General features: G+C 47.7%; 2 protein-coding genes across 10 annotated transcripts; one reads left to right on the plus strand and one right to left on the minus strand.

Annotated features, from left to right (window-relative positions):
• The first annotated feature begins 22,899 nt into the window (after positions 1–22,899).
• On the plus strand, positions 22,900–36,624 carry LOC135236857 (septin-5-like). 9 transcript variants are annotated; one of them, XR_010324682.1, is made up of 13 exons: positions 22,900–23,142; positions 25,537–25,652; positions 26,530–26,790; positions 27,192–27,288; positions 27,389–27,475; positions 27,613–27,736; positions 28,396–28,530; positions 29,263–29,380; positions 30,008–30,118; positions 31,241–31,337; positions 32,172–32,334; positions 32,593–33,172; positions 33,383–34,272. XR_010324682.1 is itself a non-coding variant. In XM_064303435.1 (13 exons), the coding sequence occupies exons 1-13, from the start codon at positions 23,079–23,081 to the stop codon at positions 35,674–35,676; spliced, it is 1,542 nt and encodes a 513-aa protein (XP_064159505.1). In that variant the 5' UTR covers positions 22,904–23,078; the 3' UTR covers positions 35,677–36,624. The 9 variants fall into 9 exon arrangements, 7 of the variants coding, with proteins under 7 accessions (XP_064159503.1, XP_064159505.1, XP_064159504.1 ...); XR_010324681.1 differs by having other exon boundaries at positions 32,593–33,110; positions 33,173–34,272; XM_064303435.1 differs by lacking the exon at positions 33,383–34,272 and adding an exon at positions 35,608–36,624 and having other exon boundaries at positions 22,904–23,142; positions 32,593–32,692.
• A 1,683-nt stretch (positions 36,625–38,307) lies between these two features.
• LOC135236856 (max-binding protein MNT-like) lies at positions 38,308–58,051 on the minus strand. Its single transcript, XM_064303432.1, has 6 exons — positions 57,783–58,051; positions 51,092–51,611; positions 50,683–50,724; positions 49,668–49,779; positions 43,359–43,551; positions 38,308–40,803 (listed from the first exon to the last, which is right to left on the minus strand). The coding sequence occupies exons 1-6, from the start codon at positions 57,853–57,855 to the stop codon at positions 39,992–39,994; spliced, it is 1,752 nt and encodes a 583-aa protein (XP_064159502.1). The 5' UTR covers positions 57,856–58,051; the 3' UTR covers positions 38,308–39,991.
• Positions 58,052–58,260: the final 209 nt, after the last annotated feature.

Consider the following 58,260-nt stretch of genomic DNA (forward strand, 5'->3'; position numbering starts at 1 on the left):
CGCCATTCATCTGTCTGCTGGCAGTGGCTGACACAACGGGAGTAAGAACTGCGTAATCCATTCGCACGGCGGGGACTTTCGCACGTCAGCGTTTTCAACGGCACGCCTCGAATTCTCCTCGCCTGTCCGCCTTCTCACGTTCGCACGTCTCGCATTTTATCACCGAGCTTCGAGGGTCGAAACGCTGCGTGCTGTTTTCTCGATTTCATTTGTTTTTCCTTCGTGGTTTGTCCGCTTAACCGAAGAATGCGGTGTCAGTCGTGGCCAATCCCGGCTTTGATGTTGGCGCCAGGAATTCCTCGTTTCAGCTGTGAAGGAGAAGCTGCTGGCCTCCCCGCGAGTTGTGGGATAGCTTATGAGTCCTATCACTCAGGTGCTGTTTTGTAGGGGTGTCTATGTTTAAATGTGTGAATGCTGGGAATCCTCTTCTTTAACCGGATCAGTGTTGCTGGTGGTGCGTTTGAGTACAGTACAGACTGAGGCCATACCCATGAACATCCAGGCCAGAACCAAGAGCACAAGCACACATTACCAGGGCGTGTCTGGTCTGGGCATGTGGTTTCATTGGGTTATCCTAGTTGGGTATGTGTCCTTTGTTTGACTAAATGTCTGAAGGGCAGAGATTAAAGGTCATTGCTGAGAACATCCACAGGAACATCTCCACTCACAGTGCACTCACTGGCCCACAGGAACGTCTCCACTCACAGGGAAACTCACTGGCCCACAGGAACTTCTCCACTCTCAGGGCACTCACTGGCCCACAGGAACTTCTCACTCTCGGCACTCACGGCCACAGACTCTCCTCAGAGGGCACTCACTGGCCCACAGGAACTTCTCCCTCATAGGGCACTCACTGGCCCCGGACATCTCCATACAGGCACTCATGCCCACAGCTCTCCCCTCACAGGGCACTCACTGACCCACAGGAACTTCTCCACTCAGAGGGCACTCACTGGCCTACAGGAACTTCTCCACTCACAGGGAAACTCACTGGCCCACAGGAACTTCTCCACTCTCAGGGCACTCACTGGCCCACAGGAACATCTCCATTCACAGGGCACTCACTGGCCCACAGGAACTTCTCCACTCACAGGGCACTCACTGGCCCACAGGAACTTCTCCACTCATAGGGCACTCACTGACCCACAGGAACTTCTCCACTCATAGAGCAGTCCGAAACGATGTGATCGTATTCGCACTGGGCTCTCTCCCCTCAGTGTGCCGTGGAGCTGAAGGGGTTAAGAGCGGGTTTGCGTCCGCGCGTCAGACGGGCATCCAGCCGCAGGCGGATACTGCGGAGTCCTCCGCCGGTTTGTTTTTCTTTCGCCCTGAAATACTCCACGACAAACCCACTAATGACAGCCTGACTTCGATGTCTGTGCAGGCTGTACCAGCGTTTCCCGCCTCAGAGTCACACCAGGGGCCATGTGCGAGAGGGCACCCGCACCCCCCCCCCCCCCCGTCCCACACCACACCCCTCCTCCACCCGGTCCAGCCCAGCCCCACCCAAACCCCAAAGCCCATTTAGAACGCATAAGACGTCTGCAATCCATTACATTCTCTGCAATGCAGAGGGCATGTGCGCTGGACTGTGTCTGATTGGTTGCTTCCGTGCAGGCAAATGCGTGCTACAGCAGACAGGTCTGGCTAACATAGAGGACCTTTCAATTGATCGTCTGCCACACGGACAGCTTTAGGGTCTGTGGGGGGGGGGCAGCATTAAGCCCCTCCCCCCTTAATGATGGTCGAGCCAGGTGCCACACTGTGAATGGAGCAGGACATGGGAGGGGGGGGGGGCAGCAGGGCGCTTCTCCTGGTCTGGATGTTATCCAGAATGACGGATTACAGAGGGGCAGATTGTGTGTTCGGAGAGTGAGGGAGAGAAGGAAGGATGGAGAGTGAATGCAAAAGAGAGAGGGAGGACAAGGACATCATGAATTGATCTGCTCATGTTTTAAAAGCATCTTAAATCATTTATTGGAAGTTGAGTTGCAGCACTAATTAGACGAGTCCTTTGTATAAGCCACACCTCATGCATCATTTATTATTGTTGTTGTTGATGTTAATGTTGTTGTTCCTGTTGTTGTAAGAGTAAAATTGACATTTATAAGCTGTTTTTGTGGGTTGGGCTCAAAGGCTATGGGACTGTGTCCTTGCACCTTGCTAAGCCTAGACCTTGCATTTGGAATGTGCATTTGAGCTGTACATTTTGGATTGGATGGCATGTTTGGACTGTGCTTTTGAAAACTACTTTGGCTGTGTGTTTTGACTGTGCTTTTGAACCATATTCTTGGGCTGTGCAGTTTCACTGTGCTTTTGGAACTACTTGGGCTGTGTGTTTTGACTGTGCTTTTGGAACTGCTTGGGCTGTGCATTTTTACTGTGCTTTTGGACCATATTCTTGGGCTGTGCAGTTTTACTGTATATTTAACCTGTGCTTTTGGACCATATTATTATGCTGTGCATTTGTCTGTGCTTTTGAACCATATTCTTGGGCTGTGCAGTTTGACTGTATTTTCAGCCTGTGCTTTTGGAACATATTATTGTGCTGTGCATTTTGACTGTGCTTTTGGACCAAATTCTTGGGCTATGCAGTTTGTCTGTGCTTTTGGTCCATATTCTTGGGCTGTGCATTTTTACTGTGCTTTTGGACCATATTCTTGGGCTGTGCAGTTTTACTGTATATTTAACCTGTGCTTTTGGACCATATTATTATGCTGTGCATTTTGTCTGCTTTTGGACCATATTCTTGGGCTGTGCAGTTTGACTGTATTTTCAGCCTGTGCTTTTGGAACATATTATTGTGCTGTGCATTTAGACTGTGCTATTGGACCATATTCTCGAGCTGTGCAGTCTGACGGTATATTTAGCCTGTGCTTTTGACAGCGCTCATACAGTCCTGTGCCCCTGAGCGGGATTAGAGCGCTTCGCAAGGAGGCTGTGAATGGGAAGCTTGTAAGCATCTTATTTCCCTGCAAATCGGCTCTCTGCTCCGGCCCCCATGGTTACGTTCTTAAAGACGCTCAGCGTGCGCGACAGGCTCCAGGGGCTGCGAACACTGCTTATCTAACCTTGGGACACAACCAGCGCCAACATGCCCTGCACCCCAAACACATCAATCATTTACAACGCGAGGGCGAGGCCATTTTGGGTTTGAGTTGGTAGCGGCCTTCAAAGAGACCGCGTTCTCAGCTTTGTGACACACAAGTTAAGCAAATGATGTCACTAACATAACATGAGCAGTTTTCTTAAACAGCTCTAAAGTTGTTTGCGGGTGGCCAGTTCTGTAAAAACCCCCCAATTTCGGGGAGCTGAGCGTGCCAGCGCCGACTGTGGCCAGCAGCCCCACTGCGCGGCCCGTCAATGGCTGTGGGGTCAGCCCGGGAGGGAGCGACTCGGTCCGCAGGACCGTGTCCGTCTCACCAGAGCGACAGCGCCTCCTGTGGTCGAATGGTGGCTGCGGTCAGTCTGCTGCTGTGTGAGTGTACTCCGATGAGTGTGCATCTCAAACAGCAGAACGCTGCGGAAGGCAGCACACGTTTGTCTGCGCTCTTCCAAATACTCTTCTACGATATCCTAACTCTCTGAAGTAACATTACCTGCTGTCTCTGCCACGTTGTTCATGAGAATTTATTACAGTCTTAGTCTCTGGAGTAAGGGTTTCGGACACAAATCAGCGCGTTAGCAGTATCCATTATGTAATTAGGTAATAATATATAATCCACGACCAGGCGGTGGAGAAAATGGCTGCTTTTTAGCTTTCAGTTGCACTGTTGTCTCAGCTCACCCGATTCGGATTCTGGCAAGAGCTGCGGGCAGAACCCCCGACTTCAAAGAGGGCCGGGCGCGTTGCGTAAGCGCGAAACGGGCTTGGGGGGGGGGGGGGGGGGGGTGTACACCGCACCCCCCCCCCCCTTAAGCCGCTCCGCACAGCCCGCTCTTCATCCCCTGTCCCGGAGACGCGGCCGCGGCGTCGCTAAGCCCGGATTTAAAGGGCCGGCGCGCAGCGTTACCGCGGGCGCAGGAGCCGCCGCGGACGCCGCCGCTCCTCGCGGGTTTACGGGGGGAAGGCGGGGTCCCGAGCCCGGCGCGGTCTGGCGGCGCCGCTCCGGCCCGAAGGACTGCGATAGGACGGCGCCGCGGTGACTGGGGTCACGTGTTCGGGTTCATTTCTTAGAAGCGCTGTGTTTCGGGGGAGGAACTGGTGAAAAGTGTGAAAACGCCGCTGTCTCTCAGCGCTGCTGAAGCTCTGGCACGTTCCACAGCTCATGCAGTTTTCATACGATTTGTATCTTTCTTTTAATTAATTTAACAACTAATCCTTCCGTGCTGGGGTTATGTTGCTTTGAGAATAACGACAAACCGTCCCAGTCCTGCTAGTTAAAAGGCGTCTCATAAAATTTAACAGATTTATGTCACAGAGTGAACACTGTAGTGTGTCCATTTCTGTTTAGGAGAGTCCTTTGAATATTTGACCACACAAAGGTAATTGACCTTCGTTCCCTCTTCCTGTGTGTGTTTGTGTGTTCGTGTGTGTGTGTGAGTGTGTGTGTGACTGTGAGTGTGTGTTTGTGTGTGAGTGGTTTGTGTTTATGTGAGTGTGAGTGTGTGTGAGATTGTGAGAGTGAGCGTGTGAGTGTGAAAGTGAGCATGTGAGGGTGAGAGTGAGTGTGTGTGTATATGTGCGTGTGCGTGTATGCGTGTGCATGTATGTGTGCATGTGTGTGTGCGTGCGTGCGTGTGTGCATGAGCGTGCATTAGAGAAGGACGGTGTTGATGAGGGGCGAAGCACCCCCAGGCTCTTCGCGTTTAGATTTCTTCTTCACGTGTTTGTGTGAGGCTCGGTTTTGTATATTGCCTTTCACAGACGGGCCTATAATGGCCTTCGCCCAAGGCACAGGGAAGATAAACGTGTCAGCATTAATACCAATCAGACTTACACAGACTCAGGCCTGCGCTTCGGAACCCCAAGCAGGCAAGCTATCGCCGTCCTTTCCTGTGATTGGCTTAAAAAAACGGCAGACATTGGAGCTGCTTTTTATACTGAATTAAAAAACCAACCTTTCAGGCCACTGTGAGATAAGCTGTGCTGCTTTGGTGTGACTGTTTATTTGCGATTCTCCTCAAAGATTAATGTTAACATCCTGTCAGAGGATGACCTCTGCGGTACTCTTCATACAGCGCCACTAAATCCTGTTTATGGGTGTGCGGGATTTACATACCCAAGCAACTGCTCAACAAGCTCACTTTTATCAGTAAATACATCTAGACGTGGCAATTAGCTGGAACACATACTATGTGTCCCCCGCTGTTACACTGTAGGAGAGAGGAGTCTTGTAGCCGAGTCTGATACACTGGAGGAAACAGGCAGGTTTGGTTTGTGTGCCTCTGAATGCTGCTCTCTGATGGGCTCTGACTCGTGGCCCACTTTGAACAGAGAACGCTGTGTGCTTGCAGGATGTAGCGTACTGAACCCGCACTAATTACAAAAAATGTTGGCCTGTTCTTGCAGGAAGCCATTTTGTGTCAAGGCTACTTTGATGTGACGTAATCGTGTACAGTACAGCGACCAAAGAAGGTCTACTGTATGTGTGGCACTTAAAGGCTCTGAGCTGTGTTAGTTTTAAAAAGTTTTTTAAGTTTTTTATTAAACCTTGTCGTCCATTTGTTTATTAATGATCTGACACAAGGGTGTGCTTAAGGAACTGGCATTAATGTGAGCTTATTAACAAGCAGACACCTCTCTCTCTGATTGTCTGTGTGGCATTACCTCTGTTAAAAGGTCTCTCTTTTTGTGGAGGACTGTCCAACAAGTCTCTTTCTCTTTCTGTGTGACAGTTTGCCTGTGTATTGGTCTCTCTCTCCCTTTGTAACAGTTTGCCTGTGCGTTACATTACATTACAGGCATTTAGCACACGCTCTTATCCAGAGCGATGTACATCATTATTTCAAGGTGCAGAGGTGCAAAAGAAACACACTAGAGTGAAGTAAAGATCATAGTGCCAGAAGTGACCACATAGATCAGGACTCCAACCCTGTAGAGTAACCTGTTCAGCAAACAAACAATCCTGCCAAGTACAAACTAGCACTGAAATCACATTCGCCTAATCAGAATCAGACAAAAACGATCCTGCCAAATAAAAACTAACGTGATCGTATTAGCCTAACTAGGTACATTGAGCTAAACTATAGGCTAGGGAGGGGTGGGGAGAGGTGCAGCCTGAAGAGAGTGTTGGTCTCTCTCTCTCTCTCTCTGTCTCTCTTGCCCTCTCACTCTCTCTGTCCGCGCGTTTAAGGAACAGGGTCCTGTTGCTCAGAGGTCAATGCTGGGGTAAAGGCATGTCTGACAGACAGGCTTAGTCCTGCAGTCATTGCTTTCACAAGCACAGAATGTATGCTTGGCAGTCTCTGCAGTTCAGGTGTGTGTGGATTGCTATCTCCTCTGTGTGTGTGTGTGTGTGTGTGTGTGTGTGCGTGTGTGTGTGCGTGTCTGCGTGTGCGCGTGTGCGCGTGCGCGTGTGCGTGTGTGTGTGGCTGGTTCCCATGTCACAGCCAATGGCAGCACTGACCAGCGGGCGGTACGACCCATTTCTGAGGTCGGATTTTTACCCAGTTATGTGTCTGTAGTTGAGTTGCCATGGCAGCCAGTGCATTCATTGTAGGCTAGTGCTGTGGATGCAGTGCCAGCTCTGAGACGTAGTGCCCTGTGCCAGGGCTCTCAGTGTGTTTAGTGTGTATTGCAGGGTTTGGGTTAGGCAGTCAGAGTGTTGGTGGTTGCAGAGGCAGACGATGAGCATCCAAACGCTTACTGGTAGACACCAGTTTCCCAGTTTCCACACCTTATACCAACCGCTATTCTGATTCCAATCGCTGTTCTGATTCTAACCACTGTTCTGATTCCAACCGCTGTTCTGATTCCAACTGCTGTTCTGATTCTAACTGCTGTTCTGATTCCAACTGCTGTCCTGATTCAACTGCTGTTCTGATACTGCTGATTCTGGAGGAACCTGGACAGCTTAGCTCGAAGGTGCAGTGCACTGAGCCCCCCATCCCCCATATCCTCTCCGTCTTAATGGAATTTCCTGCAGTCTGTTGTGCTGTTGCTGGCCGGAGTTCTCCCCCTCTCTCCTGCACGAGTCTCTCCAGTAGTTCTGCGTGTGCACGCGTGTGGGTGTTTGTGCGTGAGGGGGACGTGTTGCGGTGTGGGAGGTTCGAGTCGCGGTGCTAACATGCCTGCAGTTCCTCATTGTGGTGAGCGCAGGCGAGACACAGGCTCGCAGCTCTGCGCAGCTGGCCGACGTACTTAACCTGTGTGTCTGACACATGCTGCACACATGACACTCTCTCTCTCTCTCTCTCTCTCTCGCACGCTCTCTCTCACACACTCTCTTTCTCTCTCTCGCTCTCTCTCTCTCTCAGTGCTGCTGAGGCCTGTCTCTCAGCCTGCTCTCTGATTGGCTTTCGTGTTTTCGAGACGGGTTAGATACTGCCAGCTCCGAGCTTCACATGCACGCGTGTGTATGCTCGTAGATTCCAGTCATAGTCTGGGAAGCCTGGCTTTTATGTGCCGTGTAGGTGACGTTTGCAAGCTGTGCTGTGCGACGCTTATGTAGCTAGCCGCTAGCTGGGTCAGCTTGGGACTGGAGGCGGTAATTATTAGCCAGTTTGGCAGCTTGCTAGTTAGCGAAGGATTTTAGCTACAAGCACGATGGGGAACATTTTTATCCGTTTACCCTGATACACGTCCTCTCTGGCGCTAACCTATGAACCGCAGCACTGCAGGAGGATGGTGATATCTGAAGTTCGGCAGGGGGAAGCTCTCCGTGGAAACGCAGAGGCTACAAGCCTGCGTCCAAAGGGAGGAGAGGGGACGGGGGCTTTGCGGCTCTGTGTTTGTGCAAGCAGGGGGGGGGGGGGGGCTTGGGTGTCCAGGTGGGGTGGGGGGGTGGGTGCGTGTTGGAAGTAGGGGGTGTTTAATTATTCAGTTACTGAGCGGAGTGCCTGTGTGGTGTTTATTATCTTAATTGAGGCCCTTAATTAATTCTCAGTAACACAGCTGGGAACTGCAGGGGGTGAGGGCTGTCACTCAGCACTCAGACAGGTCTGTGACACCAGCACTGCTCTGTACTGTTCTGGTGCTGTTCTGTACGGGCAGTTATGTACTGGCCTGGTTCTGCTCTGTACTTTCTGTACTGCCCTGGTACTGGTCTAGTACTGTTCTGTACTGTTCTGGTACTGCTGTTGTAGTGGTCTGGTACTGTTCTGGTACTGCTGTGGTAGTGGCCTGGTACTGTTCTCTACTATTCTGTACTGGCCTGCTATTGTACTGGTACTGTTTTGGTACTGTTCTGGTACTGCTCTGGTACTGTGCTGGTACTGCTCTGGTACTGCCCTGGTACTGCTCTGTACTGTTCTGTACTGCCCTGGTACTGGTCTAGTACTGTTCTGTACTGTTCTGGTACTGCTGTTGTAGTGGTCTGGCACTGTTCTGGTACTGCTGTGGTAGTGGCCTGGTACTGTTCTCTACTATTCTGTACTGGCCTGCTATTGTACTGGTACTGTTTTGGTACTGTTCTGGTACTGTGCTGGTACTGCTCTGGTACTGCCCTGGTACTGCTCTGTACTGTTCTGTACTGCCCTGGTACTGGTCTAGTACTGTTCTGTACTGTTCTGGTACTGCTGTTGTAGTGGTCTGGCACTGTTCTGGTACTGCTGTGGTAGTGGCCTGGTACTGTTCTCTACTATTCTGTACTGGCCTGCTATTGTACTGGTACTGTTTTGGTACTGCTCTGGTACTGTGCTGGTACTGCTCTGGTACTGTCCTGGTACTGCTCTGTACTGTTCTGTACTGCCCTAGTACTGGTCTAGTACTGTTCTGTACTGTTCTGGTACTGCTGTTGTAGTGGTCTGGTACTGTTCTGGTACTGCTGTGGTAGTGGCCTGGTACTGTTCTCTACTATTCTGTACTGGCCTGCTATTGTACTGGTACTGTTCTGGTACTGTTCTGGTACTGCTCTGGTACTGCCCTGGTACTGCTCTGTACTGCTCTATGCTGTTCTGGTACTGTTCTGGTAATGGCTTGTTACTGTTCTGGTACTGTTCTGGTAATGGCCTGGCACTGTTCTGGTAATGGCTTGGTACTTATGCACTGCTGCAACACATCGCTGTAGGTCTAACTGATTCAGACCGTAGTGTAATGTCTAATCTCTTTCATGCTGCAAGTGATTGGCAGCCTTAAGAACTTGAGGAGATCACTTTAAATTAATTTGGGTTTGGCTCGGAAATGAGATGAGCTCAGAGGTTTAGACACCCAGTAAGACGGTTAATTTTAGAGTGACTGAATGTGTGATCTGTGCTAAAATAACCTGGGCGGGGAGGAATAGTGCAGGCTGAATGAGAATGTATACTACTGTGCTTATGTGTGTGTGTGTGTGCGTGCGTGCGTGTGTGTTTGTGTGCGTGTGTGTGTGCGTGCGTGCGTGTATGTGTGTGTGTGTGTGTGTGCGTGCGTGGTGTGTGTGTGTGTTTGTGTGTGTGTGTGTGTGTGTTTGTGTGTGTTTGTGTGTGTGTGTGTGTGTGTTTGTGTGTGTGCTTCTGTCTGTGTGTGTGCGTGCGTGTGTGTGTGTGTGTGTGTGTGCGTGCGTGCGTGCGTGCGTGCGTGCATGTGTGTGTGTGTGTGTGTTTGTGTGTGCTTCTGTCTGTGTGTGTGCGTGCCTGTGTGTGTAGCAGTGTGGGTGTGTGTGTTTGTGTGTGTATATGTGTGTGCGTGCCTGTGTGTGTGTACAGTACATGCAGTAAATAAAGTGTGGCTGAAAGCAGGAAGGCCTGTTAAAAACACAAGGGCTCCTGCATTCCCTGCGCTGAGCTCCTCCTTATTATTGGTTTACATTTCAGACATACCCAGGCCATATTCCCGCAGTGTTATGTACGATTGTGGTTACACTTATGAATTCCTTCCATCCCTGCCTGTGCCTTTGACGCTACATCCACATAACTTCCATATTTGCAGTCATACGGCTGATGTGGCGTGCTGTGGATCGACTGCAAACTGTGCGTCACCCAGCAAGCCCGCTGTCGCCGGCACGCTGCCGATTGGACAAGGAGATGTGGGCGGGGCATTTGTAACTCGGGGAAGAAAACCCTCACTACTTATGCAGCAAACTGCTTTTGAAAGTGAAGTTAATGTGGAACGCTCAGTTAGTTAAAGTCTCCCTGAGTGAGTATTGACAGGGACAAGCACTTGTGCAACGCACTCGGCTGAAACAGAGTTTGTTTTCGTAGCGGCCTGGGGCTCGTTGAGAAGCAGGAGACGCAGTAATGCCCGGTTTCCTTTCAGACCGTCTGCAGGGCGTGCCAAAAACCCCCCCCCCCCCCCCCGCGCTTCACGGGTACGGTGACTGGCACAGATACGAGAGATTCAGTAACAGACTGTTGTGCTTCGCTGTACAATTTAGGGCAAATCTCTATTAGGTCATTTTTTAGATGAATTGCGTGTGATAAGAAGCTTTTAAATGGGTCGTGTTTGGACTAATGGGTTCGACCTCATTACTACAGCAACCGTCACCAAGTACATACACTGCTTTCATTATTATTATTATTTTAATAATAATGGTATAAAATACTAATAATAGGCTTGAAATGTCTGAAGTCAATGGCCTAGTTGTGGTGCTGTTAGTCCCCAGTTTCAGTACGATATTTAAGGAATGTAGATAAACTGTTTGCTGTGTCTTTCTCAGACTGTCTATCTCAAAGGTCATTCAGAATGGGATAAAATTAGGACTACTCTGAAAATGTATTTTACAGTGAAAATCCCAGATCTCGTTCAAAGTCTCTTGAGTCTAATTCCCCCCAGTGCAGCTCAGAGACAGGGCTGCAAGCAATTTTGTGATTTCCTACATATGTATTCATATCCCATCAATAAATTAGATCCTTATTTAGACCCCATTTGTCAGTTGGATCTTTGTCTGGTCTGCTCTGGTCTAGTCTGGTTAGTGTAAAGTTAAATGCATCAGACTTCCTCACACAGGGAAAAGTATGTTTTTTTCACTGGTTTCAGTAGGAAATATTTAAGAGGTCAGATAAGGGGCTCTAATTGAATTTAACAGGAAGCCAAGGAAGTTTATGTTAGCAGCAGTGTGCCATGCCAGACAAGCTGCTGGAAATGGCCATAAGAAACTAATCTTACATACCACAGAAACCATAGAATACCACACACAGGTATGTGCAGAAACTATAAAATACCACACACAGGCATGTGCAGAAACCATAGAATACCACACACAGGCATGTGCAGAAACCATAGAATACCACACACAGGTGTGTGCAGAAACCATAGAATACCATACGTGTAGAAACCATAGAATACCGCACACAGGCATGTGTAGAAACCATAGAATACCACACACAGGTGTGTGGAGAAACCATAAAATACCACAAACAGGCATGTGTAGAAACCACAGAATACCATACGTGTAGAAACCATAGAATACTACACACAGGCATGTGGAAACCATAGAATACCCCACACAGGCATGTGTAAGAATCATAGAATACCACACATAGGCATGTGTAGAAACTACTCAAATGACCCCAACTGAAAACTGGTTTGTATGCTTATGGCTCGCTAGAGTGCTAAAATAGCAGTATGAGTTCATTTAGGGCCACCATGTACTGACCTCTGATCACTTTTCATTGGCAGTGTGTAATCCCTCCAGGAAGATTAGTCCTTCTGGCTGCACGGTGGCCTGATCTATGAACCATGTTTCCCTGCAGATTAGTGCATATTTGCGCGTTCCAGAGCAACTTTGTGTTCTGCCATTGTAACTTGACGGGGAAAAGTTCACGTATTTTCACAGACTGCAGACCACACGCGTGTGCGGGGTGTGCACACAATGGCCATTCTGTGCTACCGGTTCAGTACAGCACTGCCAGTTAATCCCAGAGAGTTACAGGTTCATGACAGGAATATGAAGGATTATGCTTCGTAATCGCCTGTATGAATAGTTGGGTATGATAGCTCTTTGGGGATAAGGGAGAACCGAGCCCTTTGCCGCGAGTATCAAATAGAATCAAATAAATTTTATTTTTATAGCGCTTTTTTTTTACAGAAAACTGTCACAAATAAACTTTACACAGTAGCAGAAAATGAGCAAAAACTGAGCAGAGACCAGGCCTGAACCCTAAAATAGCGCATGAGCTAAGGAAACTCCCAGTGGAGAGAAAAAACTCTCTAACGGTGGTGAGAGAAAAACTGGGGAGGAACCCGGCTATAGAGGGGGAGCCCATCCTCCGCTGGCTGGTCTGGTGTAAACTCGGGGTAGAATGGATGCAGCAGAAATGTAATAAGGGATCTATCGCAGCAAATAATCAAATGGGTTGAGCAGGTTACAGTTGAGGTGTAAAACGCTAACTGGAGTTGTAGGAGTCCAAATCTTATATGTTCAGTATAGTGCAGTTTGGAGGGGCGGGGCGGGGCGGTACACCTGGAGCGTGTGTCTTGTGAGGGAACGGACCTCTGCGTTCGCGGTTGATGAATGGTTCATGAATGGTCTACCGTATAAACGTAACTTGGTCGTGGAACTTGGTGATTTACAGGATGAGTGTGTTTTATCGAAGGGAAACCCTGCCCCTCTCACTGCCAGAGCAAGCAAGGCTACTGGCAGGGGCGGCAAATTCCACCACCATCTTTAGCCAGTGATAGCATCAAAAGAAACTTTGAATGAGAGGCTATTTTGAGACTGGCTACATTTCCATTCTACATATTTGACTGGGCTAATAAAAATACTCGCTACTTTAATCTAGGCGAGAGCTTTTCTGACAAGGTTGCCTTCCCGGTGTTGAGGTTCAGGCATGTAATCCTTGTGCTGGTGTCGTAGCTCCACCCAGGGGTGACTTCCTGTTCACTTGTGCCTGTTTCCTAACAGTAGAGCTTCCTAACGCATCACCTGGTTCCAGGTCCACCAGAAATAAAGAGACGGTATAAAACCAGGCCCGAAACAGGCCATGCTTTCGCCCTGCATTGGGCTGCAGCTGGACTGCTGTCCTTGATGTGCTGCTGTTCACCATCATAACCACTAGAGGGCATCTGAGGGCATCCGAGTAAATCAAAGGGAAGCAACTGCGATGATGTCCCTCGGTGTCTGTGTGCATCTACGAGTAGGACTGAAATGATGTAAATCCAAAGAGGAACAAATGTCCTGCAAATGGTCAAATCCCCTGGTACCTTGTCCTGGGGTCTGTGCCAGGGGCTTGTATAAGACGCACACCCCCTAACCCACCCCTCCCCCTCTTCCCCTGAGACTCACTAGGACACTGGAATGTGCCGGGCTGGCACAGCCCTGAGCGAGAGAGAGGCACAGAGAAGAGAGCGGAGGGAGGGAGGGAGAGTGTGAGAGAGATTTCCTCTTCCACCCAATCACACTCCTGTGAACTTGAGATTAATAAGCCCACGTGTCTGCCATCCAATCACACGCCTCTAAACTGGAGTTTGAATACCCAGCAATACCGGGGTGTGTTTCCCAAAGTGACGTTAAGGAGTTAGCTGGCTAGCATTCTATAATGTATTCACTTGGATGAAATATTGTTTCAAATTGCTTCTCGACTGGCTAAATCCTTTATCCTGCTTTGTGATGTCATATACCTCCTTGGTCTGTGGCTGGTTCTAAAAATCATTTTCTATGATCGAATTGATAATACACGATTGCATACATTATTAGCAATATTTCCTTATTATTTCAGGAGTCTTTCTCCGTACGAAGCTGAGGCGCTGTTACCTTGGGATGGGGAGCACAGAGAGGTTTGGATGGGCAGTACACTCGCTGAATGTGGTTATTATAGTAATTGCCCTGTGCCCCCTTTTAGACGCTCTGAGCGGGTTTGGGAGGCCCCGCTTCGCCCTCGTACGGGACTCATTGGTGAAGGACCCCTCAATGGGCTCGGAGCAGCCACCGGCTTTCCCCGGGCGGGGGGGGCGGGGGGTCCAAGCCCTGACTGAGACGGCGTGAAGCTAAAAACGTGGTGCTGTGGCGGACGTGCGCTTCTCTGTGTGCAATTAGTTCTGTCTCAGGAGAAAAGTATCTCAGAAGTGCGTGATACAAGGAACGCACAAACAGAATCCTTATTTTGCTCAGTGTTATTTAAAGTGACGGCGTCGCTTTATTCGCGACCTTGTTTAGAACACAGTAGGGATGAATGAATGATGAAGGTCACTCTGACTCTGATGAAGGTCACACAAAGCCTAAAGCCTGAGAGAAGCCAGTCTGGTGATGATTTTTTTCTTGGAGAAATACAAACAAGAAAACGCCATTTTTCTTTCTCGCGTTTTTCTTGTTCTCTGGGGGTAATCCTGTTGGCCCCGCCCGTTAAGACGACCTCGCTGTAAGCCCGAGGCGTGTCTCCTCCTTGCTCCAGTAAGCGCCGGAGATTACGGCAAGCCTCTTAACCCACATCTTCGCCGCGGCACCAACTGCTGGAGCTTCACTTCTGTTACCATCGCACACCGGGTGCTGACAGACCCCGTTTACACCAGACTGTAACAGACCCCTGTTTACACCAGACTGTTACAGACCCTGTTTACACCAGACTGTTACAGACCCTGTTTACACCAGACTGTTACAGACCCCGTTTACACCAGACTGTTACAGACCCCGTTTACACCAGACTGTAACAGACCCCTGTTTACACCAGACTGTAACAGACCCTGTTTACACCAGACTGTAACAGACCTCGTTTACACCAGACTGTTACAGACCCCGTTTACACCAGACTGTAACAGACCTCGTTTACACCAGACTGTTACAGACCCCGTTTACACCAGACTGTAACAGACCTCTTTTACACCAGACTGTTACAGACCCCGTTTACACCAGACTGTAACAGACCCCGTTTACACCAGACTGTTACAGACCCCGTTTACACCAGACTGTAACAGACCTCGTTTACACCAGACTGTTACAGACCCTGTTTACACCAGACTGTTACAGACCCCGTTTACACCAACTGTTACAGACCCTTTACCCAGACTGTTACAGACCTCTTTACACCAGACTGTAACAGACCCGTTACACCAGACTGTTACAGACCCCTTTACAACAGACTGTTACAGACCCTGTTTACACCAGACTGTTACAGACCCCTTTACACCAGACTGTTACAGACCCTGTTTACACCAGACTGTTACAGACCCCTTTACACCAGACTGTTACAGACCCTGTTTACACCAGACTGTTACAGACCCTGTTTACACCAGACTGTTACAGACCCCATTTACACCAGACTGTAACAGACCCCATTTACACCAGACTGTTACAGACCCCGTTTACACCAGACTGTTACAGACCCGTTTACACCAGACTGTTACAGACCCCGTTTACACCAGACTGTTACAGACCCCATTTACACCAGACTGCTACAGACCCTGTTTACACCAGACTGTTACAGACTATTACAGACCCCATTTACACCAGACTGTTACAGACCCCATTTACACCAGACTGTAACAGACGCTGTTTACACCAGACTGTTACAGACCCCGTTTACACCAGACTGTTACAGACACCATTTACACCAGACTGTTACAGACCTCGTTTACACCAGACTGTAACAGACCCTGTTTACACCAGACTGTAACAGACCCTTTTACACCAGACTGTTACAGACCCCGTTTACACCAGATCACCAGGCTGGAGCCTATCCCAGCATGCATCGGGCGAGAGGCAGGAATACACCCTGGACAGGCCGCCAGTCTATCGCAGGGCACACACACCATTCACTCACAAGCTCATACACGTAGACACAGGGAGAACATGCAAACTCCACACAAAAGGCCCCAAGCCGAGATTTGAACCCACAACCTTCTTGCTGTGAAGCAACAGCGCTACCCACTGCACCACCGTGCTGGCTTAATTTGGGTTCTTAAATATTAAAATGTATAAGAACCAGTGGCTTCCAGAGCCACATGTAGTGGGGTGTGGTACAGATGTGTGTTTTGGTCTGTGTGCAGATGTGTGTGCAGGTGTGTGTGCAGATGTGTGACAGGCACACACAGTGGGGCGTGGTGCAGATGTTTGTTTGTGCAGATGTGTGTGTGTGTGCAGATGTGTGACAGGCACATTCAGTGGGGCGTGGTGCAGATGTTTGTCTGTGCAGATGTGTGTGACTTCATGCTAGAATGTCAGACTCCTTTTGTTCAACCCAGCTGACAGATGTACAGGTCACACAAACATACCCGTGCGCTCTCAAACACTCACACACACACGCTGTCGCTCTCTTAAGCTGGATTGAGTGTTCAGCAGCTCCACACACAGACTGGTACTGACTCTGATCTGTCCCAGCCCCCCCTTTCCCTCCCTGCCTCCCTCTCTCTGTTTCTCTGCTTTCTTCTCATACTCTCTCTCTCCTTCTTTCTCTCTCTCTCTCTCGCTCATGGTAGATCACATGATCACCATGAACAGATCTTGTGCTCAGCATTAACATATCACTAGATCATACTGTTAAAACAATAGACCAATATCACAAAGAAAATATCAGATCCCAGTGGTGTGCGTGTGTGTGTGTGTGTGTGTGCCTGCACATGTGTGTGTGTATTTGTGTACGCACGTGTGCGTGTGTGTGTACGCGCGTGTGAGTGTGTGTGTGTGTGTCTGTGTTGCTCCTAATCGTGTATCACCCGTGAATGAAATGCATAAGCCTTGCTAGGCTGTGGCACGGGGGTGGGTTTAGCAGGAGGGGCGTGGCTATGCAAATACAGCTGAGGAGGGGGCGTGGTTATGCTAATGCAGCTGAGGATGGGACCGGAGGAATGTGTCTGCTGGTGGTTTTATTCCGTTTATTTGCGTCTGAATGGAGGCAATGGCAGCTAACCCTGAAGCAAACAGCGACACTGAGGTATGTGTGTGTGTCTGTGTGTGTGTGTGCATGAGAGAGAGAGAGAGAGGTGAGGTAAAATAGTGTGTGAGGGAGAGAGAGAAAATGTTTGTGAGTGAGTGTGCACAAGCGAGTGCTCGAATCTGTGAGTTTGTAAGAGCATGTGGAGTGTTAGAGCATGCTGGTGTGAGATTATGCACAGAGTTGACTACATGTGTCTTTGGGAGGTGCAGGTCCTCGCTCATTGAGACAGAGAGGCCTGTGGTATGTATGCTCATTCTGTGTACTGTAAAGATCTGTCTGTCTGTTCGAGCTCTTCAGCAACACTTCAGCTACATGCCGTTCATCTTACTGTGAGTGACCTCTCTGCTGTCGATTGGTTGGGCCGAGAGTGTCCTGTCGGGTTAATCACGGCTCACCCGCTCTGCGGTCGATTGCTTTTGCCTGCGCTCGCTGCTTTGCCGAGTTCTTATTGGTTCAGCAGGGAGAGAGGTGCTCCACTCACCTGTGTGTGTGAGTTTGGACTCACCTGTATATGCGGCAGGGACTCTTTGAGGTGGGGGATGCGTTTAATAACATTTAATAATATTCAGTAATCTTCATAAAAATGTTTCTGATTGAAGCTGCAGTTGTGAGTTATTTGTAGAATCAGTTCTTGATCTGAATCAATAAATATGATATCTAAAATGATAATAAATGTACGTTTCCTCTGCTGCTGGCAGTTTTTTTTTACATTAAATTTGATTGTGGGTCCCTCTGCAGAGCTGGTGGTCAGTACTGGTGGACAAAAGCGTTAATGTTCTGTGTTAAACAATGACAGCATTCAAACAACTGATTCGCACTCAGTGTGTTAAATAGACTCATCCATGTGCACAGCATTCAAACACCTCACTCACTCTCTCACACTCACTGTGTTAAAACATCTCACTGATTTAAAAACACAGCATTCAAACATCACTCACTCACTCACCATATTAAATAGTCTCATCCATGTGCATAGCATTCAAACACCTTACTCACTCACTCACTCACTCACACTCACTGTGTTAAACAGTCTCATCTATGTGCATAGCATTCAAACTCCTCACTCACTCACTCACTCACTCACACTCACTGTGTTAAACAGTCTCATCCATGTGCATAGCATTCAAACATCTCACTCACTCACTCACTCACACTCACTGTGTTAAACAGTCTCATCTATGTGCATAGAATTCAAACATCACTCACTCACTCACTCACTCACACTCACTGTGTTAAACAGTCTCATCCATGTGCATAGCATTCACACATCTCACTCACTCACACTCACTGTGTTAAACAGTCTCATCCATGTGCATAGCATTCAAACATCTCACTCACTCACTCACTCACTCACTCACACTCACTGTGTTAAACAGTCTCATCTATGTGCATAGCATTCAAACATCTCACTCACTCACTCACTCACTCAAACTCACTGTGTTAAACAGTCTCATCCATGTGCATAGCATTCAAACACCTCACTCACTCACTCACTCACACTCACTGTGTTAAACAGTCTCATCCATGTGCATAGCATTCAAACATCTCACTCACTCACTCACTCACTCACTCACACTCACTGTGTTAAACAGTCTCATCCATGTGCATAGCATTCAAACATCTCACTCACTCACACTCACTGTGTTAAAACATCTTACTGATTTAAAAACACAGCATTCAAACATCTCACAAGCTCAGGAGTGAAATCTGAATTTGTTGATCCTGTACGATATCTTTCTTGCAAACTCTGACATGTTGGCAACGCGTGAGAACTCTGACTGTGCAGCACTATCTTTCCTTTTCACTGTGAGGTCACTTTCTCTGTGAAGGACTCAGTCACCCAGCATTTCTCGTGTGAATCCTTCAGCACTGTGCTTTCTCATTTACAAGAGGCTGTGAGACACAGGAGAACTCACTGAGACAAACTGAGACAGAGAAATGCAGTGAGACTCAATGAAAAACCGTGTATATATGCATGTGTGTGTATACACTCACCGGCCACTTTATTAGGTACACCTCGCTAGTACCGGGTTGGCTTCTGCTGCTGTAGCCCATCTGCTTCAAGGTTCGACATGTTGTGCGTTCAGAGATGCTCTTCTGCATACCTCGATTATTTGGTGGTTATTTGAGTTACTGTTGCCTTTCTATCAGCTCGAACCAGTCTGGCCATTCTCCTCTCACCTCTGCCATCAACAAGGCATTTTTGCCCAGAGAACTGCCGCTCACTGGATATATTCTCTTTTTCTGACCATTCTCTGTGAACCCTAGAAATGGTTGTGCGTGAAAATCCCAGTAGATCAGCAATTTCTGAGATACTCAAACCAGCCCGTCTGGCACCAACAACCATGCCATGTTCAAAGTCACTTAAATCACCTTTCTTCCCCATTCTGATGCTTGGTTTGAACTTCAGCACATTGTCTTGACCATGTCTACATGCCTAAATGCATTGAGTTGCTTCCACGTGATTGGCTGATTAGATATTTGCGTTAAGGAGCAGATGAACAGGTGTACCTAATGAAGTGGCCGATGAGTGTATATATATATATATATATTATATTAATATATATTATATATATATTAGCCTCAATGGATGCAGTGGAATGCAGCATTCGTAACCATTTTGACCAGGTAACCATGTGAGGCATACAAATAGGCAGATATTGCGCTGAACGATCTCTAGAGCAAGAGAGAGAGAAAGAGACCAGTTCACTGTAAGAGAGTCCAATTCACTATTATAGACCAGTTCACTGTGAGAAAGAGAGACCAGTTCACTGTGTGAGAGAGAGAGCCCAGTTCACTGTGTGAGAGAGAGAGACCAGTTCTCTATGAGAGAGAGAGACCTGTTCACTACGAAAGAGAGAGACCAATTCTCTGTGAGAGAAAGAGAGAGAGAGACCAGTTCATTGTGAGTGAGAGAGAGGCCAGTTCTCTATGAGAGAGAGACCTGCCAGTTCTCTATGAGAGTGACCTGTTTACTACAAAAGAGAGAGACCAGTTCTCTATGAGAGAGAGAGACCAGTTCACTATGAGAGAGAGACCAGTCCACTATGAAAGATAGAGACCAGTTCTCTGTGAGAGAGAGACCAGTTCTCTGTGAGAGAGAGAGTCCAGTTCACTGTGTCTGAGAGAGAGACACCAGTTCCCTGTGAGAGGGAGAGACCAGAACAGAGCTCCTGCTTGGGGGGGGAGGGCTCTTTGTAGCAGTTTGGCTGCAGTCGCTCCCTGGCTTCCTGAATACAGAGCGGTTGGTGTCAGGAATAGCGATGAGGCTCGGAGCGTGTGTCTCTGTGTGGCTCTGTGCTGGGTGATGTAATCCCTGCTCTGTGTGTGTGTGTGTGTGTGTGCGTGTGTGTATGTATTTGTGTGTGTGTGTGTGTGTGTGTGTGTGTGTGTGTGCGTGTGCGCGTGTGTGCGTGTGTGGTGCGTGTGTGTGTGTGTGCCGTGTGGTGTGTGCGTGTGTGTGTGTGTGTGTGTGGTGGTGTGTGTGGTGCGTGGTGTGTGTGGTGGGTGTGTGTGTCGTGTGTGTGTGGTGTGTGTGTGTGCGTGTGTGTGTGGTGTGTGTGTGTGTGTGTGTGTGTGCGTGTGTGTGTGTTGTGTGTGTGTGTGTGTGTGTGTGTGTTGTGTGTGTGTGTGTGTGTGTGGTGTGTGTGTGTGTGTGTGTGTGTGTTGTGTGTGTGTGTGTGTGCGTGTGTGTGTGTTTGTGTGGTGTGTGTGTATGTGTGTGTGTGTGTGTGTGTGTGTATGTTTGTTGTGCTCTGGTCCGTGTTCAGGCCTCATTGCCCTTCCTCCTTATCTCTCGTCTGTAACAAAGGCCTCCAGAAGGGGCACGTAATCCCTCAGTGGTCAGTCCACGCCGGCGGGAGTCCGTGCCGCTTTACGTTTTTAATACTGGAGATTATCATCTGCCTCGCTGCTGCTGTGCCACTGCCAAGGAAAATAACACACTGTGTGCAAACGTGGGCTGAGGGACTGATGAAAGCTAACGCAGGCAGCGACAAAGAAACCCTGTGGAAAGACAGCTTGGGAGTGGACTTGATGTGAGCTCAGCATTGGGCCAGGAGCTGAGAGCTGTTCAGAATAATGTAGAATGCAGTAGGAGGGCTGTGTAGAGCAAAGAGAGCTGCACCTGTGTGTGTGTGTGTGTGTGTGTGTGTGTGTGTGTGTGTGTGTGTGTGTGTGGGTATGGGGTGCGGGGGGGGTGCTGTGCCTGCGTGCGTTCCTCTGTGTGTGTGTGTGTGTGTGTGTGTGTGTGGGGAGGGGGCGGGGGGGGGGCGGGGGTGTGCCTGCGTGCGTTCCTCTGTGTGTGTGTGTGTGTGTGTGTATTGTGTGTGTGTATATATAGGCCTATATATATATAGTGTGTGTGTGTGTGCAGAGGAGTGTACTGCACTGCTAGTGTGCAGTAATGCAGTGTGTGCAGCAGGTGTGCTGGACTCTGTGAGGACAGGCTCGGGCACAGTGACAGTGACTGAGGAGCTGGGTTTGTCTGTGCCAGCCCATTTAATCTGTGAACCTGTGGAGCTCAGTAATGCACAGTAATGCACAGTAATGCACAGTAATGGGCAGTTTGTTTTACAAAGTGTCACATAACAGTAACACAGGCAATAACAACATTGAATCTGCAAGTTACCTGCTGCAAAAAACAGGCAATAAATTTTAAGAATTCATAAAATTAAGAATGCCCACGTACACCTCCTCTGCACCATACCGCTGTAGGTACCTTCGATTTTGTCCAGATTAAAATTATTTGCAGTTAGTATGAAAGCTCTGTGCTATGGAAGACGTGTTTTTTGATCGGTTAGATTAGCACTGCGTGAGTCTAAAATTCAGCTGCAAAGCTTAGAGGGGAGCTCTTGGTATAGGAGATGTTCACTATCAGCGGTGATACTGTGCGCTTTACACCACACCTGCTTGTCATAGAAATGAGAATGTAAGTAAGCTGTTTGTGTGTGTGTGTGTGTTTGAGGGGGGTGAGTAGTGTAGGGTGTGTATGTGTGTGTGTGTGTGTGTGCACGTTTGCATGTCATCTAATAACACTGTCAGCGCCCGTCGTAACTGCTGTTAATGTAGCACTGCAAAAGATTTTGGAACTTGTTTTAATTGCGCGCTGTTCCATAAAATTGGTACACAAGCATGAGCGCGTAGCTCTCTCAATCATGGGTATAAAACGGACTTGATCTGTGGGCAGGATTTACAGGTTGCATAAGTTATGCTCCCCTGGGTGAACAGCAGTGGATTAACTTCCAAACTATGGTGTATTTCATAAATGTGGACCTAAATAAAGAAGTAAAATGTGTTTGAGGGGGGTTAGTGTAGGGTGTGTGTGTATGTGTGTGTGTGTGTGCATGCATTTGCGTGTCAGTGTGTGTATTCACGTGTCAGTGTGTATGTGTGTGTGTGTGTGTGTTTGGTGGGGTACCCAGTGTTGTGTGTGTGTGTGTGTGTGTGTCTGTGTTTAGGGGGGTGAGTAGTGTTGTGTGTGTGTGTGTGTGTGTGTGCGTGTCAGTGTGCATGTGTATGTGTGTTTTTGTGCGTGTCAGTGCGCACGTGTGTGTGTGTGTGTGCATTTGCATGTCAGTGTGTGTATTTATGTGTCAGTGTGCGTGTGTGTGTGTGTGTGTGTGTGTGCGTGTCAGTGTGCACGTGTGTGTGTGTGTCTGTGTTTAGGGGGGTGAGTAGTATTGGGTGTGTGTGTGTGTGTGTGTGTGTGTGTCAGTGTGCACATGTGTGTGTGTGTGTGTGTTTAGGGGGTGAGTAGTATTGGGTGTGTGTGTGTGTGTGTGTGCGTCTGCATGTCAGTGTGTGTGTGTGTGTGTGTCTGTGTTTAGGGGGGTGAGTAGTATTGGGTGTGTGTGTGTGTGCGTTTGCATGTCAGTGTGTGTGTGTGTGTGTTTAGGGGGTGAGTAGTATTGGGTGTGTGCGTGTGTGTGTGTGTGTGTGTGCGTGTCAGTGTGTGTGTGTGTGTGTGTGTGTGTGTGTCTGTGTTTAGGGGGGTGAGTAGTATTGGGTGTGTGTGTGTGCGTTTGCGTGTCAGTGTGTGTGTTTGGTGGGGCGATCAGTGTTGTCGGGTGTGTGATTGAGCCCTGGGGCAGTGGGGCAGCTCGATGTGCTGAAGGACAGGGCCTGGCAGGGGGTGGGGGCTATAAAAGCACAGAGCGCACGGCTGCACCCCGTTGCATCCCTCAGAGGGAATGAGGAGCTGGCTGCGCGGAGGCAGGAAGGCGAGACTGTCCCATCTCATCAGAGGCAGCACAGGTCAGTCTCACAGGTGTCAGATCAGTCTCACACAGATCTCAGCTTAACCTCACACAGATCTCAGCTTAATCTCACACACAGCTCAGCTCAGTCTCACAGATCTCTGCTCAGTCTCAGCTCAATCTCACACAGATCTCAGCTCAATCTCACACAGATCTCAGCTTAACCTCACACAGATCTCAGCTTAGTCTCACAGATCTCAGCTCAGTCTCTCAAAATCAGTAATCTCAGTTCAGTCATCAACAGATCTCAGTACCAAGATCTCTGCTCATCTCACGAAACACTATCTCAGCTCAGTCTCTCACAGATCTCAGTTCAGTCTCACAGATCTCAGCTCAGTCTCTCACAGATCTCAGCTAAGTCTCAGCTCAGTATCTCACAGATCTCAGTTCAGTCTCAGACAGATCTCAGCTCAGTCTCTCACAGATCTCAGCTCAGTCTCTCACAGATCTCAGCTCAGTCTCACAGAGCTCAGTTCAGTCTCACAGATCTCCAGTCTCAGTCAGATCTCACAGTCTCAGTTAGTCTGCAGTCTCAGTCATACACAGAGCTCAGTTCAATCTCACACGCGTCTCGGGTTGGTTTCTTGGTGTCTTGTATTAACAGTAAATGCTTTCAGTCTCTAAGCATGTACTTCCCTGTTCTTGAGTTATTTTCTTTAAGTTGTTCTTGTATCAGAACAAGCTTTTCCTTTAACAGAATTGCAGTTAGCAGTAGCCTTTGTTTATTCTACAATAACTTTTTAGCAGTATTCATAGAGTTATGAGGAAGAGGGCAAGTAAGACAGGAGTAGCAGAAGGCTAGCGGGAGGAAGGGTTGTAAAGTGATTGGTTATTGAGAGTATGCAGATGTGTGCCTGTGGTGCAGGCTGCTGAGGATGCCATGGTGGGGGTGGGGAGGGGGTGGTGGTATTGACCAGGTCGGTTATGTAGGCCGGGGCCCGGAGATTGAGGATTGATCCGCGCTGCACCCGGGGGGGGAGCCCGAATCGAGGTCACGGGCCTGTAATGCGGGGCAGTGCCTGACGCCGCGCCGATCTCTGCACAGTTAAAGCGCTCGGCTGCGATGGAGGATAGCAAGTCTGGATCGTGAAGGACGGGCGGGACCGGAGGGGTCGCAGGTTCGATTGGTAAGGACACTGCCGTTGTACCCTTGAGTAAGGTACTTAACCGGCATTGCTTCAGTATATATCCAGCTGTATAAATGGATACAATGTAAAATGCTATGTAAAAGTTGTGTTAGTCGCTCTGGATAAGAGCCTGTAATGTAATGTAATGTAATGTAATGTAATGAAAGCCAAGTCTGGGATCGTGAAGTCGGAGGGGACGAGGGGGGGATTGTGGGACACGTGCGCTCGCGGCCCTGCGATCTGTTTTCGGGTCGGTTCAAAGAGGCCAGGCGAGACAGTTGGGTCGGAAGGGTAAACGGTTATCCAAATGAGCTACGTACAGCTACTCGTTAGCGCTGAACATGAGCCATTAAAGGGATGTTTGTGCGTAAATTGTCCTGCCGATGGCTTTCGAACAGCCATTATGCAAGAAGTCTCAGTACAGGATTTATAGGTCAGGCAGAAAGGAAGATCTTACTTGATGTGCAGAGTCCCTTTGCGGCTCTATTAAGGGTTTGTGTGTGTGTGTGTGTGTGTGTGTGTGTGCGTATGTGTGTGCGTGTGTATGTGTGTGCGTATGTGTGTGCGTGCGTATGTGTGTGCACGTGTGTGCGTGCGTATGTGTGTGCATATGTGTGTGCGTATGTGTGTGTGTGTGTGTGTGTGTGCGTATGTGTGTGTGTGTGTGTGTGTGTGCGTGTGTATGTGTGCGTGTGTGTGTGTGTGTGTGTGTGTGTGTGTGTATGTGTGTGTGTGTGTGTGTGCGTATATGTGTGTGTGTGTGTGTGTATGTGTGTGTGTGTGTGTGCGTGTGTGTGTGTGCGTATGACAGTTGCGTATGGCTTGGCCTCACTCAGCTGTGATTGGTTCTTTGGGTTTGCACAACAATTTGATTTGAAACCTCTCACTTTCGCGAGCATACTTATTCCCCTTTTTCCATATGATTGAGAATTATTACTAAGAAGCAGCTCATTATAATAGGATAATGCCAACACACTGCAATGAGGATCGCTTCCTCTGGCCTTTTACTCTGCATAAGCTGGATCCTAGTGTTTTATTTCGCTCATAATCCTTAGCTTTCTTTTGTAACAATTTCATCGCTTTATTTTTCTCCTGTAACCCGTCCGCCCCGCAACCTCGCCCGCTCTGTCCGTGCCCCCCCCGAATGAACCCTCCCGCTCCCCGCCCACTGTCACGCCCCCCTGATTGGTCAACCCCTGCCCACTTGGCCTCCGCCCACCCTGCCCCCCCCCCGTCCGTCCCTCCCTTCCTGTTGGAGATGGCAGAGTGCACTGTAGCCCCCGTCGCCATGGAGGACTCCGACCAGGAGCCCGACCTGTCGGACGACCTCGACTCCGGCTCCGACTCCCCCGAGCCCGACCTGCACCCGCAAGGCCGGCAGGTATCAAACCCGCTGCGTTAGAAGAGAGCGCCCCCTTGTGGCAAGGATGTCCTGAGCTCTCCGGGGTTTGGGGTAAAAAAAAATAAGCGAAACTCACTCAGGGCATCACTGGCCTGTGTCTTCACTTCCTGGTCTGAGCAAACAACAGCTCTAAATCTGACCTACATGGAACACACAGTGAGAACAGTCTAAATATAGCCAGCCTGGAACTCCGCCTCTGCTGAAGTTCCACCTCCCTGCTGAATTCCTGCGTCTCTGCAACGGGACAGCTGTCAGTCAAACTGGGAGTGGGCGGGGCCAGGACACAGAGCCCGCACTTCCCTCCACCCCGGTGTATGTCGGCAGGCATTGCCACGCCGTACGGTGAAGGGGCGATTTGCGGCACCCGCGTCGTTTACATCGTCTGTAGGACTGGGCCTACTGGCTCTCCGATCTGACCCATTGCACTGCGGTCTGTGGTCAGTATGTGGTCAGTATGTGGTCACCTTGAGCGTTTCCGGTTAGCGGGGGTGCCAGTGAGCTGCAGACTAACAGCCCCTCCCCCTCCAGTGCACTGACTCCACTAATGCATCAGCCGTTTCTCTATGACGTGTGCCTGCTCTGTGTGCAAGCCCTCCAGCACTCTGTCTGAACATGCGGGGAAACAACTGTTGTCTTTTCTTCTTTTTCCTCATTCGATCCCCCATTTTTCACCCTTTCAACCGTCTTCAATTAACGCTCCCCCCCCCCCCCCCCCCCCCCCCCCCCCACGTGTGCTGCCCCGAACCCACCCCAAACCTGGCCCCACCCCATCCCAACCCTGGCCCCGCCCCACCCATGGCCCCGCCCCATCCTACCCCATGGCCTCGCCCCATCCCACAACTGGCCCCGCCCCCAGCTCCCCAGCCAGTCCAAGGATGACTCGGAGGACTCAGAGCTGGAGCACCTGATGCGGGACGCCCCCCCCCCGCCGAACCTGGGGCCGGAGCCGGCCGGGGTCCCGCACGGGCGCCCCCCCACCCCGGACACCCTCGCGCTGCTGCGCCCCCCCGGGGAGAGGGGCCTGTCAGAGGGCGTAGGCTTCAGCCTGCCCTCTCCCATCAGCCCCTCCCGACCCAAGAGCCCCTGGGGCCGATTTGACCCCTACGACGCCACAGAGGTAACAGCCTGGACCCCCCCCCCCAAAATTCAGTTAGGGATTACACTCTGGCGAGATTCAGCTGGGGATCACAATATAGCGTGTACCTTCTAATCCAGGGTTCTAGGCCCGTGTGCCTTTTGTTTCTACATATGTGAGTGTGCGTGTGTGTGTGTGTATGCGTGTGTATGTGTGTGTGTGTGTGCATGGGTGTGCTTATGTGTGATGTGTGTCTTTCTGGGTGTGTAGAGTAATGTGTGTGTGTGTGTGTGTGTGTCTTTCTGGGCGTGTAGAGTAATGTGTTTGTGTGTGTGTGTATGTGCGATGTGTGTCTTTCTGGGTGTGTAGAGTAATGTGTCTGCGTGTATGAAACACCAACAGAAATGTACTGTGAAGGCCCAATCTCTCCCTCTCTCTCTCAGGACCAGGATAAGGAGTACGTGGGCTTTGCCACTCTGCCAAACCAGGTACACCGGAAGTCTGTGAAGAAGGGCTTCGACTTCACACTGATGGTAGCCGGTGAGTTTGGTAATCCAGCTGACCTGCTCGCCTTGACCCTTAACCTTTAACCGATGACCCTGAACCCAGCTCTCTCTCTCTCTCTTTTCTGGTGTTGCAGGAGAGTCGGGTCTGGGGAAATCCACTTTGGTCAACAGTCTGTTTCTCACAGACCTCTATATGGACAGGAAGCTACTCAATGCCGAAGGTGGGCTACTGTCGTGCAGCTTCTGTGTCCACCTGACCAGCTGTAGTCTGTTTTTACAGCTGTTGTGTTAGTGTGGGCAGATGTTGCGTTCGTGTGCCCAGCTGTCAGTCCTAATCTTGTTTTGGTTGTGTGTGCAGAGAGGATTACACAGACGGTGGAAATAACTAAGCACACGGTGGACATTGAGGAAAAGGGCGTCAAACTGAAGCTAACTATTGTGGACACGCCTGGCTTTGGAGACGCTGTGAACAACACAGAGTGGTACGCTAGGCAGGGATGGGCGGGGCTTACAGTGGGTTTGGCTGATGGGGGGCGGGCTTATAGTGGGATGCTGATGGGGGGCTCAGTCGGTTTGACTGGTGGGGGGTGGAGCTTATAGTGGGATGGCTTATTGGGGGGGGGGGGTTGGGCCTCAGGCTTCTAGAAAGACTCTTCTGTATTTTTTTGTATTTCAAAGACAAGCCTGTGTTACCTCATGAGGTTTTACTCACGTAGTTCAGAGCAGTGGTGAAATGTTACAGGCTGGACTGATGGGTGTGTGTTTGTATCTGTGTGTGTTTGTTTGCGCATGTATGTGTGTGTTTGTGTGTTTGTATCTGTGTGTGTGTGTGTGTGTACGCTCATGTATGTGTGTGTGTGTGTTTGTGTCTGTGTGTGTGTGTGTGTGTGTGTGTGTGTGTGTGTGTGTGTGTGTGTGTACGCATGGATGTGTGTGTGTGTGTGTGTGTGTATGCGCATGTGTGTGTGTGTGTTTGTATCTGTGTGTGTGTGTGTGTGTGTGTGTGTTTGTATCTGTGTGTGTGTGTGTGTGTGTGTGTGTATGCGCATGTGTGTGTGTGTGTGTGTGTGTGTGTGTGCGCATGCGTGTGTGTGTGTGTGTGTGTGTGTGTGTGTGTGTGTGTGTGTGTGTGTGTGCACAGCTGGAAGTCGGTGGCGGACTACATAGACCAGCAGTTTGAGCAGTACTTCAGAGACGAGAGCGGCCTGAACCGCAAGAACATCCAGGACAACCGCGTGCACTGCTGCCTCTACTTCATCTCGCCGTTTGGGCACGGGTACGAGAGACCGACCCCCCGCCCCAACCCCCACCCCCACCCGCTGCCCCCGGACCCCCCGGGGCCCCCTGGGACCCTGCACATTCTCACAGTCCTCAAAACAAGTACAGCTGCTGAAGAATCCTGGCCGTTTTATTGGTGCAGAATTCGAGAGTTTTGACTGTAGACTTTGATGAATAACCCAGAGAGTAATGAAAAATTGATAAACTAGTCCATAGACAGTTTCCTTCTGCAAACATGGTGCCATATTTCATAATTTTAGCAGCTTGAAATGTCCTTGTGATGTCAGCTGGATAGGCACTATTCACTAGGATACTGAACATAGTGAAAAATTGGTGAAAAAACCTACTCTAGTCAAAAAGTATGAATAGTTTGTATCACATGTAAACCTCAAGTTGCTATGAATTGCTGTAATTTAATGCCGCATTTCAATGGGATCCTGCCTCAGAACCTGTGCCATCAAATTATAGTTTTTCTCCGGAGTTCTGCTTTAAGGCTGTGCTTCTACAGCTAGTTCCATTCGAGACAGCCTGAGAGCACCCTCTGCAGGAGAAACATGGGTACTGGCAGAGAAAAATACAGGTCCGTTTTTGCCTTGGCTTTTATCTCTTAACCTGAACTCACGGAAGGCCGACGGTGACCTTGGTGTTTTACCTGGCTGTCGGGCGAGGCAGAGTGGGAGGCGGCTCGCTCGTCTCGTCCCAGGCGCTCACGTTACCTGTGCTGTCTCAGGCTCCGCCCCCTGGACGTGGAGTTCATGAAGGCGCTGCACGAGAAGGTGAACATCGTGCCCGTCCTGGCCAAAGCCGACACCCTCACCCCCTCCGAGGTCAGGAAGAAGAAGCTGAAGGTGACCCTCGCGTGAGCCTCGTCTGGGGGGGAGTTTCACAAAGCAGGATTACTGAGTTAGCTGGATAACTGCACTGAGTAAAACCCTATATCACAGAGCAGGATCACTGAGTTAGCTGGATAACTGCACTGAATAAAACCCTGTATCACAGAGCAGGATTACTGAGTTAGCTGGATAACTGCACTGAATAAAACCCTGTATCACAGAGCAGGATTACTGAGTTAGCTGGATAACTGCACTGAATAAAACCCTGTATCACAGAGCAGGATTACTGAGTTAGCTGGATAACTGCACGGAGTAAAACCCGGAACGACTTCAGTCCGTGTTCCAGATTTGGGAGGGTTCTGGGTTTTACTCAGTGCAGTTATCCAGCTAGTTCAGTAATCCAGGGGGGTATTTCACGAAGCAGGATCATGGAGTTTAGCCGGATAACTGCGCTGAGTAAAACCTGGAACAGCTCTTTTTACTGTAGTCCATGTTCCAGATTTTGGAAGGGTTCCGGGTTTCACTCAGCGCGGTGTATCCAGATAACTCAGTAATCCCGGTTCGCGAAACAGGGCCCTGTTTTACCTGCCGGTCCGTTTGCGCGTGAGCCAGCTGACCTCCCCGTCCGCCCCGTCCCTGCAGATCCGCGAGGAGATTGAGCAGTACGGGATTAAAATCTACCAGTTCCCGGACTGCGACTCCGACGAGGACGAGGAGTTCAAACAGCAGGACCAGGAGCTGAAAGTGAGTAAGGTGTGGCATGCGTTCGTGTGGCGTGTTGTGTGTTTGTCTGTGGCACTGGAGAGACTGCGTGGGCTGTTCACAATCAGAGATTCTGAGTTACGGAAACTGATGAATAAACCTGTATCACAGACAGATCACTGAGTATATCAATGATGAAATGGATTCATTTAATAAACTCTGTATTCATTATCAAAGGATTATATTAGTGTGTATATTATAACTAATGAAACCCTGTTCACGAGCAGATCTGTTGGATAACTCACGATAAACTGTATCACAGAGCAGGATTACTAGTTAGCTGGTATGACTGAAAACCGTTCACGAGCAGGATACTGTTAGTGGATACGCCTGAGTAACCTACACGGCGATTACGATAGCTAACTGCACTGAAAAAACCGTTCACACAGATACTGTAGCTGATAATGCTGATAACCGTATCAGAGCAGGATTACGATAGCTGTACGCACTGAATAACCTGATCACAGAGCAGATCACGAGTTAGCGAACTGCACTGATAACCTGTACACGAGCAGTTAGAGTTACGGATAATGCACAAATGCGTTGTTGCGCTGAGCCAGCGCCCCCGTCGCCGTCCCTGCAGATCCGCGAGGATGACAGACGTAAATCTCATTCCGATGGACTCGAGAGGCGAGGTTCAACAGCGACAGGAGCGAAGTGATAGTGTGCTGGTCGGTGGCGGTGTTTGTCTTGGCCTGAAAGCGGGATCGTGTCCTTACACATCGACAGAACCTCGGATATATCACAAGAATGTGGTTATTACTATTCATATTCTCTTTCATGTATCCAATGCATATTTATTAAGTGAATGTATTCATTAATAAGTAAAGATTTTTTTCAACATAGTATGTATGTGTGTATTTTTATGTAATATAAGAAATTACTACTTTGTGTTAATTACTGCTACTGTTAAAATTGTCCCTATGATTATCAATACATAATATATAGTTTATTTATTTATTATAAACGTGTTCACGTTTATCAATTTGTATAAATTGAACTGATTGATTTGAGTTTATTATTCATTATGTTCAAAATAAAAACATTGCTTATTATTGCTTATGTAGTTGAGAAATGCTTATGGTCATGTGACCCACTGTTTCCTTTTTCCAGGAAAGCATCCCATTCGCCGTGATCGGCAGCAACACTGTGGTGGAGGCCAAGGGGAAGCGGGTTCGAGGGCGACTGTACCCCTGGGGCATCGTGGAAGGTACCCTGTTAGGATTAGGGTCAGGGCGTAGTGTGAGAGAGATTAACCCACCCTGTTAGGGTCAGGGTGTAGTGTGTGAGAGATTACTGTACCCTGTTAGGGTTAAGGTGTAGTATGAGAGATTAACATACCCTGTTAGGGTCAGGGTGTAGTGTGAGAGAGATTAACCCACCCTGTTAGGGTCAGGGTGTAGTGTGAGAGAGATTAACCCACCCTGTTAGGGTCAGGGCGTAGTGTGAGAGAGATTAACCCACCCTGTTAGGGTCAGGGTGTAGTGTGTGAGAGATTACTGTACCCTGTTAGGGATTAGGGCGTAGTGTGAGAGATTAACCCACCCTGTTAGGGTTAGGATCAGGGTGTAGTGTGTGTGTGTGACATACCCTGTTAGGGTCAGGGCGTAGTGTGAGAGAGATTAACCCACCCTGTTAGGGTTAGGGTGTAGTGTGTGAGAGATTAACCCACCCTGTTAGGGTCAGGGTGTAGTGTGTGAGAGATTACTGTACCCTGTTAGGGTCAGGGCATAGTGTGAGAGAGATTAACCCACCCTGTTAGGGTTAGGATCAGGGAGTAGTGTGAGAGAGATTAACCCACCCTGTTAGGGTCAGGGTGTAGTTGAGAGATATCCGTTAGGGTCAGGGCATAGTGTGAGAGAGATTAACCCACCCTGTTAGGGTCAGGGTGTAGTGTGTGAGAGATTACTGTACCCTGTTAGGGTCAGGGCATAGTGTGAGAGAGATTAACCCACCCTGTTAGGGTTAGGGTCAGGGCGTAGCGTGAGAGAGTAGGAGCGCGCTGTGCAGGCAGGTGCGTAACGCAGTGGCGGTTCTTTGGCAGTGGAGAACCCGGCGCACTGTGACTTTGTGAAGCTGCGGAACATGCTGGTGCGCACGCACATGCAGGACCTGAAGGACGTCACCCGGGAAACGCACTACGAGAACTACCGCGCGCACTGCATCCAGAGCATGACCCGCATGGTGGTGAAGGAGCGGAACCGCAAGTAAGACGCACGCACACACACGCACACACACACACACACACACAGCCACGCACACACACACACACGCACACACACACACACACACACACACACACACACACATACATGCACACTTGCACACACATACTTCCTCGTGAGATCATGTCCGTGTGTCTGCTCTAACCCTGTATGTGTGTGTGTGTGTCTGTGTGTCTGTGTGTCTGTGTGTCTGTGTGTGTGTGTGTGCGTGTGTGTGTGTGTGTGTGTGTGCGTGTGCAGTAAGCTGACTCGGGAGAGTGGCACGGACTTCCCCATCCCAGGGACGCCGGGGGTGGCGGACAGCGATACGGAGAAGCTGATCCGAGAGAAAGACGAGGAGGTACGGTCTTCTGATCCAGAACTGGAGCAAGAACCAGAGCCAGAGCCAGAACCAGAACCAGAACCAGAACCACACTTTAACCCTAGCCCTGACCCAGAGGCCTTATGAGCCTACAGTCACAGAAGCAGTATACAGCCGCCATTACTACCCAGAAACACTACCACAGTCACAAAGCCACACCCACCACTGCAGTCAGAAATCCACAGGTGCCCAAAAACACACAGCCTTGCCCACCACGGCACTTACACATTAAATGGTCAAAATTCCATTTTTTTTGCACCAGTGTCAATACCTATATGCTTTCAATGGTCTTTCCACTGCTGTTTCTCTGTGAGAGCTCTGCGCTCTATAGAGGTAGTGCTTTGTGCTGTCTACAGAGGACTGTGTACTTACTGTTAGAGCTCTGTGCTGTATATAGGTAGAGCTCTGTGTTGTCTTCAGAGGACTATGTGCTCACTGTGAGCTCTGTGCTCTATAGAGGTAGTGCTTTGTGCTCTCTACAGAGGACTATGTGCTTACTGTGAGAGCTCTGTGCTGTATAGAGGTAGAGCTCTGTGTAGTTTAAGGACTATGTGCTCACTGAGAGCTCTGTGCTGTATAGAGGTTGAGCTCTGTGCTCTCTACAGAGGACTATGTGCTCACTGAGAGCTCTGTGCTCTATAGAGGTAGAGCTCTGTGCTCTCTATAGAGGACTATGTGCTCACTGTGAGAGCTCTGTGCTCTATAGAGGTAGAGCTCTGTGCTCTCTACAGAGGACTATGTGCTCACTGTGAGAGCTCTGTGCTCTATAGAGGTAGAGCTCTGTGCTCTCTACAGAGGACCATGTGCTCACTGTGAGAGCTCTGTGCTCTATAGAGGTAGAGCTCGGTGCTCTCTATAGGGGACTATATGCTCACTGAGAGAGCTCTGTGCTCTATAGAGGTAGAGCTCTGTGCTCTCTATAGGGGGCTATGTGCTCACTGTGAGAGCTCTGTGCTCTATAGAGGTAGAGCTCTGTGCTCTCTACAGAGGACTATGTGCTCACTGAGAGCTCTGTGCTCTATAGAGGTAGAGCTCGGTGCTCTCTATAGGGGACTATATGCTCACTGAGAGAGCTCTGTGCTCTATAGAGGTAGAGCTCTGTGCTCTCTATAGGGGGCTATGTGCTCACTGTGAGAGCTCTGTGCTCTATAGAGGTAGAGCTCTGTGCTCTCTACAGAGGACTATGTGCTCACTGTGAGAGCTCTGTGCTCTATAGAGGTAGTGCTCTAGGAATTCTGTGTCTACTGTGAGGACTCTGCTCACAGTGGGAGCTGTGTGCTCACTGAAGGAGCTGTGCTTGCCATGGGAGCTTTGCTCCCTGTGGGGTTTCTGTGTTCTTTCAGGGGGCACAGTGTTTCTCTGTGCACAGTGTGGAAGCTCTGTGCTGTCAGTAGTTGAGCACACTGATGGAGGCAGCTTATGACTTATGCTGAATTTTTTTAGGAACACAAAATACTTTAAAAAAAACTTGTTTATTATTTTATTTTGTAGTAGTTATGCTGTATATTTCCTGTTATTATATTGCTTGTAATTTTTCATTAAAATTATTTAAACACAAAGTTGTCACCATAATTACAAGGCAGTTCTGCTCTATATCTGTTATTGATGCAAATGAGATCCAATCGGAGCTCAGTGTTCACAAGCACCTCCCCTTCCGGCCACAGTAGCTATTTACACTTTACTTCAGTGACGCATCGCCATTTGCCTTTTAACGGGTCTCATTCTTTTCCCAAATGATTCTATAATAACAGTCTCCGCCCCCCCCCCTTCCCCCAGACTCCGCCCACATGCATTATGTTTTACTCCAAACCCACTGAAACAGGGCAGCTCAGTATTCATCCGTTTACTCATGTGCTGCCTGGCCCTTCTCGCAAATATGTGTGGTTTTCATTCAGATTGTGAAGATGGTACGTGTAAATGTCATTGTATGTGAAAAGTTATTTGTTTTCATTTGAAAATAAATTGCTTACAGGTCAGTTATACAAAAAGGCATTATGTTCAACTTTATGAACTGGATGCGCAGAATGTAAAATGGGAGATGTGCAAAAAATGAGCAAAATAATAATAATAATAATACAAATTCAAGAGCAAAACATGAGACTACATTCAATATGAGTTTTAATTTACGATTCCATCAAACTAATTGAATAAATTGTTCAAATGGAGATGACATAGTATTCCCAACATCATACACACAGAACAGAACCATACATACACAACACCACCCAACACACACACACACACACACCACCACCACACCATACATACACACACAACAACACCATACATGCACACACAAGAGCACCATACACACACACACGCACACACAAGATCACCATACACCCAACAGCACCATAGATTTACAAAAGCACCATACAAACACACCATTTTGGCAAAATTTTACATTTTGGCCTTCTGTTGTGATACACTGTGCAACCCTGGTTTTGAAAGGTGCTATAAAAATAAAGAATTACTTACTTATTTACACGTTAGCACCACACACACACACACACACACACACACACACGCGCACAGGCTCACACACACAGGTGCACACACCACCACAGACACACAGAAACACACTGTCGCACAAATTGTCTGTGGTGCTGTGTTGGTCTCTCCAAATGGTTAAAAATAGGTAGGATGGAAAATTGCATCAAAGAAAGTGGCAAACATTTCCTGAAGATGTCGCTACATGTTAAAAGAAAAGGTGCAGGCTAATACAGTCCCTTCTGTATGGCAGTTTGTGACAGAATTGTGGAGTCGGTGCAGCTTCAAGTCAGTAGGCATTCCTGTCTGTGTCATGTGACAGAGCAGGAAGTTGCATTAATGAGCCTGTTAGTGAACCCCTGACCGGAGGAGTGACATATCTGTGATTTTCTCTGATTTTTCAGTTGCGACGGATGCAGGAAATGCTGGAGAAGATCCAGGAGCAGATGCACACGCAGAAAGAGGCCTATTAACTCCGCCCCTTCCTCCCCCCGGCTGGCCAATCCCACTGCCCACTCCCCCACACTTCCATACCTCCCATCGTACGAGAAACGGCCAGGACCCCCCCCACCTCTCCCCCACCCACCCCCCCCCCCCAGATGACCTTTGACCTCCGGAGTACTTCCGTCCTGTTAGCGTGGCCACTGTGTTCCCGGGGGGGGGTGTGACTGAAGGTGGGGCCTGCTGTGACATCACAGCACGGACCTGCCACCTCCAGTACAGATGTCCCGTTTCTCTTACAGTCAGCGACCGGTCATGTGCAGCTCAGACACCCATCATTCCTGTGTTTCCGTCGGCCGTCTGTACTGAAGAGGTCGCAGACGCACAGGCGCGTGCGTTCCATGTGCGCCATTTGTTATGGGGGGGGCGGGGGGGAGAGAATTCGGGGCAGCACTGCGCCCACATACTCCTATCACATTTTTCCACATACAGAATATGCCAATAGATGCTTACATAAACAGATGCGGTGAATTTATTTTTTTCTAAAAGATGCTATTTTGTGCGTAAGATTTTTTTCTGTTGTACTGTATAATATAACATGTATTTTGTGTACTTTGTATATTCGGGCGGTGTGTGGTGAGAATGGGCTTCTCTTACAACACGCGCGTTCTCCCCGAACACATGAATGTGTCCTATCCACAGGATTTTTTATGTTCTCGGTTTTTACCAACGTTTAACTGAAGTACTGTAGCTCGCCCTCATTACTGTGCTTTTATTTAAAGGGCTCAACTCCACATTTAACACAAACGGGTGTCCTCAAATTAGTTTTGAGCTCCTGGCTATCGTGAGTTTTAAGCTACGTGTAAGGGATAGGTACTGTTCTTATAGTAAAGACTGTACCTGAATCCAGTGAGAGAAGCTGGTCAGGTGAGCTGAACATCCACACAAGGGTGCCATTCAGAGTCCTGACATTCCCATAAGACACTGCCAGACCCACACCCACATCTACAGATCCCTGTCCAAACGCTTCTCTGCCAGACCCACACCCACATCTACAGACCCCTCTGCAAACCTCAGAACACTTCTCTACCAGACCAACACCCACATCTACAGACCCCTGTCCAAACGCTTCTCTGCCAGACCCACACCCACCCTTCTCCAACCCTCACAACGCTTCTCTGCCAGACCAACACCCACATCTACAGACCCCTCTGCAAACCTCAGAACACTTCTCTACCAGACCAACACCCACATCTTCAGACCCCTCCCCAAACCTCAGAATGCTTTTCTGCCAGACCAACACCCATATCTACAGACCCCTCTCCAAACCTCAGAACGCTTCTCTGACAGGCCAACACCCACATCTACAGACCCCTCTCCAAACCTCAGAACGCTTCTCTGACAGGCCAACACCCACATCTACAGACCCTCCCAAACCTCAGAACGCTTCTCTGACAGGCCAACACCCACATCTACAGACCCTCTCCAAACCTCAGAACGCTTCTCTGACAGGCCAACACCCACATCTACAGACCCCTCCCCAAACCTCAGAACGCTTCTCTGACAGGCCAACACCCACATCTACAGACCCCTCCCCAAACCTCAGAACGCTTCTCTGACAGGCCAACACCCACATCTACAGACCCCTCCCCAAACCTCAGAACGCTTCTCTGACAGGCCAACACCCACATCTACAGACCCCTCCCCAAACCTCAGAACGCTTCTCTGCCAGACCAACACCCACATCTACAGACCCCTCCCCAAACCTCAGAACGCCTCTCCTTATCCTCTTCTGTAAAATAAGCAGGGTATCTGCCAACTGTAATATATTTATTGATAGAAACCATGAAGAACTGTGGACCAAGTTATAACCTGGGGAAGTAATGATCTTTGGTTCTTTTTTTTTTTTTCATGATTTAAATGTCAAGCTTTGACCTGACTTGTTTGACCACAGGTTCTGAAACAGGAGCTGGTGGTTAAACCAGAACCGCAGTTAGACCACTGGGTTCAGTCACTGCATGCGTAGAGAATATACCTCCTTACGAAGGCCTCATGATGTATGAAATGGCCGTCTACCTTGAGGCCAAATGTGTAATTTTGTTTTATGACATCTTGTTTTAATGTTCTACGTGCCAGTGATGGGGAGCAACGAGAGGCCAGCGCAAATGAAGCTGAACCAGGTGTTTTCTTTAACCTTGTCTTGCAGTTCGGTGTCCTTACAAAAAAGAAGGATTAATTAAATGACACTTTTGATGTGGAGTACGTTTAGATACTGCTTGTTGCAAATGTATTTGGTTAATATAAATGAAAGCATACTTATTGACATTATTTTACAAGACAATGCATATCAAAAGGGGAAAAACAAGGTAGCCATGGTTACCCTTGTTTTTTTTTATTTCAGTTTTTACCAGGGGGGTACCTTGTCTTTACATTCAGTGTGAGTGGGTTTTGTTTTTGTTTTGTTTGTTTTTTTACATTCTCTTGGTTGTCAGAAATTCATTTATTAAATGTGTTCATGTAATAAATAACTTTATAAATTCATAGAGGATAAAAGGCAATAGAATATTGTACACAATTAATAAAATGAAAATCGAGAGCATCGTGAAGTGTGCTTTTTCCCCCGAAAATACGAATTCTGAAACGCTGAATCATCAGCACACACATTTCTGTAAATGTTATGATTTATTCCCATTTTTCTGTGCATTTTTTTCCATTTTTGACATGATGAACAGATCTAAATACAGCCTACGATCCACAGGCAATATATACCAAACTTTCTCCATAGGGAAAATGAGTAATTTCATATATATAATATCAAGAGTTCTGTCAGGCTGTCTGCATGGTGTACAGTACTGCTTGTGGTCCCAGAATGAGCTAAAGAAATGAAACGTAAAAAGAAAAGAAAAAAAATCAAAATCTACATGCAAAAACAGTTAACGGTCACATTAAAATATATTTATGTATATATATATATCCCCATTTGAATGTGTACACACACTATTTGCATGTATATGTGCACAAACATGATTTTACAGGTTACATCTTTAAAAATATAGCACCTGAACAGGCTTTTTTTCCATGCCCCTCTTCACCTCTTTCTTGCTCCCGCCCCCTCTTCTCACTTAAAAGGGGAGCTGTGATTGGCTGGTGTGGAGCGATGCTGCTGTCGATCACAGTGTACAGGCCTTGTTGCAGCAGTGCAGAGTGTAATTCCAAGAGGCAAACTGCTCTCAATAGGGCGGAGGAGCAGCAAGGACATCAGAGACACCCGAGTGCAGTGGCTGAAGACACGTACTGCACCTCCCGCTACCTTACACTAATGACATAAGTCAATGTAGTCCCAAAGAACTGTGTAGCATGAACAAACACACACACGTGCACACACACAAGCCAACTAGTGGGATGCATACAACCATAGTTTCAGGAACATTTTTACCCCCCAAATAAAGAATAAAATAACAGACACAGAAAACCCCAACTGGACAGAACCTCTCTCACAAATAAACCACAAGAGGGCGCCCTCCCTGTCAATGCAACTACACAAACTGCGGGCTGCGATGGTGACCTTTGGCCTCCTAAAGGTCAAAGGCACAATGCAGACTCTGTGTCTGGTCTTGCTGCTCTCGCACTCCCGTGTAAAGTCTCAGTGTAGTAATGGTCTCTGGCCAGCAAGGGGCACCAGAGAGTAGCATAAAGAAGTGCTTTGTTGAAACTGAACACGGGCTGCTCTGTGACTCAAGGCATACGTGCACTCGGCCTTCACTCCCAAAGAGGAAGACCTCACTTTCACTACCATACGTCACGCTTCTGCACACACACACCAACAGCGTAGCCGCACACACCAGGCTCACGGTACGCAAAAACGACCCTCCGGGGGGGGGGGGCATAGTGATGATCTACCCCCCCTAATGTACCACCCAAAAATCCACCTCACAAAACAGAAGCCAATCAGGTGTCTTGCTGGGGACGTTATTGTGACATCATAATCCCCAGTAAGGTATTGGTGGAGGCAGGATTGTGACATCATTACCCAGAGAGGGCTTCTGTAGAAGGGTCAGAATGCCCTCTTTCCTACAACACACACCCTGAACCCCAACACTCACACACCGGCTCGTATTCCAGCTGTGTGTGGAATTCCAAAAAGATGGGGTTCATCAGTTCTCCACAACACACGCTCAAACACTACAGAGCCCTCACTTTAGTTTCATCATTAAATATGTTTATGTTTTTCACTATATACTTTAAATGTAAAATAAAGCATTTTTTTGGAATGTACTGAGTTGCCCTTTACAGTTTTGGTTGGTCAGAAGTCCAGGGGGCGTGTCTCCATTGGGCCCCGCCCCGTCCTCAGGCCAGCTTGAGCGTGCTCACAGGGAAGGAGGGCATGGTCACCATGGTGACGGGGTTGAGGACGGTCTGGCCCACCAGCTGCGAGTGATGTGTCACTACAGCCGGCTGGCAGTTCACCTGCGCGTGCGTTAGCGCGTTCACCTGCGCTTGAGATAGCGTGTTCACCTGCGCGTGCGATAGCGTGTTCACCTGTGCGTGGCTTAGCGTGTTCACCTGTGCGTGAGATAGCGTGTTCACCTGGGCGGGCGATAGCGTGTTCACCTGGGCGTGAGACAGCGCGTTCACCTGCGCGTGGGTTAGCGTGTTGACCTGCGCGTGGGTTAGCGTGTTCACCTGGGCGTGGGTTAGCGTGTTCACCTGGGCGTGGGTTAGCGTGTGGGCGAGGTGGCTCATCATGGTCGGTGGGTACAGGTGAGCCACCGGGTGCACAGTGATGTGGCTGATGGGCTGGGGGGCGGAGGAGGGGGCAGACACGGTGGCCTGGGGGGCGGGCACTATGGCCTGGGGGGCAGAGCAGGGGGCGGGCACTATGGCCTGGGGGGCGGAGCAGGGCGCGAGGTGCGCCACGTGCTTGGAGCCCGCCTGGATGACGGACGCGTGCGCGATGACGCTGGGCATGCTGGCGGCCGTCACCACGTGCGTGTGGGCGTGGCTCTGGGCGGGCGGAGCGGCGGGAAGCTGGACCAGCGGCTGAGGGGGCTGGTGCTGGGCGGGGATGGCGGTGGGCGTGGCCTGGGCCATGTGAGGCACTTTGGATGGCGGCTGCAGGTGGTCTTCATCTGCATTGTCATCAACATTGTCCTCCCCCTCTGAAACAGACACATAATAATTTAGTTGAGCATTGTTTGGCAGAATAGCCTGTTCTCGTCATTATGTTATGTTATGTTAAATACTTCACCAGTTTTCAACTATCTCTGTGTGATTTTTAAGAGGATTCCATGCCAAGAAAATCCTGAACATTTAACCATTTGTTTGTACAATGAAAGCGGCCATCCAGAAAGCATCCAAATCGTCACAAACGTCACTGACGCCCACAGGAAACAAGAGAGGCTAGTTTTCCTGGATTTGGAACTCCCGCTTTAATGGGGCATGGCCTGTTGCTAGGATTCTCCTCCCACTTATTTACTTTGCCTCAGAGACTACCTTGTAACGTATTTCTGCTAAAAATTGCAATGTCAATGTCGGTCAATGTCAATGGTATTATGTCTATTGTAACTGGCATTATAAATGTAATTTGGCTTCAATACGAGTGCTTCAAAATATCAGACAACGAAAATAAGAATATAGACAGGAATATAATGTAGAAACATGCGAGAGGAAGGGATGAAATATTCTCTGTTACGTCACACAAGCAGGTAAAATAGCGCCGTTCAACTGCTGCTCTGTGATTCGGATATTTAAGAGTTTCATTATTTAATGAATATCGCACACTTTAGTTATGAACTAGTTACACTCCTAGCACTGGACTCCTTTCATAAAGCCATGGTTTGTAGCGAGTGTTCTCAACTCAAGCACATATTCTAGGTGTTTCATTCCTTGCTGTATGCTACCTATCGTTCGCGTTGGTTTCTGAATTAGGCTAGCTATGCTTCACTGCCAACAGAACGGCCCCCACTGTCAACGAACTTGTTTACATTTGGACTTCCCACGTCAGTGAGAAGAGGAATAAGCTTTTGACGAACGATAATTTGGTAGAAAGGTTTCTTTATGGTTTGTAGGTTACAATGTCTATACGGGAAACGTGATGCAATGCGTCGCTAACTGCTTTCCCCGAAGCGGCTCACAACTCAAACAGAAGAAGGTCAGAACGTCCGCTCGTCATGAAAGTGGCTGTCAATCAAACGCTCAGCCGCGGTTGTTGTAGTAATTTTAGTTTAGTTTCGGTCATGGCGGAAGAAAAACACAATTTTCTCTGTCAATACTATACGGTTTCTTAATGTGGTCGCTAGTTTGGATCATGGTAACTACATTGACTTAAGATTCCTTTAATATGCAGTGGCACTGAATAGCATTACCAGTGCAACCACTGCTTATCTGAATAACATTGACAGCACCACTGATATCACATCAATGGAGATTTAAAAATCTCTACAGAGGACGATCAGCACGGTTTAGCCTGACACAAGGAAAACGACCGAAGTAGCAAATATTATGTTTGAGCACGTTTGGTATGAGCAAATGCAAAACCGTAAATCTGCAGAAATGGAATACGAAGAACATTTTGTGAAAGAACAGTAAATTATGTATGCCTTTGTCAAGCAAAGTAATTACTCCGTATGATATGTGACTTTTTTCTAGGCACGATTAGCAAGTCATCCAGCAGGTTGTGCAAACGCCAAAGCTACGAGCAATCGTTACAGCTACAATACCGTGGCGTCCATCTGCACTTGTTTGTTTTTATAGTGTTTTTAGCCACGTCGCCTTCCCAGTTATGAACCGCACAACAGCCCGCTAGCTGCCTAGCGTCTGTGCGATTTTCGGACCACCAAAGCTTTGTAATAACACGTGCGAGGCAGTGAAGATGAGGACCAGCTGTCCGTGATGAGGAATAGTCGGTGAATAGTCCTGCTCAGAGCGAACTGTTGCAGCGCCGGGTCGACATGCCAACAGCTAGCACGGACAGAAGTCCAACAGGTGCGCGCCTGCTGGGCGGCGACGTCATTTGTTGCTATGGCAAGCCTGACTTCAGCCCTGACTTCAGCCCTGAGCACATGTACTCCCTATGAACACTACTGTGGATTGGCTGTGCATGTAGCGCAGTGTGGAGTGTGTAAAGCGCGTAGTTTACTGTGCACGCAGCACAGTGTGGAGTGTGTAAAGCGTGTAGTTTACTGTGCATGTAGCGCAGTGTGGAGTGTGTAAAGCGCGTAGTTTACTGTGCATGTAGAGCAGTGTGGAGTGTGTAAAGCACGTAGTTTACTGTGCATGTAGCGCAGTGTGGAGTGTGTAAAGCGCATAGTTTACTGTGCATGTAGCGCAGTGTGGAGTGTGTAAAGCATGTAGTTTGTGTATGTAGCGCAGTGTGGAGTGTGTAAAGCATGTAGTTTGTGTATGTAGCGCAGTGTGGAGTGTGTAAAGCATGTAGTTTGTGTATGTAGCGCAGTGTGGAGTGTGTAAAGCTTAGTTCGTGTATGAGCGCAGTGTGAGTGTGTAAAGCATGTAGTTTGTGATGCACGCAGCTGGGAATGTGCTAAGCAGTATTTGTTATGCTACGCAGCTGTGGAGTGTGTAAAGCATGTAGTTTGTGTATGTAGCGCAGTGTGGAGTGTGTAAAGCATGTAGTTTGTGTATGTAGCGCAGTGTGGAGTGTGTAAAGTGTGTAGTTTGTTGTGCATGTAGTGCAGTGCGGAGCGCGCAGTGGTACCGGAGGCGGTGGAGGTGGACGCCTGGTCATCCTCGGGCTGCGCGGTCAGCCTCAGCACGCGCTCCATCTCCATGACGTTCATCCACTGGCCCAGCTCGTTCTTCAGCTCGGCCAAACGCTGCTGTGTGGAGATCTTCTCCCGCGCCAGGCGCTCCATCTCGTGCTCGTACTCCTTCTCCTTCCTCTTCAGCGTCTGCAGAGGAGGGGAGCTCAGTTTACACACACTACATACACTACACACTCAACACACCGCATGTACCTTACACACACTACATACACTACATCAACACCCATTACTTTACACACACTATCAAAAATGTCACGTGCAAACGTTAGAGAACACTTTATTATTCAGTGAAACCTTGTCAAGTTTAGTTTTCAGTATCAGAAAATGTCACCTCCAAAATTCAGTCTAGAAAGTTGGTCGCATTTTCTTCTTCTCTCATCCAAATAATCCCAAACATATTCAGCGATGTTGAGGTCTGGACTCTGGACTGGCCAGTCCATTGTTCTGAGAACACCAGCAGCTTGATCTTCTCAGCATTACATTACATTATATTACAGGCATTTAGCAGACGCTCTTAGCAGTGTGCTTGGGGTCATTATCTCGCTGTAGAATTAATTTGCTCCCAATGCAATATTCTTAAAAATGAGAGGTTACTGCATATGTTAATATTTGTATTTATCAGCATTCATGATACCTTCAATCAAAACCAAATCACCAAATCCACATGTTGTTATACAACCCCAAACTTGAACTGAACCTCCACCATGTTTGACTGATGGTTGTAGACATGGTTCTTCATTGCTCTGTAAGTGTACACACTGCCTACTCTTATATTAGAATATCTCAAATTTGCCCTCATCGGTCCATGAAACTCCACATCTCCACATCTCAGTTGTCCATGAGAGCACAAATTTTCTTTTCTTTCATTAATTTCCTTTTCTCAGCAGTGGCCTTCTGACAGATAAACATCCTTTCAAAGCCACAGAATTGAGTTCTTCTCACAGTGGAAGGATTGACAGAACAATCTGTGGATTTCATCAGACCTGAAGAAAGAGTAGAGCTTATTTTTTTCCTCTCTCAAAGGTAAAATCTTTAAGCCCTGTCTTTGTGGTGGTGATAGTTTCAGTGGTCTACCAGTTCTTGCACGGTTGTTAGGAGTCCCATTTTCTTTGTATCTAGAAATAATTGTTTTGAACAGTTTTGGAAACTCCAAACTGTTTTTTCCCCATTTATTTTCCTTTGACTTTCACTTTCCTTATGCAGTAATGATCTTATATCTAATCTCATCAGAAATATCCCATGCCATTTTAGATGCATGCCAAAGTAATATGCAAGGCAGGTAAGGTATGTTTGGGTTGTTGTTTGAATGTTAGAGTCACTTTTGAAAGCAAATGGTTCTAGCGTAGTGCCATTTAAACTTTCGGTAACAACTTGTTGGGAGGACACACCTGAAACTTTGTTTGTTTATTGGAAGGATGGAAGACGTAAAGTTGCAGTAAGGTGCACAAAAACAGAATGGACGCATACTAGTTTTGATATGATATGTAGTGGTGGACTATATGCTGTAATTTTCTGTTAAATATACTGTATTTTTCCTGCATTATTGTCTGACACATCTGAAAGATAAATATTGCACTGAATGGCTGATTTGATGGGAAATTGAATTTGATAGGGGTTTGTCCCTGACTTTTGCACAGTACTGTACAATACACACTCAGCATATACTACATGTACCTTACACACTCTACATAAACTACAGACTACACACATCTCACATACAGCTGTATACCTGAGACACTCTACACACAACCTACAATCTCAAAAGACACCTTACACACTGTACCTACACCTTTACTGCCCATTTTGTACCTTTAACACCATATACACACTTCATACAATCAAAACACACCTAATGATGTTCACATACCACACAGACCTTACAGACTACAGACACTTTAACCACTCAGTGTATACCAAACACACTCCTTATACCTTGAACACACCTTACACAGATCATGAACACCTGTGTGCACGTAACGCATACCTTAAACAAACACCACACACACCTGGCCCTCTGAACACACCTTACACACACCACAGACCCGGTTCACACTACATACGTCTTGCACACTACACACATCTTCCACAGACTGCACAAACCATACACACACACACACATACAAACATATACACAAACACATACACATTGTACACATCTGCAACAAGGAAAATAAATGCACATAAAAGTATGTGTGTTTGTGTGTGGGTCGTTGTGTGTGTGTGACGATTTCTCTCCCCAGACTGTCATAGCCATTGTCCCAGCAAATGAGATGCTTCTGTCCCTCACTGTTGTCAGGACAACAGTGGGGAAAAGCCATGGTTCCCTTGGCAACCAAAAGGATGAGAAACAGGATAGGGCAGTGTGATACACCACGCGCAGCAACGTGGCAGCCTGTGAGAGGCTGTGTGAAGTGATGTGATAGGTTGCGGTAGCTTGTGATAGGCTGTGACGGGCTGCAGTGAGTTATGATTGGTTGTGGGGTGCACCTGCACAATGGTGCAAAGGAGAGATGGGGCTGCTTCCACCTGTTTCACGACTCTCCTTCTATCCCTCTCCAACTCTTCATCCATTTCTCTATAAATCATTTTTTCATTTCTATGTATCCACCTGCCCCTCTATGTATCCCTCTATCAATTGCATCCTGAAAAAACAATGAACAAGTACTTTTATGAAACTAAAAACAGAATGTATGCATGTTTAATACAAAAGCTTGAAACTTGCTCTCAACCAATCTGGAGCAGCCAGCCTGTACAGACGCTGTTAATACCCTGTGACACATAAAACTGCTACTCATCCACACACTGCCATCTGTCCTTCTGAGCTCACCTCACTTAGAGAAAATGACAGCTATTACATTCATCCAGCAGAAAGGCTCACTGCGGTCAGTCTGGACTTACAGTAAAACAGGCGATGGAAAACGGCCTCGTTTCAGGACAATGCTTCTGCGCTTTGCAGCTGGGGCCCATTAAGGGCCAGGGCCACAGTGCCCGAGAGAGCAGGGGGAGGGGCCACAGTGGTGGGATGGACTGAGAGAGCAGGGGGAGGGGCCACAGTGATGGACCGAGAGAGAAGGGGGAGGGACCACAGTGATGGACGGAGAGATCAGGGGGGGGCCACAGTGATGGACGGAGAGAGAAGGGGGAGGGGCCACAGTGATGGACTGAGAGAGAAGGGGGAGGGGCCATAGTGATGGACTGAGAGAGAAGGGGGAGGGGCCACAGTGATGGATGAGAGATCAGGGGGAGGGGCCACAGTGATGGACTGAGAGATCAGGGGAGGGGCCACAGTGATGGATGGAGAGATCAGGGGGAGGGCCACAGTGATGGACTGAGAGAGCAGGGGGAGGGGCCACAGTGATGGACTGAGAGAGCAGGGGGAGGGGCCACATTGATGGACTGAGAGAACAGGGGGAGGGGCCACAGTGATGGACTGAGAGAGCAGGGGGAGGGGCCACAGTAGAGAAGAGGAAGACACAGAAGAGCTCCAAATAAGGGCAAACAGAAATTCAATAAGCTTAAAATAAAAAATGAAAACTTTCAAACAAGGTGGCCAATTCAAACTTGCCTTCAGGAAAAGGAACAATGGGACCCCAGGAACAAACGCCGCCACTTCCTCTTCCCCTAACTGCAGCGCTCACAGACAACGCTGGTGAATGTGGGAAACGTCAGCGCTGCCCAATACGGAAGGTTCTGGAATATCAGCTGCTTTCAACCCTGGCCCTGGAGTGACCCCACGTAATGCTGGCTTCTGTTCAAACCTCTATTGGAACTCCTGAAGCATGAAGAGTTGTTCATTGTTTCTAATTAAACTTCTAAGGCCCAGTGACGGATGATTTACTCTTGCAATGACACATATCAAAAAGATATTCATGCTAAAAACAATTAGTATGAAATATAATAAAGACATTCAGCCAATCATGTCCATTTTACGACAACTAGCGCTTTCATGGTTCTGTCACCATGTTAAAATACTGATTTTGGAACAGGATACACTCCGTAATAATTAACTGACAAACCTACAGCTAAACTCAATTTAATCTTAAATTCATTTAATTCTGAATGTGTAGGCCTACGACCGGTCACTGATACTGAACTCTATTTGCGGAAAAAAGAAGAGTTCAAGGACAAAACTGAAAGGTAATGAGCGAAACCAACAAGTCCTGTTTAAGGAGCTCGCTTTCAATCACCTTAAACGTGAGATTAGCAGGAACAAAAAAACCACAGGGTGTTTGTTTGTGTTTTCGTTCAATAGGTTGGTTGTCCTGCTGCACGAAGCCAAGACTGAGCCGTCAGCCCGCAAGGGGGGGTGGGGAAGGGGGGGGGGGGGGTGATGTCAGGGAGCTCAGAGTAGCCATGTGCTCAAGGCTCACATGGACCAAGACGGGGTGAGCGGTGGGGGGGGTGGGGGAGGAGGAGCGGTTACTGGATCTACAGGCCTTATCTGAAAGCAACAACAGAACCCTTATCACACCAAAATACTGCTTTAGAGCAATCACTTTGTGCTTACTTGTAACTGCATACCATTTTATTACCAATTTTATTTAAAAAAGTCAACAAAACCATTTCCTTTCGATATAAAGTGAGTCATTTTTAAACACACAATCCAGAGGACTTTTCAGGTTCTTTCTAAATGAAAACTAAACAAATTAGAAGGTAAATCACCATGTTACTAATGTCAGCATTTTGGTGTCCAAAACACCAACACCAAATCCTCCTGTAATGGACAGTACTGAATCTTGTCACTTTCAGGTTTAAAAAAAAAAACATTTAAAATGGCAACCAAATAAAGTAGTTTCAAGGGACTGTTTTCTGGGTTTTTTTTCTATATTTGCTTTTTTTGCAATGAAGGGAATTTCAGATAAAAAAGTTTTTGAGGACCTACTGGTTTGACAATGACTGGTATAGGGGCATTTGGGAGGTTTGTGGTCTAAAGCAAGAAAATACACTTCAACTAATTACACTTCCAGATGCTGACCATGTGAACAGTTTATCATTTTATATTATTTATTCACAATTATAAAACACCTTTTTTATCGATACGCCTTTTTAAAGCTGTTCCGGTACTTCTTAGGAAGCACTTCCAACGGAAAATAAGATTTAAATGAATCTTTTGGAGAATAATCGTGGAAACACACACGCGTAAGAACCTCTGGAAGAGTAGCGTGCCGCACAAGCCTCCCATGCCCGTTCCGCAGTGCCGTATTACCGGCCCTCTGAAGCTGGCTTCTGTGAATAATTAATGGACGACGAAAAGAAATCTCCGTAAAAAAAGACGCACTGTTAATAGAGCAGAAGCTGAAACCGCACCTCAGTGGCTTCAGCTATTGGCTGTTGACCAGATTTGAAACGATGTTCAAATTTAATGTCTTCATTCTAAGCGACGAGCTTAAGATGAAGGCGGAATACAATTAACAGCCTCGTCGTCGTGTCTGTAAGTGTAGTGATTATGGGGACTTTTTTTTTTTTGAGGGGGAAACGGGTCTCACTTGTACCCCTGCTGTAACTTGAGCACAGAAGGATGGGACAGGGACTACCAGTTTAACGGGGACAAGCTGACACGCTCACGTCGTGCTGGGAAGGGAGGGGGGGGGGCTGCTGGGGGATCAAGTGACATGCATTACCCCCCCCCCCCAACCCCCCACCGCCTCCACCTCACTGCCCTACTTTCCACAGGCACCCTGCTTCCAGCCCCGGCAACTCAGAACACACTGTGGAGCCTGCACACCATACACACACACACACACGCACACACACACACACCACACAAATACACATCTCACCACACACCACACACACACAACATATACATCTGTCTCTCACACACACACACACACATCTTCCCACACACACAACACATACACATCTCACCACACACCACACACACACACACATCGCACACACAATACACACACAACACACATATACACTACAAACAACTAACAAGAGCTCATTAAACACATTTAAAAGTCTGAGCACACACACAGTGAACTGAGAGGTACATAACAGCCAGTTTGAAATGTGCTGCACTGCTATTAGGGTAATTACGGTACCACCCTTGTATCTGGCCACACCTCCTGCCAGCTGCTACCTTTCTTGGTATTGTGTTCTGAAACCATCATCACCGTGCACGTCTCCAATCACTCCAGATAAAAGCCAAAACGGTCAGATGGTGATTGTCAGTGCGATGACAGTGCGTCCTAGGATACGAAATGACGCGCGTCTCCTGGGAAACAGAAGCTCACCTGGATATAGCGCAGCGCGCTGCGTAGCACGCTCAGGTTGGACGTCTTCTTCTCGTCCACCGTGGGGACCGTCTTCTTCAGGGTCTCAAAGCATTCCTTCAGGTGCGCTCGCCTGCCAGAGCAATCAGCATGGACTCATCTCCCATCATTCATTGCTGTGGGCCTCGATATGGCCACTTCTGTTCCTGTCTGAAACTGTACCAATCAACACTAATCTGCTTTTTGAATAAAGCTATAAAGATTCACTGGTCTTCAGCTACAGGATAACTCCATATTAACATGGTTCTTCACTACGGAGTGCCTAAATGGACAGGCTACCATCCAAACATCCCCTGCACATGCATACACGCTCTACACCTACACACACCCTCCTACGTCCACCAAAACCCACATACATCCTCCCACAAATGCATTCACATACACCCTCCTACACTCACATATAGCAACTTACACAAATATACACCCTTCTGCACTACCCTATTACCACATACATCCTCCTATACCTGCATATACCCTCATACGCACTTCTAAAATCATGTATACCCAGCCACACACACATATACCAACTTACACGAATACACACCCTTCTACACTACCCTGCTGCCACATACATCCTCCTATACTTATACCAGCACACACCGTCATACACACTTTTAGAATCATGAACACCCACCCACACCTACATATATCTGCATACATCTTTTATTTGCTCACAATAGAAAAACAAATCCTTTTTTTCTTGTCATCACTATTTGGACAGCTCATAAAAACAGCACACAGCCTACATGATTTATTATTTTCTAGCCTGAGCCATGAATGATATCGGGGCTAAACCAAATATGCTGAGCGTACGCACTTCACCAGATGAACAAGGCCACACATACTACTCCCGGGCTCCGGGCCAATATCCCATCTGCCATATTAATTTCATAAGTGTCTGCACCGCTCAGCTGGCCGTGGAAACACCGCAGACGTACACCTCGGGTCAGCGAATCGCAGCGGGAGACAGACCTACCTGTTCTTCTCCAGCTTGTTGTGGACCTCTCTTGTCCCCGCCCTGCGAACACAGAACCACACCGTAAGGGCATAGGGTTGAGTCCCAAGCCCAATGCCCTCCACAAATAAGGGCGTTAGGGCAAGGTGTGATCGATGAGAGACGTGTAAGCTCTCTCCACTGGCTCCCAGGCTGGAGCGCTAGAGGCTAGCGTACGCTAAGCTGCAAAGCTACCTGTACAGGTGTGTGTGGTGCAGTAATGACAACAGCAGGGTTAGAAAGAGCTCCCCCTGCTCTTAAGGAGCTGTATCACTTAGCTTAGACTACCTAGATGAGGACTGGCTCAGACTGCGACACATCGGGTATGCCATTAGCTACTAGCCATTGTTCTTAATCATAGTCACGTGACCAGAGTTCAGAGGTCACTCACCCGCCTGGCCTCCTCTTTGCGTCTAAGTTGCGGGAGTCATCCGTGACAGCAGGCTGGAGGGTGGGGCTGGTCGGAGCCTGTACTGGCATGGGCTGTGGAAGAGGTGCATGCTGGGAGGCTGGGGGGGCCGGGCTGGGGTACAGCAGCTGCTTGGGATTGGGGGCCTGAAGCAGAGCTGTAGACTCACCCTTTACCTGAGAAGCCAGCTGGAGGTGCTGGTGCTGTGGGGGCGGGGCTGGAGGAGGGCTGGGGCGGGGGTCAGTGAGAGGGGTCAGGGCAGTGACCGCGGGAGTGGGCAGGAGTTTGGGGCTGGCTGACAGCACTGGAATTGGTATAACTGTGATGGGGACTGGAGGAGGGACGGCAGGGGGTGGAACAGGAGTGAGGCAGGGTTCCGGGCAAAACCTCCCAGACCAGGTCAAATGGTTGACCTCTACTGGCTGCACCAATGAGGCGACTTCTGCTCGCTTCTGCTCCGCCTCATGATTGAGACGGAGTTTCTCCCTCAGGTCATCCTCCTCTGTGAAGAAATGGGACCCAGATCAGGTGACATCAAAGCACCAGGCTCTTACTGTGACATCAGTGTCCTACTGGGAAATACAGCTCCTATTGTGACATCACAGCACCAAGAGAATCCTACTGTGACCTCACTGGACCCAAGTAGACCATGGCTGTGTTCTAAAGTGTATACTTGTGTTCTTTGTTCTCGAGTTCCTGTAAGACCACACTTGTAGATATACTTACAAGACCACACTTGCTGAGTGTAAGAACGCTTAAAGTTTGTTCGATCATAAACATACTTGTACTTTCATGTTACACTTCCACCATCTACTGTTACTAGATCCATCTATCACTTATATTGCACTTGCATCATTATCTTGTTGTAGCTCGTTGTCATGCCTCCTAGTTTGACTAGCTATAACTTTCTGGTCCTAGCCTATGCTTACTGAGTGAACTGGACTTAATGTGTTCATGACTAGGAATAACTGTTACATGATGGGTATTGTACCTTATCGGACCTGTGTTTTGTAGTTGTTCTGATAACCATCAGTATGCACTTATTGTACTTCGCTTTGTATAAAAGCATCTGCCAAATAAATTTAATGTAATGTACTTTGACATCACCACTACTGACCTCTAACCTTAGCAAGAAACACATCAACACTACAAAAATCCATAAATAAGATATACTTACACTTATGTTGTAATAGCAGTCTTTTCATTTTAACACAGCCAGTGCTATATGATGCTTTTCTTCATGACTAGCTGGCAGTTTTTCAGGTACTGGTAGCTTGTTTAATGGAAAACATACTATGAAATATTAGCTAGCTATTATTTGAGCTTGCTGTTGCTAATGTTAGCTAGCTTGCTCATTAAGTTTTATGTCTCAAAGAATCTTGTATTGTTATAGCTATCTATAACTGTCATGTACTAGTTCACTAGATTGGATTTCATATTACCTAGCTAGCTAGCCTTTTCTGTCCAACAGCCTCTGTCACTAGTACTGTTTTGGTTAGGCACATAGGCTACCTAGCTAGAACCGCAGCTGGAACAGTTTTTCAACTGCAGTTTTCAGACAGCTGGATGCATAGTGACAGGAAAACGGCAAGAGACTGATGTACTGACCATGAAAAACATTGTGAATCATCAACAAACAATTTAACTTGCTGTTGCTAACATTAGCTGGCTTGCTCGTTATTTTGTGTTCCAAAGCTTTTCTTCTTCATAGAGCTAACAGTAATCTGCTAGCTAGCTAGGCACTCATGCAACCGAACTGGCTCTGACTATGTTGATTCCGTAGTGAAAGTCTGCCACACAACAACAGAAAATATCAATAAAGGGGCTGTGTATAACTCTGAGTAATGTTTTTATGTAAAATGGCAACTTGTAGAGAAATATAAACGGAGACTTAACCGTATCCATCCCTAGCCTACATACAGTAGGCCTACTTTCTTATTTATTACGATAAGTCTTCCTCTGTTTATCAACACCAGTCAAAACCAAAGCGATGTATTAGTGGAGCAGAAAGCTCATCAATGAAAATGAATTGGACAAGTGAGGGTGAATATGAATGTGGCAGAGGAGGGAAAATGTGATCGGCAGACAAAAATAAAATGTAACTTTTTTTAATCTACCTAGCGTTGTGACTTTTAAATTTGAAAGCAAGTTGCAATCTGGAATCGTCTTCGCATGTTTTTTTGTTTTTTTTGGTGTGCTCACGCATTAAAACACGCAAGGCGTTGTGGGCCCTTTGGCATTCCATACTATGTAACTAATTGCATAGTAGGTGGTGCATACTATTTAGTGTGCACCATTTCATTAGTGTGTGTAGGCCTCAGAAATCATGTTGTCATCTCCTTCAGATTTGGTAGCACTTTCAAGACTTCCAGACCAAATGAGAGAAATTAATGAGGTTTTCCCAATTCCTTCAAAAATAATGTATGAGATTTAGACATTGGTTTGTATATGAAAAAAAGAATGCATTTCACCCAATTTTATAACTGAAAAAAGTTTGGTCCAATTTTCAAAAAACTAATTGCTAATGGCTAAGTGGTTAGCCCACCCGTGATGACCCGTCACACAATTACATTATCACACACACGGCCGCATTTTGAGCTACCATTCACACGTAAACCATTAGCTGTGACGCGTTAATGTAATAAAGTATAAATTTGTTCTGTTTCGTACAATTGTATATGTTATTGCAAATACATGTTGTATTTTCTTTTTACAGCCTATGGTTCATAGCCTTCTTGGTTTGCAGTCAGGAGTACTTGCGTTTGTGTTAGCTTGTAGTTAGCAACATAATTATTTTGGTTGAAAAGCGGCACCGGAAGTCAGTGGATCCAGTGCTGTTTAAGAGAGAAATGTGTGTAGATAAAAAAACGTCCAAGTTTTAAATGCCAGTTTAAATCACAAACTGTGACAAAGACGGTTATGTGAAACTCCAGTCATTTTCTCCATAGATAAATTCTCCTTTGATCCAGAACTCCATATTTGGGCAAAGGTTTTTGCTTTATGTCAGACTTACAAGGCAGTTTGCTGGAAATATACTTTATGTGGCTCAAGTTCTAGCCCCTGGACCCCCCCTCCCCTTAGTGCAAACTTCAGCCCAAATACATTTTTAATCAGCTCATCAGTATTGTTCCACTCTGTTAGGAAAAATTCTTTCCACAATGTGGTGAGCCAGGCAATGAGATCTATCATTTTTCCATTAGCTGCAAGTTATGCATTATTCTTCCCTGAAATTTCTGTTTGCCGACTTGCAAACACCAGCTCTGCTTCAGTTACCTACAGCTATGAGCAGTTTAACTAGCTAGTTCGGTAAAAGTAACTAATGACGATTTAATACTCAGCAGCTGTCTGTTCACCAAATAATTTTAAATAAATTATAGGAGTCCTTAGGATTGCGTGTCTTGTTGAGACATGTAGAAAACAAAATAAGTCAACACTCCAGATCTGGCTGCCCAACAATTGGCCACTATCGCTGTTCATTGTATTCTGGACAACCCGGAAATTTGCGTGTCCCCATGGAAATAACCAGCTCAAGGAATTGCGGATTCAACATCACTGGCACAGCGTACAGTGAATGCATACTTGATATTCTGCGGAAGTTATGATGCCATCCGGGTACTTCAGACATACTCTATTAAACAAACAATCAAATTTCTGACCTCGCCCACCAAAAATGTCATAGTGAGCAATTCCAGACACAGCCCCCACGTTCCTAGCTTTCTGCTGCAGTTCTGGCACAGAGACGGCAATATTAGAAGTGCCATACACAGAAATAACATCAAAACTTTAAAAAATTTTAAAAAAAGAGTGAAGCCTTAGAGTAGCTTTAACCACAAAAAGAGTCAGAGACGCACATTAAGTGGCTCCTCACTGCTCAGCCTGTAGTACATTACATTACAGGCAGTTAGCAGATGCTTTTATCCAGAGCAACACAACTTTTACATCCATTTATGCAGCTGGATATATATACTGAAGCAATGCAGGTTAAGTGCCTTGCTCAAGAGTACAGTGTCCAACCCGGGAATCAAACCTGCGACCTCTAGGCTACAAGACCAGTTCCTTTCACATTACACTGCACTGCCGCCCATGCACTGCATATAGCCCTAGTTAATGAACACAGCCGCGCAGCAACTTCCACAGCTTTACAGAATGACACAGACCAAACCCACCCGCTGCCCACTGGCTGATGCTCTCGCCTCCCCCTGCCACCCGTCTGCGCTCTGACACGAGTGCAGCAGGTACGGACTCCGAGGTATCGGGTCTGTGGAGACCCGTCTCTCCGATGGACAGTCGGGTCTGTGGAGACCCGTCTCTCCGACGGACTGTCGGGTCTGTGGACAGATCTGCACTCTTCACAGAGGCGTGGAGGTTTCACGTCGAGGCACAAACATCTACAGCGTTTGTGTCCTCACCGACAGACGCGGCCACCGAGACAGCATGATTCTGGGGCACCACTGAAGTCAACAGCCACTGGAGCAGACACCACATCTCCGCAGTCAGACGGGAACACTGAGCACTCCTAAAGACTCAGTCAGTGACTCGGGATTTGACTGTGAACGCATAACACCAACCAACTGTGAAGTCCGAAACGGAAAGAGTATTTCTCCATTTAGAAAACCATTTTTCCTGGCCAGTGCTGTATTATTAACCTATGAGTTATATAATGAAGGAGTGGTAAAGGACACAACAGAGGTTCAGAAGACAACACTACAGGGGTTATAAAATGAAATTACTACTGCGAAGCTGCTCTTTGGAAGTGGAGTTACATACAACATGAAAAAAGGTCCAACTTCTTGATGCATGCATGCATATATTATATTAAATCAGAGAAGGAAAAAAGTTGGGGTTCCCATCAAGTTCCTGCACAAGCTTCTAACCCTAGTCCTCACCATCAGGCTGCACATTCACTTAAATACCAAAGACACAGCACAGAATAACACAAGAACCAGGAGAAACCACAGCTGCTCGGAACGTGACCGTATAACCATGGCGACAGCACAGTTTGCACATTCTGTGCCAGCAAGGGTCAAGCTGGTGTGCTGACAAACAGCACTCATCTGAAAATAATTTTCCCAGATACACACCACAAAAAGAATTCAAACAGCAAAGGCTTTTTGTCAACAGGTTAGTAATGGTGTTGCAACACGCATAAAATTTATGGAGGAGATGGTGGGATGTCTTTATATGGTGCAGCAAATCGTATGACCAATGAACTGATGTTTAGTGAATTATTAGTTTTTGAGACCTAGGCTGTCCCTTTAAACTGAGTTTATGTCCTTTACTTCGTGTACAAAGATGTACGAGAAACACACAAAGCAGGCACCCTATCGGCGTTCTTTCGTTTCTCATAAAACCTGGAACAGCTAAGAAATCCCCTCCCATAAAGCTGCGGCGACCGTATTTAGTGGAGTGCGTTGTGTAACCCGTATACAGGAGCGGTGGGTGGGGGATACAATGCCCTAGTTTCTCCGCAAGCTTGACCTGCCCAACTGAGAATAGGGGCAGAAAAACACCAGAGTCTGGCGGGCGTGGTCGGCGAGCACGAGGTCGAAAGGGGACGGGCTTCAAGCACGCGGTCTCAGCTAGGAGGAGGGAACCCTGACACGTCACCAGCACACGATTACCCAGCCCTTCCCGAGATGTGGCGAATCGCACGTATAGCGCAAATATTATTTTGAAAGGAAAGCCCACAATGAAATTCAGTCTACTTCTACAAATCTCGTCCCGCAATGTAGTATCAGCATATGTGTAGCAAGAGTATTTAAGCTTGTATAAGTATTCTAAAAATGAGGAGGAGTTAGTGCAGCAACCGGGAAGTAGGTTTTAACCGTGCGTCATATGATACCCGGCTATGTCAGGTCATTATGTAAAGAGAACTCGACCTCGTCTCATGTTTGCCGCCGCCCTTTAAATACAAAGCTTTAACTCCTTTTAAACCTCAAAATGTGATACGGCACACAGGAAATTAATGTAGCCTTATTAAATGAGCTTACTAGCTACTATTTAGCTAACAACTTCCCGTTTATACTCGCGATATCGGAGCGGAAATGAAAGATTTTTTGAAATGGGGACAAGATCGTCGAAGATCACTAGCTGAGCAATACATATGCAGTTCTAAAATGACCAAGAAGAAACAAACCGTGCACATTAAAAACACCCCACTGGACTCAATTCAGCTAAAATTACGAAGCAGACCTTACACACGAACAAGGCTGTTAACACCACAGCGTACACATTCTGCTAACTTATTCATGTTCTTACACAATTTATGGCTCGAGACAGAAACTACATGCAACATGACCAAAGGAGCAGTACGGATCACACTCGTAGACAGTTCTGCAGTTGCTCAGCTGATTATCTATACTCGAAGACGCAGACTTAATACCCTTGTAGTCTGATACCGAGGGATTTCAATAGCGTGAAAGCGGCCAGATAAAACATACACATTAAATACAACTTCATCATTTTACTACCGTGGCGTGTTTGCAGAATTTACTTTTGGCTAAGGATGGCTTAGTGTGTTCTGATTTGCTGCAGGTCTGATTTGCTGTTATGTTAATATCACGCCCTTTCTCCGAACAAATAAAACTACCTTTAATATACTTCGTTTCCAGTGTTTTTTAACAGCGCTTACATTACCGCCCCCTCCCTCTGTACCCACAGCCCCCTCCCTTACCACGTGCTTTCTGTTGTTGCAGGGCTTGCCATTCCAAAAACTTGGCTGCTTCTAAAAGTGTCTCGATGCTCATCTCTCTAAAGTACCGTTACCTCGGTCTTGTTAGCAACTAGTGCAGATATTTACTGAGATGTCGTCTTTATTGTAGTCTCACGGGATCCCCTGTCCAACCTACAGAAAGCAGGAAAACGGAACCGGATCCCTCTCGTAAGAAGCCTTCTACACGCGTAAAAGGGTGAGAACAAGATGGCGATGCGAGTAATAGAAAACACAACACGGCAACAGCCAGACGGTTCACTCCGCCCACATTTTACCGGCCCTCCCCGCTACTACACCCCGGATAAAATACGGAAAATTGACTTTAAATTTGGACTTTGGAATGGAATGTTAAACATTTGACGTTTAGAAGATTTCCACCTCGTGACATTGATGTACAGAAGTCCGAATTTGACCGATATCATAGCAGTTTGATCTTCCC

This window comes from Anguilla rostrata, chromosome 12 (genome assembly GCF_018555375.3).
Source record: "Anguilla rostrata isolate EN2019 chromosome 12, ASM1855537v3, whole genome shotgun sequence".
In the NCBI taxonomy this organism is placed as follows: Eukaryota; Metazoa; Chordata; class Actinopteri; order Anguilliformes; family Anguillidae; genus Anguilla; species Anguilla rostrata.

Coding starts and splice junctions, on each gene's coding strand:
- LOC135236857 (XM_064303433.1), top strand. CDS start 23,079: ATGAGGAGCTGGCTGCGCGGAGGCAGGAAGGCGAGACTGTCCCATCTC. Junction 25,653..26,529: donor TGCACCCGCAAGGCCGGCAG/GTATCAAACCCG, acceptor CCCCGCCCCCAG/CTCCCCAGCCAGTCCAAGGA. Junction 26,791..27,191: donor ACCCCTACGACGCCACAGAG/GTAACAGCCTGG, acceptor TCTCTCTCTCAG/GACCAGGATAAGGAGTACGT.
- LOC135236856 (XM_064303432.1), bottom strand. CDS start 57,855: ATGAGCATCGAGACACTTTTAGAAGCAGCCAAGTTTTTGGAATGGCAA. Junction 51,612..57,782: donor GCAACAACAGAAAGCACGTG/GTAAGGGAGGGG, acceptor ATTTCTTCACAG/AGGAGGATGACCTGAGGGAG. Junction 40,804..43,358: donor GTCCACCTCCACCGCCTCCG/GTACCACTGCGC, acceptor TGTCTGTTTCAG/AGGGGGAGGACAATGTTGAT.